We start from the raw sequence: 70,224 nt of genomic DNA, 5'->3' as shown, positions 1-70,224 counted from the left end.
CCACATCTTGAATCGTCTATGCAGCCTGCTTGGTCCACTTGGTTTGTCCTTTTGGAGCCAGAGGGCATTGCAGAGCTGTGAAGGACAGAGAATAACATTGTATGGGAGGGCAGCTGTGTAAAGAGAGATGGGCTGGTTTAAACTGCTCCACCTGGAAAAGGCACTAACGGGGGCAGATTTTGTCACAGCTGGGACTGGCACAGAGATGAATAAGAGGAACAATTCTGTGGTATAGAGGGCAGGGTGCACCCCCTGAACTGGCAGAGGTGAGGGGAAGTGCTTGTTCACACAGTGTGACAGGGAATTGTGGAGCTAACTGGCACAGGATGCTCGAAGTGCCGAAACAAAAATGTGTTCTGCAAGTGATTAGGCAGATGGAGAGTGAGGACTGGTCACACAGGGCCAACCACTGCCCCCACAAGTTTCTCACCAGGCTGACAAGAGACTAAAGCAGCAGCAGAATTGCTCTGTAGCTGCCTCAGACACTGTCCCTTGTGATTTTGGGATAGGTGAACTCTGGGTTAGTAGGGCTGCTTTCATGTTCTCCCAATTCCTGCAGTGTTGTGCCAACACACATGCTACTGTGAGTAAAATACAGCATTTGAACTGCCAAAGCAATCAGGTTGTGAAAACTGTGGCATTTTTTGTGTTGTACAAAAAGGGTTTCCTGTGCTAGGGAGGACCTGCCCATTTGCCTTTGTGTCTTCTATTCTGCTCAGGAGTGCAGCCTTCCTCTCTCACTGCTTTCCCATGTACAAACAAGTGATTAAGCAGAGGACCTGACCTCTCCTGGTCCATCAGTTGCAATGTTACTTCATGAGTTCAAAATTGCAATATCAACTTAAAAATTAAACCAAGTGCCTTTATTACTTCTTTATTACTTGTACTACAGAGAAAATGTCTTTAAGCCACCAGAACCCAAAGCCCTAGGCTGTATTTTTAAAGAGGGAAATCTTTATTCACTTTTTAAAGTGGAAGTTGTATTAAGATATGGTCATGCTATTGCTTTGTTTTGCAGGATCTCTCTCTCTCTCTCTCTCTCTCTCTCTATATATATATATATATATTTATATGTATTTTAAAAGTTCCTTCTCTTTCCCTGTCTTGCTGTCATTCCTAAACCTGCAGTCAGGAGCTCTCCAGCTCACAGAGGTGCCTGTTGTGCAGGGTTGGCACAGCTGGGAGGGAGGCCCTGCTCCCTGCAGCCTCATCCCAGTGTAGCTGGATGAGCTGGCCCCAGGAAAATCCAGCCTCCAGAGGCAAATTCTGTGGGGAGGATGAGCAGGAGGAGAAAGTTCCAGTGCTCTGAGTGGGAGGCAGAGCTGTTCAGGAGGCGATGAGCCTCCACACAGCTGTTACAACACATCTGTTCTGGAGCAGCCTGTCAAAGCCTGTGTCCAGGGTGCTGCATTGCTTATGTTTGGGCAATGACCAGCACCTCTGCAAGCTTCCAGCACAGGACCTTCCCCCCATTTCCCAAGGGGAGCAGCATTCCCAGTGCTGGGGGCTCCCCCATTCTTCATGCACTGCCCAGATGGCTCTCCTGAAGGATGCTGAAATGGGGGGAAGCTCTGTGGAGCTCTAACTTGTAAGGTCTCAGCCAACAAACACGCCCTTTTGGGTCCCTTCAGTGCCACAGCCGTGGCTGCTGAGCATCCCTGAGGAGGGAGGGAGGATGCCAGCTGGTGTGAGTGGCTGGCTGCCGAGTGCCTGCAGCACTGCTGCTCCAGAGGGCTGTCCTTAGGCTGCAGGGTGTGCTGAGGGCTGCCCCTGCTCCAGGGCTACACCAGCTGCATTCCAGATCCCGTTTTTAAGGAGGTAACAGCCTCCACTGCTGTGCTACAGGGAGCAGCAGCAGCACTGCTAAATCCTGAAGCAGCCAAGTGTGACAGTCTCCATTTGTCATCCTCCCCAGATTAACAGCTCTTTGCCAGTGGATTTTGTAGAACCTCTCATCATCATCAAAGCTGTTTCCTTGCAAACAGATGGCTGCAGTGTGTGACACCCGAGTGCCTGTGGGACCCAGCCAGAGGGGCTTGCTGAGCCCCCGGGGCTGTGTCTGCCTCCAGCCCGGTGCTGGTGCAGGAGCAAACGCAGCTGCAGCTCTCACCCTGCTGCTGGGACGGATGTGCTGACACCAGGCTGAGCTCCGGGGGAAGGCATCTGCCCTGCAGGGTTAATGCACAGCATCACTCTGCTCCCCTGGGCTCTGCAGACAGCTGTGGACAGGAGTGTGCCAGGGAGAGCAGCTGGATCCTGCCAAGGCAGCAGCAGCCTGTCCCCAGGGAGCAGACAGCCCTGCAGGAGTGTGCAGGGGGAGGATGCTGTGAGCCCAGCCCCAGAGAGCAGGGCTGGCTCTCAGGGTGTGCAAAGCCTCCGATGAAAGATGCTGGGCTATGAGCACCACCTGGCTCGCAGAGGCTGCTCAAACAGGTGGGCTCAAGGACATTTTGGGGAGGATCTAGAGACTCTTATTAGTTTGCTGCTGAGCACTTATCAAGTCAGAGGCTCTGGGGGAAGTCAGGAAGCTGTGACCTGGGTGCTGGTGGCTCTGGTTTGTGGGCTGGTTTTGGCTCCCACCCTGCTATTGGAGCTGTCTGAGCCATCTGAGGAGGGGCACTCCTGAAGGCACTCTGGAAATTTTTTTATATGAAGCTACTAAGGCTCTAGTTTTTACCTTATGTATAACTCTCCCTGTAAAATACATGTGAATTTTTTTTTGTGTTGCTTTTGAGGTAAAGAGACTGTCTGGCCTTGAGCTTTTTCCTTCTCAAGTCCATTTTTCCATCAGTTGTCACCAAAACACATTGTATTTATGATGTTAGAAAAGGAGAGCTTGGCCAAAGCTCAGCAATGCCCTGCTGCAAGGGGCAGTCTGGGCAGCAGGATCACAGCTTCACACCCTGATGTGCAGCCTGTGCTGCTCTCTGGCTGCCCTGGACACCATCTCCAGCACACAGCTCTTGGGCAGGGGTTTCTTGCAGCTGTTCTGTGTCCACCATGGATGGGACAGCAGTGTAACATCTCCTTCCTGCCAGCACCATTCTTAAAGGTCCATGGCCTGGAGCACAAAGAGAGAAACAGGAGCCTGTACTTTTCATTGGGGACATCACTGTACAGCTCAGGAGCAGCTGGGACCCTGTGCACTCCTCAGCTTCTCCTCCTAATCAAAAATCCATCTGAGTGAGGAACATGAAACTGCCCTGCAGCAGTGGTGAGTTGGAAGAGGCTGTGACCTGTGGCAGAGCCAGAAATCCAGCTTGGATGGAATCTGAGTGTTTGAGTGACTGGGAGCAAGACTCAGTTGGAGCAGCTGGCTCACTTCTCCCTCCTGAGGGCTTGTGAGTGCTGAGTCAGCACCTGCTGGGAGCTGGTGTGTGCCTGAGCTGTGCCTTGGCACATCACACAGCTTTCCCTGAGCCTTTTGGATCCTCTCAGTTCATTTGCAGAGCAAATCTCCCCACTGCCTTCTCTTAAGCTTCCATGACTGGCTGCTGCACCAGTGCCATCCTCCTCCTCCCCTTCTCACCACCTTTGGTGTGCAGTGGGGACACCTCCAAAGCTGTGCCCTTTGTGACACCTTCAGGCAGGGGTTCAGCAAGGAGCCTCTTCTGGCAAATGATCCCCAGACCATGTCTGGGAGCCCTGCAGGAGGAGGCTGTGACCCCACACACCCTCCAGCCTGCAGCTGTTTCCCAAGGTGAGCACTGGAGCTGCTGCTCTTCCAGCCACTGGGGCTGCAAACTGGAATGAATCTCTGGCAAGGCCTTTATCCAGCTAAAACAGAAAGAGCACAAACCATCAGGAAATGCCCTATTAATGCACTGGAGATAGAATCAGGCTGGAAAACTCCAGGCTGGACTGTAACAGCACACAGCCTGTGATTTAAAACCCATGTGTTCAGCAGGACAGAAGCCAGGAGCCCCAGGCTCTAATCCCAGTGCTGAGCTCCACAACACAACCTCAGGAAGTGGGGAGAGGCTTTGTTTGAATTTCCCCATGTTTTCCTGGGCAGGATCCTTTTGCACAAGCACTCAAAGTTTAAGAACTTCTTGGTTTCTTGGGGCTTGCAGTTGGTGGAAGGTGTGATGGCCCCAAAAGCCATCAGCAGCATGCACCCAAAAAAGGGGCTGGGTTGTTTCTGGTGGTTGCTTTGGTTTTTTCTGATTTTTTTTCCCCTGCTGTGATTAAGAAAAGCTCTTGCTCACCAAGAAGGCATTCTTTAGAGGCGTGCCTGTCCCTCATTACAGCATAAAAGCAGTTCATAGGTCTTTTGGGGCTGGCACTAGTAAGACCTTTGAGCACATGAAGTAAGCTGATCTCTACAGCACTAAGGATTAGGTTTGAAACTGCCATACATTTCTGATTGGATGCAGATTCAGCAACTGGGCTATTTTTGGCTTGTGAGCCACTCTAATGGCTGTTTATTTTTAAGGTCATTTTCTGTTTGCATAGCATGTACACCCTTCTGGTGGATGGGAGGCATTGTAAAAACAATCACTGCTGTGCAGAGTTAGGAACTAAGCCTGGAAAGGGATGGAAAAAACAGAACTCGGTGTACTTATTGCTTTAAAGCCCCAAAACATCTGCTTAGGTCATAAGGTTTGCTGGCCCACTCTGAGCTGTGTCCCCACCGGAAAAACACCGTTCCAATTAATACAGACTACTGCAGGGGACTGGGGAAGAAGATTTGGGAAAAGTCTCTCAGATGGTATAAATAGAAAGGAAGCTTCAGATTTGATGCCTTTACCTTTGAGCAGTATATAGAAACCAGAGCAGTCTCCCCACAGCTGAGGAGCCACAACTTGTGCTGGGCTGGCTCTTGTTTAGGCTCTTGTTCAATAATAACATGCTTTATTGTCCTGCTTTCCTGGCTCCTTCCTGTTGGCCATATCTTTATTCACACACAGTCAAGTGATACAAATTGACTGGAACAGTAGCAGTTTATAAAAGACAGTAAGAATAATTATCTTGAACTGAAATTTAAAAAAACACATGGCCATCTGTCAAGCAAGGCACTGCTTGTAACAGGTCATGGTAAGGAAACATTTTAGAAGATTGGCAGTGTATTTCCAGCCATGTTGCTTTTCCAGACCACAAAATACACAGTATAAAAATATACTAAAAGTAATAATGGAGTTTGTAGAAATGTCAGCTGCAAAACAATTGCTGTTGTCTGATTTCCTCTATATTTACTCCCACGCTACATGATGATAGAATACTTGAATAAACACAGTTTATTTCTAACTGAATTTGAAATTTAGAGTTGATCTCAAGTGAAGTCTTTGGCTCCCATCCTTGAAGTACATAAATTACCTTAACTTTGGACTTGTGGGACTGATAAGGCAGGAGGTGAGCCCACAAGTGAGAATCTGATGCCTAGGCAGCAGCCTAGGAGGGAAGGGGAAGTGCTGTACTTCACAGGATCTTAATTTGGGGTTTTTTTTCCTGGATTTTTAAAGCATTTTAATAAGTCTTCCCTGGGCTGTCCTTTTACCTGATAGGCTTGAGTTTTTCAAGTTTCTAGTAATCTGGTATAACTGCTGTGTTTGAGATCTGGGCTCTGAACTTAACTGAGTGAACTGCAGTACCTCCCTCCCTCCCTCCCTCTGTAATCACTGCTCAGTCATTTTCCCTGTCCCTTCCCCCTCCTGGCCCCGTACCACTGGCATGGCCTCTTTCCATGTGAGAGAGCTGGATGCTCCAGTGCTTTGCTAGGGCTGCTCACACTGAGCCTCCCACAAGCTCCCTGCACTCCAAGCACCATTCCCTCAGTGTCTGCAGCCTTGAGAGGTGCAGGTGCAGACACAGCCAGTGCTGGCCCCCCTGTGCAGGGATGAGCAGCTGCTCCCTCAGGCTGGCACGCTCGCAGTGAGAATCTCAGAATGCTCGTGGGAAGTGGCAGCCAGAGCGGTCCTTGCCCTGACAGAGGAGCAGGCAAGTGTGTTCAGCTCTGGGATTTCTTGCTCCTTTTTCTCCCAAGAGCCAATCTCAAAACACTTCAAACAAGAAGTTCAGATTGCTGTGTTTCAGCAGAGAGGAAGAATAAGGCACCAAAGGTGAGCTCATTTGGCCAAGGCTGATCTACAGGGCGCTGTCCCAGTCCTCAGTGCTCTCTCTTCACTGAGCTGTTCTCTCTGTGCTCATGTTTGAGACATTCTCAGAGGGGTAACCTCACCCCTGCTCTGACACCACGGGCAGGGGCCAAGATCCACCTCCCCAGGCACGGCCTCCAGAGAAAGCATGGACAAGGCCAGGGGTGGGCTCCCAGTGCCTGAACACCCCAGCTCCCAGGGAGGTCAGCTGTGGAAGGACGACCAGGATACTTCTGAGGAATAGAACTCTGCGTCCGCTGGCCACTGCTCAGCTTTGTCCTCGTCAGACCTGTCGCTGTCGTCGCTGGAGGGCTCGTAGCCCTGGGCGGCGCCGAGGGGCTCCTGCCCGCCTCCATCCCCGGCCCCCTTCTTCTCCTGGGCCAGCAGCTGCCGGTAGCACAGGCTGCAGACGCGGAGGGGCTTGGGGGACAGGCGGGGCATGAGGAAGCGGTGGCGGGAGCAGTCGGCGCACACCACGAAGCCGCACTTGCGGCAGTGGTGCCGGCGGGTCAGCGCCGAGAACTTGGTGTGCGTGCAGCGCATGCAGATGTCCGTGGCCCTGTCGGGGATCCAGGGCGCCGCGGGCTCCCGGCACGGCTGCCGGCCCGTCTTGCTCAGCAGGTGCCTGATGCACTCCTCCAGGTGGCTGATCCACTCCTTCCTCTCCGTCAGCGAGGCCGCCGAAACCACAAAGGACTTCTTGGAGGTTTTAATCATCCAGCGGTTCTTCATCTGCAAGGTGTCCGGCAGCGTCTCCAGGGTGACGTCTTCCAGGGGGATGATGTGCTGGGAGTTGTACTTCCTTTTGTTGATGATTATGCTGCCGTAGACGAGGATGTCGTTGAAAAGGAAGAATATGCGAGGCTTTGGTTTCTTGCGGCATTCTTTGGTTAAAATCCCTTCTCCCAGCAGGACCCTGCCCGGCAAGGCCAGGGGCTGGCCAGAAGCCCCGAAGCAGCTTTCCACAGCAGCGATGCGCTGGCTGTTGATCTCGGTGTTGGCAAGGTGGTCCACCATCTCCAGCCACTCTGAGGAAAACAGAGAGGGGAGTGGTGAAGCTGCAGGGGGAAGGTGAGTGGCCAGTGTACACCAGGTGAGATGCTCCTAACGCAATCTGAGGGTACAGGCAATCTCAGGAGCACTCCTGGCTTTAGTTTGTTACCTTTCTAAATAAAATCTTTCTGACCTCTTTTTGCAACAGCCCAGGCTATACTGGGATGGCACAATTTGCAGCAATAGAAGCCCCTGAAGGCAGAGCCAGGTCTTCCTGGTTGTGCTTTTTACCAGTCTCCCAGCGTGCCCTTAGAAAAAAAAGCTGCTTGGTCTGAACCTCATTTTATGCAGATCCATGGACCTTGAGAGCAAGCCTCCCGTTTCTGACTGCACACCTGCTTTCTCAAGGATTGGCTCCATTTTCTGTGATTCTGTGATTTTTGGGCCAGAGCTGAGACAGGAACAAAAGAAAATTCTGTGGTTTCACTTGTTCCTGTTGGTCTTCCATGCACAACAAAAAAGGTAAAAAAAAAGAAATTAAATTATGTGAATAAACCCACACAAGCTAAGCCTTTCCTCCATTATCCCAGGACTGATGGTGCTTCCAAATGCAAGACACATCATTCTGAAAACAGTGTGAGCTGTGCTGAAGGGGAAGTGGAATGCAGCACACTCATCTGTCCCACACCTCTGCACCCTCCTTCTCACACAGTCTGGGGTTTGAGAGCGTGCTGTATTTTTGTTCCAACAGGAAACCCAGGTAAGGGTAACTCTGCAGCAAAAGCAGCTGCTTGCTCTTGGCAGCCTGCAGTAAGGAGGGCACTCCCTGTGAGTGGATTTTTTGTTGCCCCTTGCAGGCTGGAGGGTGCTGCCCCAAGGCCAGCTGGCCATGGGAATGTGAGTCATTTCCTCCTGCAGCGAGGTAGCTCAGCCATCACGAGGCACTCCGAGATCACAGGGCATGTGTCCTTACCCTGCTGCTGCTAAAGGTTCACCAAACCACTCCTGCAGAGCTGCTCTCCACTGCCAGCCTGTGCTCCCTGCCCACAGTCCCTGCTGCCAAGGGGCTGCAGGGAAGGGGCAGAGGGGGATGACAATATGCCTGTCCTGTGTGAGTGGGACATTCTACCCCTGCCCCTCACCCCAATCCCCCCTTGGCTGTGCTGGAAGGGAAACCACAGACCTGCTACTGAAGGCTGTGAACAGCATGTACCTCTCCTGACCCATCTGGCAGACATACCAGGCAATTCATCTGCTTTCCCAGGATTTCCTTCTCTGGGGGTAAAAGGCACAAGACCAAGACACAGGTTTAGCCACAGGGGACCTAAATGGAGTGACCTACCCTGCAGAAACAGCTTTCACTGAGAGGCACTGAGTGCTCCTGAAGAGCTTTCCTCAGGGTCCCCCTGGAGCTGGAGGGAAGGATGTGTATCCCAGGGCCCCAGAGCACTGGGATGCACTGCATGGAGCTGGGTGTGCTGGGCACACCCACTGATGTGCGTGGGCAGCTTACATTTACTGACTGCTCTGCCCAGGCTGCAGCCACAGGGGGAATCCAGGGGCTGACTGCAGCAGCAGGGGCTGAAATCACACCCCAACCAACCTGCCATGGCACAGACATGCAGCAGCTGGGCAAAGATCTGCTGCTTGCCATCAGAGAGTCTCCATTCCCCACGTGGATCTGTGCATGGAGAGGAGATGCCCTGCTGCAATAAGCACCATGTGCTCTCACCCTCTCCCTCTTACACACACACATTAGGCTGAAGAACAAACAGGGCAAACTGCTGTCCACAACTGCACCAAACTCCCAGAGCAGGGTTTCCCAGACTCTCACCTATCCTGGGATGTGGTCTCTCCATAAATCCCTGGATGAGCAGTTTCTGTGTGAAAGAGCAAGATGAACACACAAATAATAAGGGAAAAACTCAAATTATAGCTTGGGATCCTTGGTGTACAAAGACTGTGAATGCAATAATACATTGTCAAGAACTTTTGGCACCAGCAACACCAAATGGGATAAACCAAAGCAGTCCCACCAGTTTCCTTTCCTCATACTTCTGGTTATGGAGCTCTTAGCCTACCTCTTTTACTTTATTTTATATAGTTTGGAAGCATGGCCCAACTTCTCAAAAACTTATGGTACTTGACCTGACTCTATTTCTAGGGATCTCTGCACACCATATTCCAGTGGAAACTAAAATATTTTGTCAGATATAAAGACCTTGCCTGCACAGAGCCAAGAAACCCAAGGTAATTTTCAGAGGAGTGTAAGCTCTGCTGCTGTGAAAGCTTTAGCTGCTGCATTGCCCTGGTCCCTGCACAGGCCAGGCACTGCATGGAGTCAAAGGAGAAGGGGCTGGACACAATCTTGTGTGAAAAAACTGAAGGTGAGCTCTCATTGCACATCAGACTTCTACCTGCAGGTATGTCCTTACTCCTCCACCCTCTGGTTTGCTACCTACTTAAAATTCCATGAGTTAACCTAAGAAAAGCCAGCTCTGTTGTGGGAAAATTTAGCAAAGACTGCTAAATTACTGCTCTAGCCCAAGGTACTTCTTGAAGGAGTTTCCCTGTGATGCAAAAGCAGAATGTTTCCCTTCCATCTCTCTCCCTCTCAGGCATAAGTGACTGGAGAACAGCACCTACACATAATAAAAAGATAAAGAAGAAAAAAAAAAAAGTAGGAGTGGGACTTACAGTGCCTACTTTTAGGCTTGGACAACTCACTATCCCTCTGTGTGCCCCCTGTTCAGGTAAGGGGGAGAAACAGGCATCTGAGGGGCTGACTCATCACATCCCACCACCGGCCAGATCCATCCTGCCCCGAGTTCCACCGGCCACATAAAACCCAGTTTCATGTTAATACTGTGACTCACTGCAAATAATCCACAGTTTGGCTTTGGAACTCAAGCACTCTGTGAATCTGGTAAATAAAGACAGCTGCTGAGTGCCACTACAGCCTCCTTTCCTGGGAGATGAGAGCCTCTCCCTTTAGAACAAAGTGAAGATTTGAAGTCTAATCTATTTAATGCATTTTGGTAAATGATTTTTTCCTGTTTGCCCAAGTTTGCAGTGTCAGGTCAGCAGGGTCACAGTGCATATTACCAAGTGTTTCATATGCCCATGTGCCACATGCAGCAGCAGCAGCTTACCCAGCTGAAATTAGGGTGGCAGGCTGTGCATGTCTGGTGTGCTGCTTTTCACAGAAGTTTCTGGCATGCTGAATTCTGGGGTTGTTTTTTTCATCAAGATCTGCTGGTTCTGCATGTGATCAAATACTGTGCAGTGAATATGACTGATGTTCAAAGGGAAAAAAAATACAGCTTGGCACTCCCCTCCAGAAGTAAGCATGCCACAACACTTAACAATGAGTGCTTGTTCTCTTGTGATTATAAACAGCCATGCTGATGCCTGCCAGGCACAGCCTTTCAACTTAAGCTCACGGGTCAGCAAGCCTGGGGTATGTTTTTCCAGTCTGTATGTATCTAAGGCTTAGGTGTACTGATGTAGCAAGCTGTTCTACCTGATCCTTCCATTCCTGCCATCAGGCAGAACTGACAGCCTTGGTATCCAGTGCATACCTCATGCATACCATGCATGGGATGGTCCATGACAGCCATGCCTGCCAGGGCTGCCAGCAGAAAATGCCCCAAGCCTCATCTCTCCGCAGCTCTTTCACTCCCTCCTGCTCTGCTCGGAGAAATCTCTCCTGGGGTTAGGGCTGGCATAAGCTCTTGCTCACCAAGGACAGCAAGTAGCGTGCAGCTGCCTGAGCAGGCATTTCGAGCAAGACGAACAAAGTTCCTCTCCTTCTGCTGCCTGAGGGCATTTCAGCTCCTTCTGGCTTTCCCGGCACGCTGGAACTGCTGGGTGAGGAGGGCAGGCTCTGGTCACCCCCTTCCTGCCATACTTACGGGGAACCCAGTTCAGCACGTGCACATTTTGGGACTGGCTGTCACATCAGGCTTTAAGAATGTCACCAGTCCCAGCGGGACACGGACTAACCGAGCTACCGAGCTCCTCGCCACCGCTGCTCGGCGTCGGGCAGAGCAAGGGGCGGCTCTGGAGGAGCTCAGAGCGATGCTACCGAGCCCAGCCCTGCAGCCCGAGCTCAGCTGCGGCTCCGGCCACGAGTGCCAGCCAGGCTCAGAGGCGCCCGAGCAGCAGAGGAAGGGAAGGAAGGGAGGGAGGAAGGGGGGAAAACATGAAACTCGGCAGAGCTGAGCCCTCGGTCCCCCGCTCCCTGTCCCTGCACATCCCGACGCTCTCCGGACCCGGGCTGGCTGCCGAGGGGGAACCACCGAGGGAAGCGGCAATTCCCTGTCCCCCCAGCGCCCGGGAGCTCAGTGCCCTCGGGAACAGGAGCGCGAACCGGCGGGGTCCCGCGGGGTTCGCTACACCGGCACAGCTGGTAACTTAAAGAGTCCTCAAACCCCGGCACAGCCGGCCCTCTAAAACCCCCAGCACACCCCCCGCTCTAAAAACCCCAGCACAGCCCCCGCTCTAAAAACCCCAGCACAGCCCCCACTCTAAAAACCCCAGCACACCCCCCCCCTCTAAAACCCCCGGCACAGCCGCCCCTCTGGAGCGGCGCTCGGGGCGCGCACAAACCCCGCGGGGCCGCAGGGTCCCGTGGGACGGGACGGGACCCCGGATCAGCAGCACATCTCCCGGGCCCCCGGCCGAGCCCCGTTACCCGCCCGGCGGTGTAAACCCCCGGCTGTCCGCTCCCCTCGCCCCGCTCCCCCGTACCTGCCGGCCCCGCAGCGCTCCGCGGGCCGCGCCGAGCGGCTCCGCTCCCTCCGCTCCCTCCGCTCCCTCCCTGCGCTGCTGGGCCGGGCCCGCTCCGCTCCCGCCCATCGCCGCCGCGGCCAATGCTGCCCGGGCCCGGGCGGGGCTGCGAGCGCCCGGCGGTGCGTGGGAGCGGGGCTCAGCGTGCCCCTTGTGCTGTGTCCCTTGTCTGCTGTGTGCCCCTTGTCTTGTGTGTCCCTTGTCTGCCTGTGTCCCATGGCTTCTTGTTCCCTTGTCTGCCTGTGTCCTATGGCTGCTTGTGTCCCTTGTCCCGTGTCCTTTGTCAGCCTGTGCCCCCTGTTTGCTGTGTCCCTTGTCCCTGTGTCCCCCGTCCCCGTGCCCCGTGTGTCCCACAGCTGCTTTGTGCCCGTGGCTGCGTGTGCCCTGCTGACACCCACCACCCTCCTGCACTCCACTCAGCCCCACAAGCATAACTCAGAGTGTTTTGTTTGCTCGCTGGTTTAAGTTTCATCATCCCCTAATGACAGTATATTCCACCAAGAATGGTACACATGGACGACATTGTATGAAGATTGTTTCAGTGATAAAATAGCCCCAGTGTTTTACAGTTAAGAAGAGGGATATAAATAGAGCTACACACTACGCTGGTCCAAACCAGAAACCAGACCTCTTCCCAAGTATTGGATCACATCTTCTAACCACCTTTGTGATTACAGTTACAGATGTTTGTGCAGAGAACAAGATATTAACACCAAACTTGGTGTTGCAGGGAAATACTTTTTGGGATCTGCCACCCCCTCATCCCTCCCACATGACATGCCAGGAGGGTGGTGGGACTGGGAGAGGCTGAGTGTCCCCAGCCCTGCTGAAGGTGCTGAGCTCTGGGCCTTGCCAGGGGCAGCCACACAACCCCAGGCCTGTGCTGATCTATAATTCAGGTGCTTGCTCACTTTCTGTAATAGCTTTTCTATTTTTAATGGGAAGTGATAGACCTGTCAAGGTATTAGAAACATTTTTTTTTCCAGCTTTTCATTTTCTTTGGTAATAATAATGTAGGCTGGGAAGATCATGGTGCACTTTAGAACTAAAGTGCTTGGCAATCATGGGAGTTTCCACAAGACTTTATTTCTTTACACTGTGTGTTTGTGTCAGACGAGCAGATGAATGAGGACATGGACTAAGCTCAGTGCAGTAGCTGGCTGCCTAGCAGGGTAGGAGGGAGGGTTACAGAGGGGGACATCTGACAAATCCCTGAAAACCTGGGAGAAATCTCAGCCCAGAGGGGAGGATGAACCTGAACAGACTCAGGTTACCACTAGGGTTTGCTGTGGGGTCTGTCCAGTCCTCCTGCCTTTTCTGTGGGGCTGACTGGTGTGCTGGTCTGCCTTTGCAGCCTGGATCTCACACCTGGGAACTGGTTTGTGCTGAGCTGGAGCACCAGCTCTCTCTGTCCTGGCTGCCCTGGGAGCAGCCTGCTAACTCTGGGGAGACCTGCCCTGCTTAGAAATCCCTACAGAGTGCTGGGGGATTTTTAACAAGATCCAACTGTAAATATCTGTAAACTAAAAATAGACAAAGCACTGAACTGGATATGCCAGAGTTTGTCTTAGCTTACTCTGAAACTGTTTTTTTTTTTTTTTTTTCCCTCCTGTATGCTAAAATTATTCTGAATTTGTTTTCATCTTAATCATAGTCTTTATTACTGAGATGTATTACTTTAGTTTATTTTTCTTCTTGTTTCTCAGTATGCTCACCTGGACAGCACATGAGCCAAACACAGCATTGGGTTGGCCAAACCACCTGGGATTTGAAGGTTTTTTCCTGTGTCCCTCTTCAGTCAGAAGTGGAGGTGTGTTCAGGCAATTGTTGCACAAGGCAAGGGAAGCCCCAGGATACACTTTGGGCTTGCAGTCAGTGTTAAGCAGTCACAATTGAGAGCTGACTTTCTGTTGGTATTTTGTTTGTTTGTTTTGGAAGCTCTCACACACTTGTGTGAATTCCTTACTGAGACAAACTGGGAGTTTCACCAGTAATCTTAAGAGTTATTTGATAGGCAGGCTCAGGAGCTCTGTTTTTCCTGGCTGTAAAACCAAACATTTGTGGGACCACTTGAAAAAGCTGCAATTCAAATTACCAGCTTTTAATGCAACTAGAGCAAGGTGAAGAGACTTTATCTGATTGCCTCTGGCATTTTCTCCAAAGCCACTTGTTTCTCAGTAGCAGAAATATCTTGCCCAATTGGGATGCAATAATTTCCAAGCAAGTAAAGGAAACTGCAGCTGCTCAGCTGAGTCAGCCAAAGGTAAGCTCTGCAGGGGAGAAAATGTTTTTTTATTATCTTCTAGTGGCAAAATTACTACAACAGCCTGCAGGAAAAGATTAGATTATAATAGTAACAAAAACATCTGTTAAATTCTCAGCTCAGTGTATGTTTAGTGCATGTTTGAAAAAGAAGAAAAAACAACTCAGGCATTTGATAAAATTCCTTTGAATAAAACTTAATATTTACATTCAGTTTGGGATGTTAGGAACCCACTGTGATCATAGGATAGACAGTGGTTTTAACTAATTGACTACATGGGGCATTTAATCAGTGGACAAGACAGCTTTTGGCAGTGGAGATTTTATTGAATTGAGCTTGGCATACTGTGACCTAATGAAGGAATAAGACAACTTGTGTTCATCATACAGGTTTTGTGTGGGGAGGAGTGACCTCTGTCCTGATGAGAGTGTGGTGAGGGGGAGGAATGTCTCTGGCTCCCAGGGGATTCAGCTAATCAGCCTCTTCTAGAAGTGTGTGACTTGCCATGATTGATTTGTGTCTCTGAAGCCCCACAGCTTCATCTGCCTGCTTTAGAAATGAGTTGTTCCAAGTCTGACAGTGCAGAAATCACATCTGTACTCAGCTCTGTCAGTACAGGCTGGAACTTCAGAGTGCCAGTTTCCAAATTCTCACTGGTCTACATGCCTTGAAAGTGCTGCCCTGTTTCATAGGATTCCTGTGCCTTTAGGGCATGTCTCAACCCTCCTGCAGGAAATTACCCACTTCTTGAGTGCCTCTGGGAGCCTGGCTGCAAAATGATTGTCCAAGTGATGAAAGTATTCCTGAAAGCAACTTTTGCTTGCTCCTCTGCCTTTTGCAGAAAGCAGTACTCAATCAACGTGCTTTTGTATTTACAGAGGCATTGCTGTGTGTGTGTGCAACACTTTATTCTCAGGATCTGAGAATACTGTGAGGGTTTGTACCCTCCCTCCTGGAGAGTTTCCTTTGGTCACACGGTGCTTGGTCACACAGAGCAGTGGGTTCTTGCTCTTGTCCCCAGTAGACACGGGCTGTGGCTCAGAGTGAATCACTTGGGAGCTGAGAACACGCCCCAGAGCTCCTGACTCACAGCCCCATGTGCCTCACCACAGGACCATGGCCCAGCTCACAAATCTCAGCCATCCTTACAAGAGCTGTTGTGTGCAAGGGTGAAAAACCTCTCACATTTGCAGATTCTAAAGTTACAAGTTTGTCTTGGTGTTTGCTGCATCCTTCCCTGCTCAGACCTCAGCCCTGCTCCCAGATCAGAGTGCTGGAAAATTGGAACTTCAGTCTTGAATAACCAGTAATGATCAATAATTTCTGAGTGGGTCTGGGTTGGTTGTGATGAGTCTCCAGGCTGCACCCAAGAGCTGCCCAGAGCAGGGACTCACTGCAGGGGAAGCTCAGAAGTCTGGGCTCTCCTGAGGAGCAGGATGGGTGAGCACACACTGACAAACAAGCAGGAGCTCTGACATGCTGCCAGCCCCTGTTTCTGGGTACTGTTCCCCAGGAGTGGGAACAGGCTTGAGTTGAAATACAAACAGTGAAGCTGAGGAAAAGCTGAGGTAAGAGAGTTTAAAATGCCAGAGCTGTGAGAAGGGCAGGTGTTCAGTGCAGAGAGGGATGTAATATTAAAACAAAATGTATAAAATTATTGTTGGAAAAAAGGAGTGTGTCTAGAAAAGCTACTGAATGCATTTTTCAGCCTGCTGTGAGAGTGCTGCACCTTCTGAGCTCAGCCTTCCTTCCAGAAGGCACCATTCTGTGCATTCTCTTCTTCTGAACCCTTCTCCTCCTGCTGCTGCTCTGTCTGAACAGTGATCTCGTATTCAGTGTGCTTTTATTGCACAAGACAAATCATGGTGAACAAATAACTGGTGAGCAAGTGTTTCAAAGACTAAACTGAGGTAGATTAGTCATTTCAAATATTGAAATAGGGAAAAAGCACGGGAACAAGAGTGTGATAATCACTGGTTAATGCAAAAAGATGGAAATGACTGATTGACTGATTAGTCAAAGACAAATAAAAGAGTGTCATTCCTGAACCTTGCCTTGCCTATGGATATAGCTCCTATTTATGTGAAGAACATGCTTTGGTCTCTTTCCTTTGTAACTGCTGCCAGGCTGGATGTGTGTGCTGCTCAGAAAGGAAAAACCTTCTCTTTGTAAGGGATCTTGCCCCACGTCAGTGTCTTTTGTGCAGGCAGGCATCTGCTGCTGTTGCCTGGGGAAGTTTCATGCATTGAGTGCATGTGTGGAGAGCTCTGTGAAAGGGGAACAAAAAAGGAAATCATTGTTTCCTTTTGTTATCTTCAAATATAAGGGAACACAGTCAGGTGGTGTGGTTTTTTCCCAAGGTGTTCTGCTGACAGTCTGGAAACCAAGAGAGCAAACCTCAGCTTGGCTGAGATCCCCATCCATTGACATGCTGGATCTTTAAGAGGAAGGTGCTGATCTGAACAAGGAATTGGGGATTTCTTCTGAGGCAGAAGGGGTTTATTGGCTTCTAGAGACTGTGTTGCTGCCTGGGCTGGGCAGGATGTACGAGATGTGACACAGAGGATGTATGAGGGATCACACTTGATTTGTGAAGTGTAAAAATTGTTGTCTGGTTGAGAAAACAGAGGGATGTTGTGTAATAGGAGGTGTGTGGTTGCTATTGGGGGACATCTGAAGGAGGAGGTGAGGATTCTGCTCTGTGCTTCAGCTCAAGCTCTGCAAGAATTGTCCATATCCAGGTAGTATTCTGCCTTTTGGGGAGAGTTTTGCAAGAGTTAACATTTTCCTGAGACTTCTCTCTTACTGGTGTACTGAAATGCAGGATGTCTTGGTTCTGTTTTCTTTTTAATTATTTTTGTTTTGTTTTTTTGTTTTGTTTTGGTTTTCTTTTATTTTATCTGTTCTCAGGATGAAATATTTCTTCTCTAACTGAAGAGCAGCTGGGGGGAGGCAGGGGAAGGCACTCTGTACCATTTGGGTTGTTTGATTTCATTAGCTTGGGAGCCCTCACAAGCACCTCAGGCCATGCACCTCCTCATGGACCCAACTTGGGAGAATCTCTTGCTGCTACTGCATGCATTAGCCTTCATTAATACAATTAGCATAATAGCGATTAGGATTCATTATTCCCAGCAAAGAGATAAAGCCAGTAATACATATCTCTGAATGGAATTCCTCAGTGCCTTGTCTTGGGATTGCTTTATTTTGGAGTTGTTTGCTCCTGTTGTTTATATCCTTCCATCTTCTAGGAAAAGAAAGAAAGCCACTTAATTGTAAAACTGTTTGGGTCAAAGAAATGCCCGAGATGATCTTTCTGCATGCTAAATAGGTGAAGTGATCCATGAGACCCTCGCAGCTCACACAGCCACTCAACAGCCAAAACTGCAAACTTCATCTTCTTCAAGCACAAAGCTACTTAGTTTCCCCATGTTGAGGACTTTTTATAATAGCAATAAGACAACTCTAGAGAGAGTCATCTAATATTAACTCCAGGGAGCAATCATCTAATCACAATCTGGGGGTGATTTGAAGCACTCATCTGGACCAAATGCCTCACAACACCCCAGGAGTGGTTTTATTGCATGATAGCAGTACCCCATTGAGCCTTATTGCTTAATTAAAAACAAATTCCCAAGTAATTTTTTTGCCTTTCCATAAAAACACAGTAGTACATAGCCTGTATAAAACATCCATTAAATGGTGGTAGATGCAAATTTACGTTGTGAGACACAATCCGTTTCTTTACCACTCGGGGTTGAAGTTAAATGTAAAACCATTTCCTATAATCTGTGCACTGCTGCGTTTAGAGAGGAATAAATATGGGAAAGAGAGGTTCATTGTAGGATGCCTTGTTTTTATTAAGTGATATGTTTGGTCCCTTACAAAGGAATTCAAATTCTCATCCATCTTGCAGACACAGGAGTCAGTCATCACTGGGGCCTTTCCTGCCTCTTCCTGCAGGTTTCCTCTGCTTGCACCATTTCAGGGCAGTGTTTCACAGGAGTCTGTCCCTGTGTCTGGGCCATGGCTCTGAGCAGAGCTGCTGCTGTTTCCATGCAGCACACTGAGCAGCTGATCCCAGCAGGGATCAAGCCTGGCATGGTTTACCCACTTTGGTGCTGCTGCACTGGCTGTGGCTGAGATGTCCCCAGGTCCTGCAGTTTCACTGGAAGGGACCCTGCTCTGCCAGGACCCAGACTGCCCATGGGAACTGTGTGAAAGCCCTTCCAGTTTCTGCAGAGGGGTGCCTGGGCTGCCTTGCACCTCTGCAGAGTGCTGCCATGGCCCCAAGGACTCTGGGTGTTGTTTACACGAGAAAAGAATAAGATGAATGTGTCCTTACAAACTGAGCATGAGAATCTGGTTGTAGATAGGGCCAGGGACTTTCAGATAGGGAAGAAACCATCAGTTCTAGAAAATGTTACTAATTGACACAGACTGCTGCTCAGCCAAGGACATGTTAAATTCCTGAACTTACAGAAAAAGAACAAAGGCTTAATACAGTTATGAATAGTGCTTTGTTATAAAAGAAAAAATGAAGGGGGGTGTGTATTACAGGGGGGCAGTTCTGGGAGTCTGTACCTTCAGAGTACCTCAGCCAGTGGGGAAAGGGAAAGGGTGATGTGGCCAGGAACTTCAGATAAAGGAGGGGAAGGGGGGCTGCATCCCCCAACAATTTGAGAGACCCTGTGGAAAATGCCTCCCCCTTTATTCAAATGAAGTTACAGGACTCCTCTGTCTCCTTTTTGGACACAAACCTCTGGTGGTGTGGGTTTTTCCACACACATGTTAAAGGCAGAGGAGGCAAATCCATGTTGTTAAATGTTTATCTGAAAATCATACAGGGATTGATGGAGCCACTGCTCAGAAGTCCTGGCAGCCAAAGCTGTAACTGGGCTTTTGGTCACAGCACTGAAATAAATGAGGATGAAAAGGCTTCATATGACATTTTCCTCAGATTTGTTGCTCAGGTTGCCTTTAACTCATGGAGATAACCTTGCAAGAACTATTTTTATAATAAAAGCTCAGAATTAGTAGTAACTATTACTCTGGTTGTTCCAGATGCTGGAGCTTTCTCATGGTACCTGCAAGCTCAGGACAGAGGATGACTTGTGTCAGTCTGTCCCACTGTGGCCCCACTCAGTGTTGTGCACATCCTTCTGGTTTTCCCTATCAAAAGGTTCCTCAAGGAAGCAATGTGTGAGTATCTACTGCAGCATTTGGGGTTATAGAGGCAGCCTGCTTTCTCCTGTACTTAAATTTTGTAAAAAATAAATGTTGAGGGTTCTTTTTTTGTGAGCACTTTCATAGAATGCTTTGCTGACTTCATTTTTAATGGGCCATTAGAGAGATGTTAAATGTTGTCATGGGGGATTTGTTGTAAAGAGGTTACAGCATTGTAGTGAGAAAATGGATGAGAGTTATCTGTTACCCACTTCTGCTGTCTGAGAATAGTCTGCAAGAGCAGCTAAAAGAATGATTAAACCTGAGTATTTAAAAGAGTTCTGTACTCACCTGGGACATTGCCAGGTCAGAAGAGGACGAGAAAGGATCTGGCAGTGTTCTTGAACAATAAACACTTTTACCTGAAAGATCTCTGCTGGTTATTAGGAGTGCCATTATCTTGCTTTGATCTGACTCTCTAGGACTGGCTGCTCACACAGCTGACACAGAGCAAGCAGCCAACAAAGGAAAGCCCTAATGGACTTTAATACCTTGAGTGAAGGGTTTCTCTTCCCATCAGATGTGTGTCATTGTACAAAGGCCCCTTTCATCTCAGAGTGCCCCTGGAGATGGCTGGGACGGGAGCACACAGCCTGGGTAAGGCAGGCTCTGGCTGAGTGGCTCTCACTTGCCAGCCCAGCTGGAGCTGCCAGGGCTCCCTGCCTGCCCTGCCTGTGGAGCAGCAGCCCCTGGCTCTGCTACAGCCTGGCTGCTGGGCAGGGAATGGCTCTGCTTCAAAACCTACTGCAAAAAACCCCAAACACACAGTGGGAAGTGCTCTTCCATGGCTGGGTTTTAGGTGGTTTTGTGGGTTGTTTTTGTTTTTGGTTTTTTATCTGGTTTAGTTTGGTTTGGTTTGAGTTTTTTTGCAGGTAGGTTTTGAAGCAGAACCAGGGGTTTATTGGCCTGCTGGGGTGGGCAAAGGCACACCTTGGTCATGTGGAATACCTGCCTTACTCTGACTGCAGCAGAGCTGGAGTTAGCAGAGCACAGACCTTGCCTGTTCTGTCATCTGAGCACCATAGCTAAGCTTTAGAACACAGAATTAAAATTATATCTGCCTTTATTTGGCCTTTTAAGATGAGGAGTCAGGAGTTTTATGTTGATGGTTCTGGGATATTTATGACTCCCTTTAAGAGTGTATTCTTCCACTGAGGAAATGAAGAGTGTGATATTTTAGCCATTGGAAATGCCTGGCTTAGTTTGCTTCTGTTTCCTGATTTCATTTTGACATGGTAGGCAATTCAGAAAATACATTTGCAGCAAGGAAAATGGAGTTGTTATGGAAACATCTGAGCCAGGCAGCTGACACGGGGTGAGGCAGGCACCAGATTCTCTGTACACACAGACACACTAAAACAGCAAGTTCATGTAAGGTAAGGCAGCAGTTTCCAGGCACTGTCTGCTTCATGGGTGGGTTTTCTGGCACGAGAAGAGAAAAAACCCACTTTAAAACAGTGAGCATGTGGCTCCATCTTCTGGTACCAAAACAAAGTGTGTTGCTCTGGATATTGACAGAGGTGAGATTTCTGTATCATTTTTATGTTAGCTTCTACTAAAGCAACAACAGACCCAGCAGCAACAATAATAATAATAATAATAAATGAAAATACCTGTGCCCTAGAGCCAAGCTGTGAGTTACTAATGTAGATTTCCTGAAGCTACAAACCATTCTGCTGGAAGAAAAGTGCCTTTTGAAATATTCTCTTTGATGTTTGGCTTGTTCTCTGAAGCAGGACACTGCTCTCCTGTGTGAAGATGGTGTTTGCTCAGGGTGGGCTCTCCAGAGAAGCCTTGTCCCTGTGTAGGGGCTGCTCTCCTGCCCATGGCTGTAGGGTGGATTTCTTTGTTTCCCTCTGCAACAACATCTTTGGCAAAGTAGCTAAAATTCCTGATGCATCCTCATGGAAATGGTACCTGGGTAGGAGCAGGGATGAATGGCTCTTGGAGGTAGACTGCCAGAAGTCAAAAGAAAATAAAGCTGCTTTATGACCTCACCAATCAGAGAATGTTGTTACAGTGCATATTGTGCATACTTAATTGAGCTTGATTACTCAATCTGTTCACTTTAGTAACTCATTTTGGCTTTATCAGAAGTAAGTCATTGTTCAAAAGCAGGAGGTGTTATCATTTGCTGGGTAAACCTTGGGATTTCTAAATAATCCTAAAGAATTGCCCCAGCTTTGCTGCTTTAGAACAACACCCAGCACAAGGAATCAGAACCAAAGGTGATGGTCTTGTTGAGGTGCTGTCCCAAAGCTATTGCTTGCAAGTTATTGCAAACAGGAGGCACTGCTCTGTAAATTAGAAATTAAAACTATGGACCCTGTGTTTTATTTGGTTTAATTCTGTGTACATATGTGTTTTCTTTTTTTCCCCCTGGATAGTGAGCCTAGGATAAAAGGACCCCAAATTCCTTGTATAAAGCACAAGTTTTCAGTCCAAATTACTTCATGACTCACCTGTGACAGTGAAGGTGAGGGAATATAAATTTAATGGCCTCAGTGCTTGTGCCACTCTAAGATCACTAACATGAGTGAGAAGTTTCTTTATCCATGGGGAGGGTTGTGTGGAGCTTGGAAGGACTGTATTTCTCTATGGCAGGGAATCACATCACAGAAATCATTCCTAAAGTAAGCACCAGCCAAGGCTTGCCATCACAGGCTCAGCAGCCAGGCTGAGGATCAAAGCCAGAGGTGAAACCAGCTTTGCCCTTCACTGTGGTGCTTTTAAGGCCCCACACAGAGGGAAGCACTTTAAATGGCCACAGGCTGTGCTGATAAAATACCATTGCAACCTCCATAGCTGTATTTAGTGCTTCTAACCTGTCCCTGAGGCTGGGGCTACCCTTGGCACTACCTGGGGTTTTCTCTTGAGGCTGCCTCCAGTTCCTACAAGCTTTTTTCCCCTCTCCCTATATTTAACCTTCAGTTTCATCCTGTTTCATTGGTGAAACCAGCTGTAATTTCTAGGGTCTGTGTCTCTCTCCATATCCTGTGGATTATTGAAAAGGGATCTACTTACCTTTCTGGAAGATGTCACAAGGGTAGCACCTTTCACTGACAATAAATACTACAGACTTCTTTTTTTAGGAAGTACAAATCCTACCCAGAGTGTGCTTGATAAATCAGATCTTTTGCAGACATCTGGAGATTGTATTTGCAAATCCCCAGCCAGCTTGTTTTGTAGTCATTGTTACCATAATTCAGGTTAATGTTGTTGCCACTTTTTACTTGCTAAAACACATGTGGTGCTTTACTGCTTAAGAAAAAAACAAAAAGTGTCTGCCTTGGAACAGAAGTTCTTTTAAAACCCTCCCTGAAAGTTTGCTGTTTGGAGAAACAAATGTCAAATCAATTGTCCTGTCTTTGAATTGCCATTCTGAAAATGCAAGCTGTGAAAAGACATTACTTGGGCTCTGCAGTAGGGAGAGTGTAGGGGGCTAGATTGAGAATTATTTACCAATGGAGACCTAAAATAAGAAGTGGAACAAGTAAACTTTTAGCTTTTCCTGTAAAGATTTGCTTAAAAAATATTAGGTCCCAAGTGAGACTGCTCCTGCCAAGTTTTAAATCTCATTTGAATTTTTATAGCTGTTATAATCTCTGATATATAACCTTGGAAATAGGGTCTCATAACAGAAATGCCAAGTCCCTTGACTATTGCCTTGCAAAGAAGAGTTGCTGCAATAGGCTGAATTCTGATACAAGTTTGTAAGGCTGGCTTATGTCTGCATGTCATCATTCAAAGGGGTCTATCTGAGTTTTTTGTGTGTGTTATCAGCTGTTCCAGGAGCATCAGCCCTCCGGGTGGAACAGCACAGTCCAGCACATCCTATCCATGAAATGTTGCCACAGGGAGAGGCCTGGAGCTTGGACATGCTGTTAGCAAAAGTAAAGAACAGCTTATTTTCTGTTTTGCTCTCCTTATTCTTCTGCATTTCTGCACAGAAGAAATGGAAGTTCCCAAGGAGCCAAAAGGATTCCACATGCCAGTGCTCCTTTCCCTCTCATTATCATACGCTTGCAATCAAACTCTAATTTTTGAAATAAAAAACCTGCAGGATTCTTTATTGGGACTATTAAACCTTCAATCTTCATTATTTAGGATGGCTACTTACCTTTTACTCAATGAAGCCATAATGCAACTGCTCCTATAAAAACTATTGAAATGGCTACTGTGGCAGTGAGTAGATTTTCCTCCGTGTAAAATAATCTTCTGTGAGTAAGACATAACTATCATTCACATTAATTAGGCAGCCATATAATGGGGTGTTCAATAGCTATTACATCATTTAAATTCTTCAGTGAGCACCTCAGCCACCCAAGAACTATCCAGCTGAACATTTCTGAGTCCATAATTTTTAAATAATCCTGTAGAGGAAGAATATGCATGGCAGAGTGTTGCAGACAATTTCACCAAGAAAAAAATTAATTTTATTCAGATTTATGGAATTATTTTAACATTTACAAGAAGTGCATAATCCTATTCTTCCCTCCCTTCCAGAATAATGGTGCTATGAAGTGGAATCTATTTTGGGGCTGTACTGTGTGTACACCAGAGAATGTCCAAGGAGCTGGAAGTCAGAGGCCAGTGATGGCAGCTGGACACTCAGACACACATTCCATTATAAACCTGAGGCCATGGAGCCATGAGGCTCAGCTGAAAAGCCCTGACATACAGAAAATGAGTGCAGTCATGCTGAGGTTTTGATTTTGAATTGTTTTGCCCTTAAGCATTTATATTCAGTTTTGGTTATTGATTTAAAATTTTGAGGTGAAGCCAAAATCTTTTGATTTGAATATTATCATTAGTGTTCTATGTTATTATATATTTTTGTACCTTTCAAGATTAGTTCCTCAGTCAAAAGTATGTACATATGCCATGAGAGTAGGAGCTTATCCTTGAGACTTGAAAGAAATAAGGCTGAACTTATTAACTAATACAGCAGGAAGAGGTTTCCATTAACAAGCCTGTATGCAGATATTTAACATGCTGTTCATGACTATAGAAGAGAGTGGTTATTAGAAGGTTGGTCAGTGGTTGAAAGTATATGAAAATAATATATTTTCATTCAGTGTGGTTTGGCAATATAGGAATAGCTCTTAGCAGAATGGAAAAAAAGAATAGTCTAAAAATAGGCTGGGGAGCAGGGCAGGATAGAATGTAAAGCTTATTTTAGACTGTGCCTTTTCCTATCAGTTACATTATTTTAACTAATTGTATACTCTTTTTTTTTCTCTTCTCAATGGTTATAATGTACTGTACCTTACTGTACCTTATCTGACAAATAGTAGAAAGCAGCAGAGAGCTCTCTTCAGAGGCAGGGCTCTTAACTCAGTATTAAATGCTGCTGGGTTCTCTGTAGTTTTCCATAATCCCTGTCCAGCAGGCAGAGGCTGCAGAGGTAGGTGTCAAAACCATCTGCAGGTACTGTTTGTCCTGCAGCCCAGGAGGTTTGTGTTTGCCAGATGGAGCTGCTCCTCTCAGCAGCAGATCCTCTGTTTTATAGATCCTCTATTTTTCATGTTTGCTCATTGATTTAATTAAACCAGTACACTGAGGGAAAATAATAAATTTTCATCCCACACTGTAGGGACTTAGAACTGGAGTTACCACAGGAATGACAGAATTATGGATGGGGAGCATGAGACAAAGGCAGGTCAAACCTCTGGGAAATTCCATGGAATCAGCTGTTGCTGTATAATTGGAGCTGGGATGTGGGACCATGGGCTGGTGGATGCTGTAGCATGACAGGCTTGATCAGGTTTTGGGCTGTCTAACAGCAGGAACAAGGTGAGCATTTGTTCTGGGGAATGGGCACATGGGACTGCTCTGGTAAGGGGCTGAGGGATTGCCCTGTTCAGACAAAATCAGGGCCACTCTGGTTATGACAGAATACTGCTGCTGCTTCCTGAAAGCATGTTCTGGATCAGAATTTTGTGCTGTCTCTTACACTTCTCCAAAACACTGGATGAATTGAATATACAGAATTATCACCAGCTACTTGCTGTTGTTATTTCAGTGATTTAATACAAGTTTGTCAGAGTCACAGATGGTTTTTGGGGCTTTCCACTCTATTGCTGTCTAACCCATTTTTTAGAGGAACTCCCCCTCAAAGAGAGTTTTCAGTGTGTTTTCTTGGATGTGATTTGCTTCAATTTCAAACATTTCCTACAATGAGTTATGTTGAGGTTTCTAAAAGAAATTATGAGATTTTTGTTTTTCTATTCTTGCTTAGTAAGTGTTCAAAATCCAGTAACTGAATTGCTTACAATTGTTTTAGTTCACATTAGTTATAAATACACATACACAGTTATAGGGAAGGAGAAATGAGTGTAAGATAGTGAGACATTGCTCACTAATGAACTGCTGTTCATTATTCCCTGGTTAGTGAGAATTTAGGTGTAAAAATCATTACAAAAAAGCCTCTGCTGCAATCCAGAGTTGAACATATGAAGGATGAAGAGACAGCTGTTATCAGTTCTCTGATTTTCCAGTATTAAATCCATTAAGTATTTAGTTACTGTTTCAGCTAGTGAGGAGGTGGGGAATGGCCATGAATGGGCAGGGGAAGGCTGGTGAGCTGTCATTTCCACATTTCCCAGTTCCTCAGGAAGTTCCTCGACAAGCACTGGGGAGTTTATTGTGCTGCAGGGAGGGTTTGGTTGGTGTGCCAGGGGTGGGCAGTGATCCCAGCTCTGCTGGCTGCTTCAGCTGCAGTGAGTGCTGGGCTGTTTGGAGCACCTGGGGCACTGCAGAAAGGCCTCTCAGCTGATTTACCAGCTGCACTGAGGGATCCTGAATCCCTGGGCTGCTCAGCTCTTGTTATTCTTCATATGTCACCTGTCTCTCTGTGCCATCAGCCTGGGATTATTCTGGGGAGCCTTTGACATCTCTGGCACTCTTCACTGCAAATATCAAAAGCCTTGCTCTTACCAGGGCACTGCCAGGCTGTGTTTGCTTTTGTGGTTGCTGAAGCAGTTTAAAAAATGCAAGTGCCAGTAGCTAAGGGAAGTTATATTGTGTTCATCTATGTGTCCATATGGTAGAACATGTTCTGTCCTTCACAGCACAATGAGACATGATTGTGCCTAATTCCAATTTGTATGGCATCCCCATTAATGTCTCTTTCAGCCCTCCATTAAAGCCCTCCTTAATGTTAATTAAAAGCACTATGCCAATAAAGTTCTATTAGCTTCCCCCTATTAATTTAATATTACAGGCATTTAACAGATGTCTTAATTAGATGTTACACTGAAGGCTATGAGCAAAATTAAAACTAGGTCATTGTCCTGAAAGGAAAGTTTCTGCTATGATTTATGGCTTCTGCAGCTCTGTTTGTTTTTCCTTCTGATGTCTTACAGGAAACTGAGAGTTTAATTTTAGAGAACATTGAAAGGAGTAACGAGTGCAAGGTAGAATAATAAGAATTATGTCTAACAACTTGAACACATATTGTTCTCACTTCACAGATAAAAATTCTTGTTGGTGTGAAATGACTATTATCTGTTCCTGGAAAGAACACTGTTTTCCCCATCTCAAGGGCAATACTTCATAGAATTGCAACAAAGATTTTTATTTCTGCTTCTATTTGCTTATTCCAAAGGATCTGTTCTTGAGCACCAGTACTGTCCCCTCTGTGAGTCCATCCATTTAGCAATGGTTTTACCCTGGTTGGTTAGAAGTGCTTGAATGGTGACAGGGAAAAAATTTTCTTAGGTACAAGTCTTTCATTTGATGGTGAAATTGATGAAAAGCTCCTGAAAATTACACTTAAAGCCACTATAACACAAAGAGCCACAACACTTAAAGCCACTTTCATAACAAAAAAATCTTAAGCAATCTAAATTCAGGGGTCACTTCCACCTCCCTAATGTGTCAAACCTGCCCAGACAACGAGAGCAATCAAAAATGAAGTGTACAGGAAAAAATAAAAAAGGAGCTGAGGACAGACAAAGCACAATAGCTCTGTGGACAGAGGTTAAATATTCATAAAGCAATTCTGTGGGTAATTGAAATACAAGATTGAATGGGGGTCACTTCCATCTGTGAATTTCTAGCTTCAAGTGCTTCCCTCTTATGGGCTGTGCTGTTCCCTGCACTGTGCCATGCCAATGTGTATTTATTGATACAGGTATCTGAAAGTAGCAGGGTGTTAGTGAGCACTGGGCAGCAGGGCTGCATGGCATCGGTGTGGTTACATTATACATGAATGCACATTTATATCAACAGTGGGTTACATTGTACACACCTGGTACCTGTAACAATATCAACCCCAGCCAGGGAGATACTCAAAGTAAAACCTGCCTGCTGAAACAATTTATTTGCACCTGGCTGCAGCAGGCCAAGATGCTGATATTGACTCAGGCACAATGATAATAAAGAGCAGTTGTCAGCACCTGCAGTCTCACTGCAAGCATGTAAAAGGCAGCTAAAGCCCAATTTATACAGAAGGCAACAAAAACATTTATTACAAAGTTCAGAGTTACAAAATATAATTTTCACTGTACAAATTTACAATTTATAAACTGAAACAGAAGTAGTTAATATTAATCATATAACTTTAAAAAAGCCAGAATATTATATACAAATAAAAAAACCAGACACAACCAATTTCAGCAGTCAGTGAGACTGCTTAAGGACAGCAGATACTGCTCATTCCTCAGTAAGAAGAAATGCTTTGTAAGTATTTCACATGGCTGCTGCTTTTTCCATCTGCCAGAAAACCTGCTCCTTGAACTGCAGGTAAACAGCAGACATTTCTGTGAGTGCTTCTGACTTCCCATGACATCACAAGTCAATAGTTCCTTTCAACTTGAATTTTTTGGCAGATCGCTCACTTGCTCTGAGCAGGAACTTGCTTCCATAGATGTAGGAAATGAATCCATCAAGCTCCAAGCTAAACACATTGTTAAGTTTGGGAACAACTGAAATGCAAAAGGACACAAAATGAACAAAGTGTGCTAATGTAAGTCCCTGTTACAGAAATACACTGACATACCATGGGATGTTATTCACCTGCAGATTTGAGCCTTGACACATTTCAAGGTTTTTATTCTTTATCAAGAGAAGAAAAATAACCCAAGCCTCCACATTTAACTGGAATTACCAAAGTCAGTCCTCATGCAGGAGCACAGTTAAGTGCTGCACTTTTTAAAAACCACTCATCTCTAATGAGATGTGTTTTTGGTTAAGATATTGAGTGTTGGGTGGTGACTTCTGTTACTCTATGCAAAGAGCCAAAAGCACTCATATAACCCAATGTACTCAGAGGCACTAAATGAAGAGTGTGCTCAGGAATTTTTTTATGATTCAAGTTGTGAAAAGAACAGAAAAAGAATGCCTTGTATACCTTTTAATTTGTCCTCTTTAGTGATAATTTTGAAGACGTGTTTAAATTCCTGTAGAATGATTCCTGTTATCCCAACATAAGAGGGGCACTTTGATTTTGTAACTGGAAGAACAGAAGTATGTATTAGAAAATTTCAGATGCACTTTATGTGCTCTTCTCCTGTTGCTTCATGATTTAAAACACTTTCAAACATAAACATTTAAATATTCTGAAATAAACTAGTCACAGTAATCACTGGTAAAATGTGCAGCTAACCTTTGCAACCAACATGATTTGCAAGAGTAGTTGTAAAGTAATTAGCATTTTCTAGGAGAGAAATATGATCTCAACTATGTGATTCTGGAATTAACAATACTGAAAGGAATTTAAAAATAAATAATGAAATTTATAATAAAATAACTTCTAAAAATAAGTTCCTGAACTACAGAAGCACCTACTGAGTTTCAGATGATGTTCTACAAACAAACAGAATACCTGTAACAATGGCTCCATGGAGATCAGCTTTGAGCAGCTTGCTCTGAATCATATAGGGTTGCCTTGAAGAAGAGAATAGGATGAAGGGGAAGGAAAAAAGATCACATAAACTGTCAGATTTGCAAAATGTGACCACAACTATTATAATCACAATAATTCTGTGACTTAGTACTAATATGCTTATCAGTTAACCACAGTGTTTTAAGCAGTAACTCAATAATCTACTGAATAAAACCCAAACTAAAATTAAAATATGTCTACACACGCATCAGGTTTGAGTCCATGGCACAGGTCTCTGATGTACTGTTTCCAGAGTTCGTGGAGTGGGAGGAAGATGGAATATCTGTGGTTAAAAAAAAAAAAAAAAAAAGTATTAGACAAAATTTAGTTACAAAAAAGTCCACTTGTTGATAACTGAAGTAGTCTGTATTTCCACAGAGTTAAGACTGACATTTCTAACTTACACAATCTTAAGTTACCCTGCATAGTGACCCACTCCAAACAGCTGGTTTACTTCATAAAACAAGCACAAAGCATGCTCCTCTATACCAGCCCAAAAGAGTGATGTGATTTAGAGCATTAGGCTAAGACTGAAAAGTTTTCTCATTTTTTTACCACTCCTTTATCTCCCTGCTTACTCTGTTAGCAAAGCAGGGGTCTCATTCAGCTTGAAAAATTCAAAGATAAATTCAAATTATGCAGAATTTTGACACTCTGGTCACAGAAAGTCCAACTTTACAAACTGAAATCAGAGGGGATTGTGTCTGGGTTTGATTTCTTGTCATATTTAGGTACACAAAATGAACTCAACAGAAATTAATCTTTCACCTCTGCAGACAAGAGAACTCTATTCTCATGCTGAAAAGCCACAAATAGTGTTTCATACTGACTTTACACACTGGTGTTCCTATCCACAGGCATGTGCTGCTGCTTTTACACACTTTTCATGTAGTTCCACTTTACTACACAAAATTTAAAGTCTACCTTTGCTGCTCAGGTTCAATATCAAACAGACGCAGCTCTCGCCTCTGCTTGGCAGTAAAACCTTTTGTCTTCTTTCCCTTTTGCTTGGTCTTTTTTTTGGGATAATGCTCCAGAACAACAGCTTTCCGAGTTAACATATCCTGGATATCTTCATCCTTCATTTTAGGCATGCTACGCTTCAGGAAGGCATGTACAAATGTCTTGGCTTTTTCTGAGTCCTGGGGCTAAAGAAATGTGAAAATAAACTTTAAAATAGCAGGTGTTAATTAAATTAGAACTTGCTGCTGACCAGTGGTTTCATCAGGTCGGCCAGATCTCAGTGGGAATGGGAGATCTTCCCATCAGTGCCAGTGGAGGGAGATGTTCCCTTGGACTCACGTTTTGGAGGAAAAGCCCTTTTTGTGCATTTTGTTTGAAACAGCGAGTTCTGAGCGGGATATACAGAGCAAACCGGGGACCCAGCCCACCCCGGGCCCGGCGGTGCCTAACGGGGTTTAAAGGCCGTGCAGGAGTGGGAGTCGCCAGGCAGCCCCGGCACGGTGTCCTGTACCTGCAGGCGCAGCTCCCCGCTCTCCTCGGGCGGCAGCCGGCGGTACAGCTGCTCTGCAAGGCACAGAGAGGCGGGGGTCACCGGGCGGGTGCTCACCGCCATCCCTCACCTGCATCGCCCTCCTGCATCCCTCATCCTCCATCCCTCACCTTCCACCGCCCCGCATCCCTCACCTTCCACCGCCCGCCCCGCATCCCTCACCTTCCACCGCCCGCCCCGCATCCCTCACCTTCCACCGCCCCGCATCCCTCACCTTCCACCGCCCTCCATCCCTCACCTTCCACCGCCCCGCATCCCTCACCTTCCACCGCCCGCCCTCCATCCCTCACCATTCCACCGCCCCGCATCCCTCACCTTCCGCCGCCCTCCATCCCTCACCTTCCGCCGCCCGCCCCGCATCTCTCACCTTCCACCGCCCGCCCTCCATCCCTCACCTTCCACCGCCCCGCATCCCTCACCTTCCACCGCCCGCCCCGCATCTCTCACCTTCCACCGCCCTCCATCCCTCACCTTCCACCGCCCGCCCTCCATCCCTCACCTTCCACCATCCCTCACCTTCCACCGCCCGCCCCGCATCCCTCACCTTCCGCCGCCCGCCCCGCATCCCTCACCTTCCACCGCCCGCCCTCCATCCCTCACCTTCCACCGCCCGCCATCCCTCACCTTCCACCGCCCGCCCCGCATCCCTCACCTTCCACCGCCCTCCATCCCTCACCTTCCGCCGCCCGCCCCGCATCCCTCATCTTCCACCGCCCTGCATCCCTCACCTTCCACCGCCCCCCCCGCATCCCTCACCTTCCACCGCCCGCCCCGCATCCCTCACCTTCCACCGCCCGCCCTCCATCCCTCACCCTTCACCCATCCCTCATCCTCCATCGCTCCGCCCTGATCCCTCGCCCTACATCTCTCACCTTCCATCCCTCTCCCCCACCCCTCTCTCTCCCCTGCCCCCTCACCCTCCATGGCGTGCGGCGCAGCCGGCGCGGAGCGATGACGTTACCGATGACGTTACCGATGACGTGTTAGCGCGCATGCGCACAGCGGCGCTGCCCGGCCTGGCCACAAGGGGGCGCAGTCCCCGGGCTCCGTGAGGGACGCTGCTGTAGTGATTGGCTGTGGCTACTGCTCTGGCACTAATAAATTCTCTAAGCTGGGAGACGCTGAGCAACAGACACCTCATTTACTATCGTGGGGAAGTTTGTTTTTAAAAAGCCCTGTCAATCATGCCTTGTGTAACACAGGCCAGCTCCTCCTTGTTCGTCGCCCCTTGGCCCTGGTCGGGACACGCGGGGCACCCTCGGCTGGTGTTGGAGCGCTGAGTGTCAATGTCCTTCCCGCAGGTCCGGACGCCGCCCAGGGCGGCCTGGCGCTGCCTCTCCTCACTTCTTTCACCCTGCAGTCACTCCACCGCGGTGCTGGGGTGCACATTTCCAGCTCTCCACCCTGCACTTTCCTCACCCCCGCTTTGTTCTGGAGATCTCCCCGCCGGGATTTACCGGTGTGGTGCTGGAGCCAGCCGCTGCCCAGGCTCGGGGGGCCATGGCAGGCACAGCTCCTCTCTGCCCCTACTGAGGTTGCTCCCATCCCGGTAGGAGAGAGTTCTTTCCCAGCCCCATCCTGCCCTACAGGCCCTGAGCAGGCAGCGCCTGGCTCTGTTCTCAGTGGTTAACAGATCTGTTCTCGTAACTGCACACCCAGCAACATCAGATATTTGGTTAAAATCAGTCCTCGTGTTTCAGTCAAGGTCAAGACACAGGCAGATGCCACTCTCTGTGACATTCATGTGCTCTGACACATCAGGCTCTCTTTGCTCCTGGGACAGGACAAAGTCCTGCTCACAACACAGAATTGTCTTGAAACCACAGTGGCCAATTCCTTTTCCTATAAGCCCAATCCCGACTCCTGCAGTCCTCTGCTCAGGCATGATTTTTCTCCAAATACAGGAAATATTTATATTCTTGTCACATGGTGATACTGTTTTAACAGATATTAAGCACTGCTTGGTAAAGGATATTTAGGGAGGGAGTTAGGGAGGCAGGGTATAGGAAACATGATGATTTTGTGGAGTGCTGCTGTGGGACACAAAAGCACTAAAGTGATCCCTAGCAGGGAATGAAATAGTAGATCTCTCTGGATGTGTGTAAAGGAGAAAGGGCCAGTCCCTGCAGAGTATTAAGCATGAACAGCAGCTGGTTTGTATCACAGACCTCCGGGCAGTTAAGTATGTTACCACAGCAAGTGGATCTCGTGGTTTTACAAAGCATGGACTCCTTGAGTTGTCATTGCTACCCTGAGAAGATCAATTTTCATGAATGGAGTAGCAGGATAAGCGCTATGGGTCTTTAGGGCTGTATGAGTGCTCCTTCACTGGATTTATGCTGCAATTCTTAGGGCACTTCAGGGATTAATAGTCAAATCAGTGTTGGCGGTGCTGGTGCTGTAAATCCAATGATCCAGGCTAAACTGGTGCCTGGGGAAACCAGTCTCTTCCAACAGCTCTACATCTTCATTTCCCAATTTATCTTCAGATATAATGTCTGAGGAAGCGAGATCAGTGCATTAGTGTGTGTCCCAGCAAGAAGGCTCTGCCTTAGGAGTCGAGACTGACATCAAATAAACATGAAAAAGAATAGGTGAAGAATCTGAGAAACCACAGAATAGGCAAAGGCAGTTTGTAGATAAGAAAAAGAAGGCTCAGATAAATGAGGAAAGACGGGTAAGATGTGAACGTATGGTGATGTGGAAATATGCCAGCAAATAACTGTAATGCATGTTTTGGGATGTGCAGCACCCTGTCTTAGTGTCTTAGAGTTTTGAAGCTTTTAACTTCAAGTAAATCACCTTGGAATAGGTTTGTAGTGATAAAATTCCCTGATATATATTATTAATACCATGTTCTAGCTGCCAACATTGGTCTTTCTTATCCAATTAAATCTGTATGGCTTTATTTATTGCTCTCCAAAAATAATAACACCCTGCTCACACCTATGCAAACCCCTTTCATGCACACAATCTAGCTGTGTGCCCTAAGGGAGGATGTTGCTGTACCTCTTGGGCTGCTGAACTGCAGGGATGAGCAAGAACTCGTGTGCAGGCCAGGCTGGGGAACAGCAGTGTCCTGGGAGAGCTGGGTGGCTGTGGAGCAATTACAGAATGAGCTTTATTGTGACAGTCATAGAAAGCTAAACTTGAGGTGTGGAGTGACCAAAGACAGTATAATTAAAGATGTTTGTGTGGCACAAACTGATCAGGAATTTTTAAAAAAAGAGTAATTATGAACTGAAGCGAGAGATGAGAGTAAAGTTAACTGGTGTGTGCAAAAAGTCATGGGGCTGTAATCACTGTTATACTTTTGCTGACAGTGATGCAGGAAATAAATACTGTAATTCTCTAGAAGGACTGTCTCAGCAAGCATTTGAGCTCTCAAGATCAATATAGTTTATTCCTCTTGGCCAAATTGTATTAGCAGCTGAATTTGGTCCCTAGGGACATCTGTACTGGTGAAAATAATTTCCATTTAAAGCCCTCTGATCTGATTTCCTTTATCTAGATAATAGGATTCCCACCCCTTTCCCATGGCTGTGCTGAAGCAGCATCCATCCAGTCCATGTCAGCCCTGCCACCATCCCAGCAGCTCCTGCCTGCACCCAGCCTTGGCTTCCTGCTCCTGACATCTCCTTTGGAACAGGGGGAGCCCCATGCCAGCAGTTTTAGGGCCAGTGGCTGACCATACCCAGCACAGCTCTTCCCTCCCAGCACTGGCTATGCAGCCAGGACCTTTCCAGAGAGTCAGTACTCGGGATTCCCTGGAAAAGCCCATCTAGAGTCTTGTCTGGGGGTGGTGGGTGGGGGGACAGGGTGAAATCTGTTGTCCAGCCTGGTGAGTAATGGAGTGATTGGCATGAGTACCCTGAATCTTCATCTTGTGTCAGTGTGGGTATGCCAGAGGAAGGTTTGCAGTATTTGTGTATGTAAGCCCAAACTCTTGCATTAGGGGCTTGGTTGACTGGTTTTAGATTGCTGTGGCTGATTGATGAACAGCATCTTTTGAAGTACATGTATCCCTCAAACACTTCTTTTCCATATGTTTTTCCATTAATTTTTCTGCTTTATCAGCTTGCCTTAACCCATGGCTTGTCATCGTGTTCTGCACCCCCCCAAGCTGATAAACTGTCCTTCTCAGCTGAAGGGTCATTATTTCCTTGCAGTCCTGGCTCCTCATCCCAAATCACAGCTGCAGCTCCAGGGCACAGACAAAAGACTGGCTTGTCTGTGCCTGACAGAAACAAGAAAGAGCTGGGAAGCATAGTCCAAATAGATCTCAGTGGCACAGAAATCAGAAGGAAATAATCATCAAAATTTGTTTTCAGAAAATCCCAATGATTTAATAGCTGACTTTTAAAAAACAAACTGATACAAGGTGGGTTTTGGCAGTCTGTGCCCTGTCCCCACAGCTGCTCACACTAGAGGGCAGACCGAGACTGTCTGTACAGTGCTGTTGGAATTCAGCTCACTGTCTCAGAGTAAAAAATAAATTTTAAAAGTTTAAGAATTGTGCCCTCTTATGAAAGAAATGTGCCCATTTGCAGCTTGGTTTAGCATGCAGAACTCCAGTTCCTCAATATACCAACTTTTCTGCATCACAATGTCAGTGAAAAGAGGATTGTGAAGGAATTCAATTTCACCACCAAGTTGAGGGAGGCCAATTCTTAAACACCAACAAATTCTTATATAAAAATAAAAAGCCATATCTGTCTTAAAATATTTAAAATATGGACAACCCTGGAATACCTGGAGATTTATGACTGCAAACTACAAGTACCCAGCCTTGGTGCACAGAGCAGTGCTGAAATAGCAGCACTTGCTCCCCAGAGCAGTAACAAGCAGTCAGAAAAGCTGAGGCTTTGGCAGCTGATGTTTGGTTCCCTGCATGCTGGGATCACGTATGATCCAAGCACACATCAGTATGACAGGCACCACTTCTGCTCCTGAACAGCTTGTATTTACTAATTAATACCAGCATTCAGCATTCATGTATTATTCCATGACAGTCTGTCTCACAGTCATTACTTTTGTTATGCTTTGAGTCTCATTTAGAACTTGTTGAATATTCTATTTTAAAACTTAATTAACATTGGCTCATGTGTGATAGGGAGGTATGATGCAAAAATGAGTATTAAGAATAGTAAATTAGAAAGTAATAATAGTCATTAGAGTTATAGCAGGTTGACTAGTTTAATGTATTCCATTTGGTTTTGGTTAAACTATATAAAATTAACATAATTCATTAAAATTTGAAAATAATACTGGTGTATTGAAAAGAAAAGGTGCATATTAAAAGGATTTGTGTTTCCCTGAAGCATCTTTTGCTGTGTTTCCCAGCAGGTGCTCAGGCCAGAGGCAGGGGGAGGGCACCCTGCAGCTCAGGGGGCTCTGGCTGGGGCGGGGGGCACTGCCCCTGACACCCTGACCAGGAGGGAGCAGGAGGGCACAGCCACCTCCTGCACAGCTCCCAGCCACAGCTGCTTCCTGCCAAGCTGCCACCCTGCCTGCTGTGAAATCCCAGGGAAGCTGAGAAGGTCCATTAATTGAACACATACCAGTTTCTCATTTTTCCTCTATAATGAGGCATCCTTCTCAAAAGCACCACTCTCAGCAAAGCCCCGTTCCTGCCAGACCCTTTGGAAGCAGCGTGCTGAGGCTGTCAGGAGTGAGCCATTCCTTTAACACAGCAAGCCTGCTTGTGCACCTCCAAAGGATGCAGTTGCTGAATACACACTGGAAGGGCTCTGCAGCACTCAGCTCCAGGTCCTGCTGGTTTGAATGTGAGCAGCACACCAGCTCGAGAGAGTCCTGCCCAGGGGACCTGTGTGTCACAGGTAGAGTGACCCAGAGAACAGCAAGTGGGAGCTCTTTGTTGGAACTGTGCTGAATGAGCACAGCTGGCACAGTCAGCACCTGAACTTGCAGTGTCCTGAGCTGCTGCCTGAGGCAATCTGAGGGGACAGCTGCCATTCCAGCTGATACTCACACGGTGCTACTAACCCATAACGCTGCCTGGGACCATGTTGGTAATGCATGGAGGCAGCTTTACTTTTATAATGTACCTGGTTATCCACATTGCTGTTTTGCCAACCAATTATAGAGCTGTCAGTGACTGTATTAGGTGTGACCCAAACCATCAAGGGATATTCAGCTAAATCCCCCTCACTGCACTGCAGTGCAGGGCACTGAGCTATGCTCAGGACTCTTGAAGTTTTCATCCATGGGAGTGTGAAAAGCAGTCACAGCATCTGAGGGCTTGGGCTCCTGCTGCAGGCAGGGCTTTTTGTGAGCAGAGGTCAGCTTCTTGCATGGAGCTGGTGATGGGGCTTTCAGCTCCCTGTCCGTAATCCCATTTCTTCAGGACTGCTGGAGTGTGGTGGGGCAGTGAGGGGGTTAACGCTGCGGCAGCCCTTTGGTAATTGAAAAAGAAAAAAGCCCATCCAAAGCTAACCAAAACAACCCCCTGTTTGAGGTCAGTGCTCTAGTAAGTGCCTTTTAAAGAAACAATAAGCTGGTGCAATAGAAAATATTCTGTCCCTCTCTTCAGTAGAAATCTGATAAACCATGGAGAGAGGCAGGTGTCCAAGGAGATAAAAGTAATAAATGTGGTTGCAGTTTGGGAGTGAGTTAGGCTGTCAGGCTGGTAATTAAATGAAAGCCCTCTCAGGAAATGCTGGAAGCTAATAGATACACATGGAGATGCCAATTCATTTGCCTCAGCAATATATGTTAATTTTAGCATGGGATTAATTTATACATTTTGCAGTGGGACAAAATGGCAAGGATGGGAGGGGGAGAGCTTTCATCCTGCTAGTGGTAGAGATTATTAAGCACCTTATACTTGTTAAAACCAGAACAGTGTGTAAAAATGAGAGAGAGAAAATGTTTAATTTCAGTACATTCTCTAAACAGAATTAACTAATCACAGGCTTATACCTGACCCGAAGCACTCTTGCAGACAGCTGCCAGGGGCTCCTTGGCTTTGCCACAGCTCAGTAAGTCCAGAGCCCTAGTTAGCAGGTAGCTCAAGTCGCTCTGTGTTGCTGTGGTTTAAAGGATTTCTGAGTTAGGAGAGTGTGAAATGAGGAGTGCTGCAGGGGTGGATCCCACTACAGGAAGAACAGCAGTTGTTTGGGACTACAGCAAGATCAAGGATGGATGCTCTGGCAAGTGTACAGAGCAGCTGCAGGAAGGACACATTTGTATGTAAAAGCACACTGGAAATCACAGAGAGAGCCAAGGTGAGCTGGTAGTCACCAAGGGCTGGTATGTTCAGCAGAGCTGGTAGTCACCACAGAGCTCGAGTGCCATGCAGCTTGGGGCAGTGAGACTGCAGTCTCTGGGGCAGTCACTGCTCAGGACCCGTCAGCTTTGGCTGTGTCACACTCACTGACCACAGAGCTGCACAGCTCCTTCTGCTTTGTGCTTGTCCTGCTCTGGAAGAAAGCTACCTCTGAGGCCAGGCAGACATTGAAGGAGGGGAGCTGTGTCCTCAGCAGGTGGGTGTTTGTGTGTTCCTGTCCCTCTCTGAGGTCATTTTTGAACCTTGCATCACTTCAGTGCTATTTGTCACTGAGCTCTCGTGCACCATCCCTGCAGCTCTCAGGTGCAGGGCTGAGCACACACATGCAGCTCTCAGGTGCAGGGCTGAGCACAGACATGCAGCTCTCAGGTGCACAGGTGAGCACAGACATGCAGCTCTCAGGTGCAGGGCTGGCACACACATGCAGCTCTCAGGTGCACAGGTGAGCACACACATGCAGCTCTCAGGTGCAGGGCTGAGCACAGACATGCAGCTCTCAGGTGCACAGGTGAGCACACACATGCAGCTCTCAGGTGCAGGGCTGAGCACAGACATGCAGCTCTCAGGTGCACAGGTGAGCACACACATGCAGCTCTCAGGTGCACAGGTGAGCACATGCTGCTCCCAGTGCAGGCTCAGGCCCATGCTGAGCCTGGAGCTCTGTGCCTGTGTGCTGTCTGTCTGCCAGGGCTCTCCACTGCTGGCAGCACCAGGTGCTGCTGGGGACACCAAATGAGGCCCTGATTTACACATCCAAGTGTGGCATTAAGGGCTTGACTATGGTGTCTCAGCACTGAAACACACTGCAGCACAGCAGGCTTCTTTCTAAAAAAAGCCCTCTGATCTGTAAAATTATCAGCATTGAGGCAGCAGAAGCAAAGCAGATTTTCCTTTATTTTCTTCTGCCTTAGAGGAGGAATACTCACTTGCCCTTCAGTATGATTACAGCCCACTTACCAACACTTCTTTTTTTTGAATTTCAGACCTACGTTTTGGAACAGTCAAAAGGAAGAAGTGTTTCTTTTCAGAGCCTGGAGCAGTCAGCACAAGGATAAAGTTTATTTAACAAAAAGAATACTTCCAGCTGAATACATATTGTGAAATTACAGTATCATTTAAAGCAAAATAGAAATGGTTGTGGGTCAGGGTCAGGGAAGGAATCCAACAACTGTCTTCAAATTTTGAAGTTTTTTATATAGGATGTTTTTTCTTTTCTTTCTGTAATTGTGCAAAATAATAGAACAAAAAAAAAAATGTACTAGTTGCTGAAAGCAAGGTCGAGGCTTGCTCAGGGATTGCAAGTGGAGGCATTGTAAGTGGTGTCTGAGATGCTGATTTCAGAGTCATGTTCCAGGATGGAGGTCTGTGTCCTTCTGCCCACACACGTGTCCCTAGGGCATGTCCTCCCTGCACGGCTGGCCAGGACAGGACCCTGAGGGACCCCAGGAGGGCTGGCCCTGGCTGCACACTCCTTGCTTAACAGCTGTTGCCCTGATGGCACAGAAGTCACTTTGATCTTTTTTGTTCCAGAGTGCAGCTCTTCATGAGGAGCAGAGTGGTTATCACTTTTGATAATGGTACTTTTAGTTGGCTCTTGCCACTCCTGCTGCACAGTCTGGCTGCTGTGTCTCGTCCCAGTACTGCTGTAGTGTCCTTCTGCCCCTGCTCCAAGGGCTCTCAGTGTTTCCAAAACCCTGGGAGGTGAGCTGGGAACAGACCAAGGGATATCCTGGAGATCCTTCCAGCATCAGCCCCTGTGTTTGCCTGTGTGAGCTGTGGGTGACATGGAGGAGTCAGGGGAGCTCATGTCATTACAGGAGGGGCTCCTGTGCCAAGGAGATCATCTTGGAGAAACCCTGCCTACCCCCTGAGGACTGACTTACAGGGATTTTAAGGGACTGTGGGGCATGCTTTAATGTGTCTTTGTCTTGACACTGCTGAATTGTATTGAGCCCTTCCATAACCCTAGCATTTAAAAATAGATGTTGTGTGTTGTCCTCTTCTTATGAATTGAAACAAAAAAAAAAAAAAAAAAAAAAAAAAAGGAAGGTAGAAATAATAATTTCCCTCATTGTCATGCATATAAAAATACCAAACTCCACAGCTGAGATGTTTTTGGTGCTCACATAGATATACAGAGTCAGTTCCAGTTGCCAGTGTAGATACATTCCCTGCAGCTCAGAGTCTGCTCTCACTGGGAAGCACCAGGACATTGCCCATCTTTGGCCAGAGGTGATGACTGAGCAAAGCAGCTGGAGCCTCATTCTCCCTGAGAGAGCCCAGCTCCCTCCAGGTGCAGCACAGCAGCTCCACTCCCAGGTCCTTCTGCTGCCACGAGCTGTGCTTTAGAACCAGCTGAGCCTCCCACATGGCAGTGTGATTTACTAAACCACTAAGATATTGGGTCAGCCTTGTAAATCATTTTAATTATTTCACTAAACAGGTTGTGGAAATAGATCAATTGAAAAGATGGCATTTAGGCTTACAGTGCTGTGCATTCATTATGGGAAAGGAATTATATTAACTGATTTAGGAGCTAATAATAACTGAAAATAACAATTTAATGGAAGCCTTCCAATCCTGCACTTTCAAAGCAGGAAACAGCTATACGCAGTCGACTCATTTTAATCTCAGTCAAGTATACAGAGCAATCTTTTGACTCTCAGAGAAATGTCAGTCAAGTACAAGTACTTGCAGACTTTCAGCATCCCATAAATTACATTATAATAAAACCAAAACAAAGAAACTGTCAACAACCATTTTTACATACTGGCAGGGTCACACGAATCTGACACATGAAAAATAAGAAAATATATTGCAATCTAACAAAGTGAAAGAGTTGCACAGTAGGGGCTATTTTCCTCCTGCAGTTTGTATTTCTGTGAGACCGTAGTTTGTGCTGCAGAGCTTGAAGGATACTTCTCCCTCTAAGATATTGGGGTTTTATCTCAAACATCTGAATAGTAAATATATGCTATATTTCTGTGAATATACACTAGATATGTGATTTATATATGCGAGGAGACAGGGAGGAAAACAAATCAGAAAAACCTAATCTCACCTGTGCAGCAAAAGCCAGGTCTCACCATTTAGTAGTTGGGGTCAGCATTGCTCTGTTACAATTATTTTACTGTAGCTGAATTTAATTTGATATGCTGTGTCCTGGTTTTCTTAATGCATGCATGACAGTCACCTGTGCTGTTAAAATATTTCCCCTGAAATAAGCTGTACATTGTGACTCTTTAATGCCTTATTGGCCACGGAGTAAGTGCTGAACCTAGCAGCAGGGCTGTGGGCAGGATTGGAGCTGCAATCAGATAGAGCCTGTGTCAGGCTGGTTCGGGAGCCTGCAGCCTCCTGATAGGCACTTGTCACACCAGCTATCTCCACTCCGCTTTGCAGGCGCAGTTAAGCTTTTCTTTAAGCCCTCAGGCTAGATAGCTTTGGAATTATGCACTTCATCACACCCCAATTAGCTAGGGATGCATGACAAAACCCCTTATCAGTTCGTTTAGGTGGGAAAACACCTTATTTTGCTTCTTGGTTCAGCACGTGAAGAAAAAAACACACTTTTTTTTTTTTTTTTTTTTTTTTCCTTTTCCACGGAGCAAAGCTCGTTTTAGAGCAGAGCGAAACTTCGAGCTGTGTCAAATCATGCTGTTCCTGCTTATTTACCTGTCCTAGCTCCATCCACCTGGTTTGGGAACGCTAAGTGTTGCTAAAATAGAAATGAGCAGGTAAATAGGTAATGAGCCTAAACTGGGTTGACTTTTCCATACACATTTACTAGCAGGTTGACAAATACTTTTTGAAAAAAGCTCCTCACATTTGCTTTTGAGATGGTTTTCTTTAATGAAATGCTTTAGTCTAGCATAAGTAATGTAAGACCTCTGGTCATTAAATAATTAACTCAGGTTCATAAAGGGAGTTTATGTTCTTAAAAAATATTGTAAAAAGTTCAACTACTTGCATTTGACACTGTGGCAAGCTGGATTTAGTTCCTTTTATTCAGCCTTGTTATTAAGTCAGTTACAGCTCCCATTCTGGCAGGAGCCTGGCGTGGTTGCTGACTGCTCTGTGCTGGGACTGGAGCCCCCACCCTGAGCCCAGAGCCCACCTTCCGTCTCTCCCGAGTGCTGGGGAGCTGCAAGGTGGCCACACCCACAGATTCCTGCAGGATTGAAGCACTAACAGGTACTCAGTGTTGGTCTTCTTGTCTTGTCAAGCCGTGTTTGCTTCTCTGGAAATGCCAGGGCTATTAATTATTAAAGGATGTCCTAAGGAGTCTGGCTGCTGGTTCTTGGCTAACTTGGGTACAAAGTCATTAGTAGTGATTTAATCATGAACGGAGGTTCATTCTAACCAGGATGGCAATTAGCACCTTGCTGTGCATTTAACTAACTTGAGACTTTCATACCACTATACTATAAAAGTTGAAATTATATCCAGGCACTCTGTAAATGGATTACACTATTATCATTATTTGTAGCACTGAATGATTGTACTTATACTGTCTTGCACTGAATTAGCATAAATGAATAACAAACACGAGTGTATTTGGTAAAGACCATAAAGTAACTGATGTTTCCATAATCAAACTGTAAATTTTTTCTGTCTCGTTTGATTTTGTTGCCTTTAGCTTCTCTTGTGCACCTTCTCAATGCTGCATTCCCCTCAGGGTACCAGGTATCAGTGACAGACATGGTTCAGCCTTGGTCATCACTCAGTACAGTTATTCCTTGGCCTGACTTGGATTTAGATGTGCACACTGTGTCTTTGTCCAAGGTTTATCAACATTCCCAGGCAAGTGCAGCTCTGGAACTCACACAGAGTGAGACACTCTGGGTAAGCACTGCTGGCTTCCCAGGGCACTGGAAATTCAGTATAGCACTGGGGGGTGTTTCAGCAGCATCCTAATTCCTGCCACACACACACGATGACTTTCTCTAGGGAAAACAGGCTTTTAAATCTTGAGGCACTTGAGGGTCCCTTCAGGAAGTGATGGGTGGCTTTTCCTTGTGCTCCCACTGTCCCTGCCTGCTCAGAGCAGTGGGAGCACAGTGGCTGTCCTGGCATTGCAGAGAGGGTGAGGCTGAGCTGTGCCTGGCACACTGGGCAGGAGCTGTCCTGGCATTGCAGAGAGGGTGAGGCTGAGCTGTGCCTGGCACACTGGGCAGGAGCTGTCCTGGCATTGCAGAGAGGGTGAGGCTGAGCTGTGCCTGGCACACTGGGCAGGAGCTGTCCTGGCATTGCAGAGAGGGTGAGGCTGAGCTGTGCCTGGCACACTGGGCAGGAGCTGTCCTGGCATTGCAGAGAGGGTGAGGCTGAGCTGTGCCTGGCACACTGGGCAGGAGCTTTGCTGAGCTGCACTGGCCGTGGCTCTGGCAGCCTGGTAATACAGTCCCTGCCATCCTGCTTTCAGTGTTTGCAGGGGATCCCAGAAAATAAGAACAAATTTAGAGCCATCACACCATGCTGGTGATGCTCCACAGGCTCCAGAGAACTGTCTCAGATTCTCAGAGCACAGACTAACCCGCAGCCCAGGGCTGCCTGATGCCATGAGAGGGCACATTAATTCCCAAGGGGGATTAAGTTCTCAGATCCTTGGCTAAGATCTGGCCAAGCTGCTCCTCTCTGGGTCACAGCCACCCTCACAGTGCTCTCCTGAGGGAAGGATGAGGCAAAGCCAAGAGGGTGTCAGAGTCCTGGCACTGACCTTCCTCACACCCAGCCTGAGAGCACAGGCACTGTCCCTGTGGGCTGGTGACACATTTGTAAAACTGCAAAGACAGCTGGGAAATGACGTGCTGACAGGTATCCATCACTTGGATCAACTCTGACAACTCTGGAAGCACTGAAATATAACAGTCCAGAACAGTAAGTAAATAAATTACAGCATAGGCATTAAAAAAAGACTCTGCCATGGGGATTTAGAGCTAAATCTCATGTTTAACGTAGCCTGTTAATACAGGTGGACCCTGCCAAAAAAAAAAACAAACAAAAAAACAAAAAAAAAAAAACCAAAACCAAAAAAAACCCCCAAAGCCTATTATAGAAACACAGCACTTGGAAATCAAAAATATGCTACTAATTTTTGCCAAGCAGTTGACTTTAACTGCCAGCCTAAATATTAACACCCACCTAGGTATTATGTCAATTACCCTAAACCCAAAATGAGTCACAATACTCACTGGATTGTCAGAGCAACCTCAAAGCCTGGAAAACATTTTAGTAATGAAGAATTCCTATTTTAGTTTTTTAAAAGAAATCAATTACTTCAGATTTCCAAGCAAAAATTACAAGAAAATATCTGTTTTTTCATCCTGTAGAATATTCCCAAAGACTTAACCTGTTGCTTCCTATTTCAAGGATAATACTAACACAGAAATGAATGAAAGTTTTTGAAAGATGTGGTCATGGAATAGAAAAAAAAAGTAACACTCCGTTTCCCATCTTCCCTAGAGTAAATCCCAAAAATTTTCTGTTAGAAAAGTATAATCTTCAATTGAACTGTGAACATTTTTGAATTATTTATGAAGATCTTGGTAATTTAGTTTGTATTACACTACAGATGATTTTCCATATGAGATTTAAGAAGCAGTTCAATAATAACAGGAAAGGAAATCTATACACAACAAATAGGGAAATCCATTAACTGACTGCACATCACAGTCCTCTTCGATTCAACTCCTAATGTAACTGTGTTTTACTGGGAATGTCCATAATTGCTATAACTGGGAGGCAGGCAGGCAGCAGAGGAGAAACAGGAGATTTCAATCCACTCCTTGGCATTAGCATGGATACTTAAAAAACTCCACCTTGTTGGGTGCTAAATTTTGGATTGTCATTTTCACAGATCTGAAGCACGTATTTTCCCTGACTGGCTTCCTTTATAATATTATCCATCTCTACTCACAGAGCTTGCTGGGCTTTATAAACATGGTCTAAACTCAGAAACAACCTCCCCTCCGCCCTTCTTCCCTCCTCCCCATCCCTGTCACACTCAGCTGCTGTGCTGGGGCAGGACAGGCTGATGCAGGGGTTCCTTATGGTCTGCCTTGCTGGGATTCTTCAAACCGTCCTCTTGTTCCCGTTGTTTCAAGACCGGTTAATTTTTCTGTCCAATAATTGCAGCTGCTCCTGCATGAACAAAACCCAAACCTGGTCCCCCTGTGCCCACAGCAAAGCCCCCATTGCAGCACAGGATCTGCAGCACGGCACAGAAATGCCACAAAAGCCCAGAAACAGCAGAAAAGAAAGAACCTCCCATCTTTACTCTGCTGTAAGTGGGTTTTTCACCATTCACACCCATTGGCAGCAGCAATTGGCACATGTTGGTGTTTCAGTGCTCTCCCAAGGCTTGCAGCACTGGGTTTCCCTGCCCTGGGGTGATGCAGGTGGTGCCCCAGCGGCACAGAGCTCAGGGGCTGCAGGGGCAGAGCTGCCTGGGCAGGGCTGGCAGAGCCCTCCCCCTGCCCGGTGACACCAGCCAGACACGCTTGCTGCGCATTAATATTCTCACAACAACCCCCCTCCAATCAGTCTTTGCTAAAAGCATTAATTAAGACTTTAACATTTCTGATCCCATCAATTTTCTGTTCTCTTCTTATTAAATAGATGTACTAGGGGAGTTTGAATAATAACTGCCCAAAGTTTGGGGATAATGAATAAATGAACTTTGCCAGCCTCTGGCTAAGCATGAAATTTGCTGTGGAGTAACAAATGCAACAAAGGCAGCTCGTACATTAAGCAACCTAGTTTTGACACACAAGTTTGGGAGCACATTATTTACTTACTTACTAATTCTAAGCGAGACTAAGCTCCAAAATATTTTATTCAGGAAATGACAAATGACATGTTCAGGCAGTCTTTTGCACTCTCCATCTCAGTGTGAAGCTGCTCACTCACCCATCTCCTTCCGTGGGTCTGGCCACGCACAGCGAGCTCTCAGCACTGCAGGCTCCATTCTCCTCGGGAGCTTTGCCAGGAAGGAGCACACCACAAACTGGGTAATTGTGTTTTTTTACTCGCTAGGTCTCGCCACTTTGAAGGTCACCTGTGTGCTATCAAACTGCTTTTTGTTCCATGTGTTTTTACATGTGCATGGCTCTAGCACCAGCTCTGTTGCACTGCTGTAAATCCATTGGTTTTTGTGGAAATCCATTAACTCGCAGTGGATTTATGGCAGTATAACTGTGAGCGAGCTGCAGCTGATGGCACAGGCTGGAAATATTACAAGGAAAAGTGCAAAGTTCTATTGATTTTCTCTCAGGAAAAATGTGTGTTTCCTTATGATTATATTACAGATGACTCAGCTCTGGCCCCCAGCAGCCATCCCTCATGTTTCCCTGCTGCTGGCTGTGCGAGGAGCCTGTGCTGTCCCAGTGGCTCCCCACGCACCATCCTGGGTGCTGGGGCTCTGTGCCCGGCTCCCTGTGGCACTGCAGGACCCACACCACCCTCCCTCGCCTCTGCAGCACAGGCACTCACTCCTCATCGATTCTGACAGCAGACACCACGAGGAATGCTGAAATTTATGAAAGAGCAAGATTTGCCACTAGCCTCTGTCCATTAAGGGTACAGCAAAACCTCGCTTTGCCCTTTGTAAATACAATCAGCAGAAGTGAGGCAGTTGCCCTTTTCAGAAGAAAGAGCTCTCTCAAAGGACAGATGTTTTAGCAAAAGTTCTCAACACACTCACAAGCAATAAGGCTCCAAATTCTTTACAATTTTTCTTCAAAATGTTTCTCATTCTTTTAAGTGTTTTTTTAAAGACTAAATACTTACTGACAGCTGCAGTCTCCTCTTTAGCCACTTCTTTTCTCTGCACTACAGGAATATGGGGCCAATTATAGGCTGTGTATTTTGTGGAAAAAAAAATCCAAAAAAACCCCCAAAGCTGGCCTGAATGTGGAAACCATGGCCCCAAAACCTGAAGGACACATTTTGCACATTTTTAAAGGCAGACATCTAGTTAAGGTAAAGCAAGGCAATCTCACAAATTGAAGTTATCCTGTGTGCTGGGAGTGAGCTCTCTCTGTCTGTGAACAGGTCTCACTGGAAGGAAAATATGCCTGTTGCTCTTGCATAGAAGACATTTACCAAGTCATCTTATTGGCTCACTTGAAAAACAAGCCTTTTGCTACAGAAAAATAATTATTTACTGTAAAAAAGCCTCTTTAGAGAAAGCTCACCTGGATAAGAAAAGTGAGACAATTATGCATTTTTAAAAATCTAAATATTTTTAAGCAAATCTTGGAACTAGGGAACACAACATTCCAGGATAATTTATTTTGATTTTCCACTGCTTGATTCACCTTTTTTCAGAGAGGCCTCAGGCAAACCAAAGCAACTTACACTGAATGCCACACACTGTCCCCACTGTCCATCTACCAGATCTTGCTCTGACTGCCCAGAGATAACTGGTGGCACCAAGGAAAAGGCAGCTGCAGGCTGGGCCTGGCTGCCTGCACGTTCTGCTCTGGGCTTTGGCATCAAGTGAGGGTGTCTGAAAAAGAACTGATTTCAATTTTATTTTGTTTGTGCTGCATCTTTCCTCAAGTCTCTGTGCTGTGACAAGGTAGGGAAGGCACACAGCCATCAAGCCTTCTCAGGGACATTCAGGACACAGGGAAAGGCACACACATCTGTAAAAACTTTATTTCAAAATCTTTTTATTCAACTGTTATTCAGCAATATACAATACAGTTTATAAACAAATGTCTTACCTTGTTTCCAATCTTCATTTAAAAATAAATATTATTGACAGTGAATATTAATTATGGTAAGATGTACCTTTTTAATGTCTCCAAAAGAAATAATTTAATTAAAAAAGAAAAAAGGAAATCCAAAAAAATCTAAACACAATAATCTACTAAAAATATTTCCTTTCTTAGGAAGGGTTTGACCCAACATCTTTACATATTGTCATAAAGATAACTGCTCAACAGTTCGTGCAAAATGAAGAGTCAGAGGGAAGGTTTAGAAAAGAAAAAATATTACATTAAAATAGAGAAATCATAAGTGCCATGCACAGAGCAGGGCTTTACACTGTAGTCTGGAAACTAGATGCATTATTCTATGTGGTTTAATTTTCTGTGGCATCCCCAAAAATATGTTTTTCCCCCCATGTAGAATTTATCATGCTTCTTTCAGTCTCTTTCTGTCCATCTTTAAAACAGTAGGGATTTCTTTGTCAGGGTTTTGTTATTAAATAGGTTCCTTTCTGTTTGGCTGAGGAGGAGTGGAGGGAGCAGTCCATCAGTGGTTTACTAATAAATGTACAAGCTTATGCAGTATTAACAGGGACATGTATAGAAGTGGGTCTGTAGCATAAATAGGTCCTGTACCTAGAAAAGAAAGAGACAAGGGAGAGAAGGAGATTTGATTTTTTATCTTTTCCAATATAGAAGATTAAATGCAGAAGAGAAATACAGGAAGATTCATTTTTATCACTTCAGTGCCAGGGGTCAGAAGCTTAATTTTAATAGTAAAACAGCATCCTCAAGCTATCCAACTCAAATAGCTTTTTCCTCCCCCTCCCAAATCTGACTCCACTTAGGTCATTTCATTATGTGTTACTAATGGTATGCCTAAACTTGGCTTCTGCCAAGTTACCAGCAATTGAGATTTCTATAAATACACCATAATCTGGTATATAGTTTCTTGAGAAATGACAGGTATCAACCAGCCATTACTTTAAAGGGAAATGACAAATGCTGCGTCTGTACTTCTTGATTAACAGGACATGAACCCATTTCATTTGGAATGGGAACAGCAAGCCCTTGACATCTTCTTTACCTTTTATAGGAAAGAGCAGAATTTTAAATGAAAAATGTGCTCAGGAGCTATAGAAAAACAGAGGTGGGGGGTGGAACACATCTGTTCCCGTCAGCGTGTCCCAAGGAGAGCGATGAGCTAACTCACGGGGCAGGAACTGAGGAACTGCTCACAGCAGGAGTGGCAGCCACGTCCATGCTGAGCTGCCCAGGTGTCCCTGTCCACATCACTCACACCCAGCTACTCCCTCAGCTTTTTTATTTTCCAGCAACGTGTGCTGAAAAGATACAGAAAGGTATTTGCTGTGTGACTGTGGTGTGGCCCCTCTCCCTGGCATGGGAGGGCCACGCTCAGCCAAGCAGGACACAGGCACGAGGCTCTGGCTGTGCCACCCCTGCAGTGTCACTGCTGTGCTGCCAGCAAAGGCAGAGGCAGAGGCAAGGCAGAGGTGAGGCAAAGGCAAACCAGCCCCATTCCCTGGAGCAGCCCTGCAGCCCTGTACAGCCACTGCTGCAGGGCAGGACACGGGTGCCTGGCGCTCCCTGAGCCCAGCTCAGCCCGTGCAAGGCCAGGCTGGGCCACTGCAGCTGCCCAAATGCCCCCAGGGACACCTTCCTGAGCCATGAGAGGACCAGTATGTGCAGCTGCCACCAGCACAGGACAGATGGATGTGGGACATTGCCATGCAAAAGCAGGAGCCCAGGGGGAATTTGCCCTGCAGCTGAAGGGCAGAGGGGCACCTGGGGAGAGACCTCCTCTCTGCAGAATACCCAACCTACAGAAGTAATCAATGCCCAAAACCCTGACTGCTACCTAGACCATGAGAGACACTTTGAAAAGCATGAGAAGTTTAAAAGTAAGTTTTCTGTGTTTAGTATCTCTGGAAAAGTAATCAGGGCACTTCTGTTTAGAAAACTCATTTCAGGCACTGTAATGTGAATACTTCAGTCTTGGTCTCTAGGACGTGAGTGTCTCCCATGATCAAAGGAAATGCCTCAAACAGTGCCTGAGCAAAGCACTGCTCTTGGGCTCGCTGCTCCAGCTGCCTTGTAATCTCTAAACACCTCCCTAGCAATGCTGGAGTACGATTACCCAGCATCAAAAATAGTACATAGCAATGTGGTGTGCAATTGAGGAACTCAAGAAATGTCCCCACAGTGCTATCTCACAGACACCCAGACAGTGTGGTGATTACTTAGTTATTAAGGTTTTAATTAAATCCCTGCATGCACAGACATGTGCTAAGGACTGCTAAGCAACAGCAAGGTATTAAGATGAATATAGGATTTTTGTTTTGAAAGTTGAAAAATCATTAACAAACACAATTTACTCCAGCAGCTAAAAGAGTTAGTTGCAACTCATTGCAAAAAGACACTAAAAGTGTGAGCAGGAAGTCCTCTCTTTGGGGACATGGCACAGCTGCAGGAAGGCCAGCCCAGGACAGTCCCCAGGTGCTGTCACTGTCCCCTGAGCCTGGGGAGGGCAGGGGCAGCCTGGCAGCAGCCAACACTCCTGGCAGCTGCACACAGCTCAGTGGTGCCAAATCTGTGCCAATTCCACACCTGCCCAGCACTACAGGGAAGAGCTGGCCTGGGATATTTATACTCAATCCTGAGGGTGCTGAGAACCCACTCTTTCCCTGCTAGGGCTGAACTCGTTCTTTCAATGAGCAGGACTGGAGTCTGAGATGCTGCCAGTTACTCAGACAGCAAGATGTGCTTCTGTGAGGGGGAATTCCCCTGGAAACCCTGAGAAACTCAACCTGGAGAAATGGGCTCTTGAAGCTCAAGTGCTCTTACAGCCATGGTGCTGAAGGGCTGCCAGAACACCAGCTTAGCATCACTTCTGCTTTGAAGGGAAAGCAGTATTAGTCACAACTCCTTGCAGCACCTGCATGCTGCTTACCAAAATCATTCCTGTGTTGGTTTTACCTTTATGTACTAGTTTTAGTTTAAATTTCAATGCAAAAGTGTGAATTCAACAGTGCACTTTTTGTCTTTTCCTTCTGTAGAAACTACTGTTGTCTTTAACCTATATTCTCTGTCTTCTCTGATGGCAGAATGTGAATTCAGACTGTTAACAGAATCTCAGCAGTTAAATGAAGCATATTTAAAAAATATTATTTGAAAGCAATTATTCTTAATGAGCACCACATACAAACTTATTTTTTCATACTGACTCAGTGTTGTCCTGCTCTAAGACTTCAGGCAGTATTGGACACACAGAATTCTCCTCCCTCTAAATATAAGCAGACCAGAAAAATAATTTCCAGTATTTTCTCCCTGATAAGTTAAACTGAATCATCGATTATAAACCAACTGAACTTAGTGTCCTCAGTTCTGCTGTTACTGCAGTAGTGGAAGTCTTGACTTTTAATTAATAAATTGCTACATCTATAGATGTAAACAAACAAAATGTGAGCTTGAGCAAGAGGATCTGGACACATGACTGACCCAGGTGTGAGAACAGAGGGTTCTTATCCAGACACCCTAAATCAGGAGTGCACAGTTACTTGCAAACTATAGATGCTTGTGAGAAAACATTTCACTGATATTTTGAATATTCATTTGATGTTCTGTTATTGCAAGCTTATTTATCATTACACAGACTTACAACTTTGCTTTTAAAATATTTATATGCTCGTGGCCAAAAGGGAAAGTCTACCACCATGCAGAACAAGAAAAAATTGTTCTCTCTGTGTATGGTGAATTGCTCTCTGGCATCATTCATCCTTCTTTGCAATTTATGACATAATAGTGTTTTACTGCAATTTTCTGTTTAATAATTTTTTTTAATGCCAGAATTAATCACAGTTTGACTTAAAACAGTTCAATTGAAAACAAACATTAATTAACAAAGTGACTTGTGACACCCAGAAAAAATGGGATAATTCTTTTACATCCTATATTTAACCAGTGGTCAAAACCCACAGTTTCCAGCAGTCACCTATTTTTCTTACTAGAAAGAATCTGAAAAGTCCTTTGATGTCTCTTTCTGAGATGGTGGTAAAATGCAGTGGCCCATATAATAAAAAGCTGAAAGACATCAGTAGCCTATTTTCCTTGAAAGATGAGATAACACCTAAAATCTGAGTGCCTATTGATGATGGAGCTGGTTGGCAGTGCCACGAGACATTTCTCTGCTCTGCCTTTTGTGCAGTGACCTGTTAGCCTTGGCCTATTTCCTTACAGAACAATGCCCAATTAAAGCCCTCAAACCTTGCATTTCATTAAGAGGCAAGGGACCAAACTGACCACATAGATTGATTATTCTCTCAGTCCAGAAACTTTAGACTGTGCTTGATACATGCTCTTGTTCTGGTATCCATGGGAAGAAATGGAGTTTTACATGGGTTGTTGGTCAAGGATCATTACAAGCAATAACCTCCTAGATAAAACAGATTCTCACTCACTGACATACATTTCGAGCACTTGCACTGAATTGAAGGGAATTTACCCAACTTCAGACCTAAGAGCTTCTTAGAAGTTTTTAATTGAAATTACAAAAGTCACTATACACTTACTGAACCAAAGAGATAATGAGCTACACCCCATTAGAACTATAACACACTTTGAGACAAGATCTTACAAACTGTCTACACCCTTTACTCTTAAGTACTTCCAGCATAATCCACACACTGCATTTTTGCTTTTTAATTTTTTAATTTTTTTTTTTTTTTTTTTTTTTTATACCCAATGCCTTACACTTCCCACTCCTCCCCAAGAGCTAATTCTCCAGGATGCTGTGCAGGAGTGAATGCAGAGCCTGCTGACTTTAGCAGACCCCCCCAGCTCAACCCTAGAGCACTGTGTGGAACAGGAGGAGGTGCTGCTCAGAGAAGTATTGGTAAAATAAAACACTGGGCTATGGTGTCCCCATTGCTGCTGGCTTTTGGCAGGCTGTGGATCATCCTGCCCAGGCACAACCAGAAACAGCTCCTCAGCTGCCTTTTGCTGTAGCTAATTTCAGCAGTGGTGACTTCCCACATATTTATGAGCAACTGCATGGGATCTGCTCGCCACTGAACCTGCCTAGAAGGCATGATGACAAAATTAGTTTTCTATCCGCTACAGTTTTTATTTATGATGCACTGAGTTTTGGAACAGCTTTCCATAACTCATCTCAACAAAATGCCTCACAGAAGTCAGCATATGTTTTTATTTCTACACAACCATGCAGGTAGAAGCCTGTGATTCTGCTTTGTTTCTTCATTCAGGACATCAAGGTTTTTAAGGTCAGGAGTAAACCTCACACAGCCAGGTGAAACTATTAGCATTGCCCTCCACACCCTTCATGATCATGCCCACATTTCACTTTCCTTATCCACACCAGAGCCTCAAACTCTCCTGAAAGCAATTTTACTAGCCAGCAGACACTGACCACAGTTTGGTAAAACTGTCATCATTTTAGGTCTTCTCAAATACACCTGAGTTTCACTGTTTCTCTACCTTCTCTCTCAAAATATCCACTGCAATATTCAGGCTTATATTTAGAGGTGAAATGCCAAAACCTCACATTACAAGAGTAACTGAAAGCCTCTCCTGACCTCATTTTGGAAACTCAACATGTTTTAATATTTCAAATAAGATTGCATTTGCATTTGGAGTATTTAGCAGTTCTGAAACGAACGTGTTTTACTTGCCCACACCTGTATCTATCTACAAGCTGGGCTAAATTCACCTGAAAACAATGAAGTGAGGCAGAATTTAAGGCTTGATAACTCTACAGAAGCTGCATACATGGCAGCATAGTGCAAAATTCCTGAATAGGTAGAACAATAAAATGTGCATTTGAGAAAAAGCCAATTCCTTGTAGCAGCTTGGTCCTTAATTTTGACTGTTCCTGACGTGACAATTCAAAAAGCTCACCTAAGACAGAAAACTAGTGTTTTAGTGGTTGAAGTTTTAGCATAGTAGCAGGAAGGCTACAGATTAAAAAACTAATAATTTGGATGGTGATGGGAGAGGAGGTAGTCATGCAAGGAAATGATGCAGAAATAAAAGTTTGGTTCTGATGAGAAGCTAAGAGAAGAGAAATGCTCCTTCTGCAGTATTGATTTTCTGAAGCACTGCAGTGCCCTGCTGGAAGTCAATGTGTGAGTGCCTGTGGGACAGGACGGACACAGGAACTGGCAGAGGAGTTTGGGATGAGTTTCTTGACACACCTGCAACTACTGAGGTGGATTTTGATCTCAACAGAGCTCATTTTAACCGAGACTCTTTAAGGCCAAATTTTCCTTAAAACGTTAGTGCTGACAATCCCTGCCAAACATGCTCATGGTACACAGAGCAGCCAAGTGCTCTCTTATCCTCTACAGAGGCTCTTCCCTCTCCTGGATTGTAAGGACATCATCAGACATGAGGTGCAGGATTAAATGGACAATTGATATGAGCCATTCCACAGCTGCTGCAGCTCTGCAAGGCACAACACTTTTGTATTAAAACCACAGCTATCACAAACAGAGGAGCTGTTAGCTAGAAGATCTGATGAATGTAGGGAAATGCATATCTGCTCTGGAGCAAGAAATACTTCTATCTTTATAAAGAAATCTTTCTGTTTGTTAAGTTCCCAGAGAAATATGCAGTTTCATTGCCAAAAGACTGGCAAAAAAACATCTCCCACTAAAGTTACAAGAAATAGGAGTAACACAATATGGGAAGTATTTTCCCTCAATATCCCCATTTCCCTTCTATGGTAGCCAAAAGTGTACAGAACAATCAGCACTTTTACCAAAGCCTCCCTCTGCTTCTTCAGACACTACAGGTGCCTGTGAACACCTCTATGCCCACAGACAGCCTAGAAGGGCAGTAGTTGAGCTGAGGGAGCCAGGCCCTTCAGGGGCTGCTCTTCTGCACTGGAGAGAGCCAAACAAACCCCTCAACCACCCCAGAAATCCAGGATAAATTAAAGAGTAACTTCAAGACAACACCAGGAGTAATTTATAACAAGCTTCAAAAGGCAACACTGCTCTAGATGGTGTCAATGGAGAATAGAAATGCATCCTGAATGCTTGAGTAATTCATTCTATATAGACTGTACAGTCTAAATACTTTCTATTGGTTTGCATTTAAATAAGCCAGTAACTTTCCTCTTTTAAGACCTGCAGCTGGTCTCTTTTGTATCACCCTCACATAAAGAGATTTCTCCTTTGGTATTGGAAAGATGATCTCTCCTCGCCAAACATCTTATTAAGACACTCAAACCATGCAACTATGAATTTGTTTTAATTTCCAAAATTTTCAGCAGTTCCATGATCTAAAATTATCAAAACCAAGAACCATTAACTCATTCCTTAAAAGCTGAATAACAAGAGATACAAAATTCTTTGTACTGAAATTTGGTGGAAAATGAATTCCAAACTAAAATACAGAGAAAAATAAGCAACTGCATTAGTGGTAAATAAGCAGCCAGTCCTACACTTCCTTCTTCTGTCCTACTGTGTGAGCAATTGCAGAGTATATCCATCACAAGTAGCAAAAGCACAACTCAAACTGCCCAGATCACAAGGCAATGAAGAATACTGGGAGCTGCTTTCAGGCATACTCTCAGGTTTTTCATTATAAGTAGGAGGACTAAAAAGTCAAGTTTCAGAAAAGCAGGCAAGCTAGATATGGTCACACAATTCCATAGGCTGGAACTTTATGAAAAAACTGACAACATGAGTCCCACTGGACTGAACCACAGGTTTCACATTCTGTAATTGATACAAATTGTAAATATTTGCAACCCTGAAATAAAGACAATGACACTGGTAAGAGAATTTTTGACTTGATCAGGATTAGTAGCAAGCTGCCCATGTAGTTGCAATTATCACTCCAATCAGAATTACTGAACTTAAGCAGATGCAAGTGCAGATTAAGGATTTTTTGGAAAAATAACCCTATCCTGTCCATACATAAACAATAGAGGTAAGTGCATTAGCAGAATACATGATGCCACACGAAAAATGGCTATATTGAGAGCATGTGCCTGAAAAAAAGCAGAGCCTATGATTTCCATAAAGAAGGGATCACCTTTTTGCTATAATAAACAGTGATGTTTTGGGACTGACCCAAAAATACAGACTCTCCAAACATTTCCAATGATACTTGCTAGATGTTAGTTAACTAAAGACTCTGCTGTGCCCTAGATGTAAGGGAGGCCAAGCTTTGCACAATGAGGTAGCAAGGGTTTATTTGACAAAACTGTGGAGATGGGATATTCCTCAATATCCTCTGTACATGTGAAATCTCATCTCCTCAGCCTGAGAAGGATTCAGATTAACAAGCCAATTTTAAAAATTATAAAGTGGCAAACTATTTCTAATTATGTCACTTTGGTGAATTTTACCTTTAGAATCACAGAGGCTGGAAAGAGCTCTAAGATCAGCAAGCCCAGCCACCAGCTCAGCACCACCACACTGTCTACCTTACCACTAACCCATGTCCTGAGGTGATGCATTCCCACATCTGCTGAACACCTCCAGCAGCATGGTAACAAAACAGATGTAGAAGAAGATGCCCATGAGTGACCTGCCTGTGCTGTGCCTGCTGTGGAAGGCAGCAGCCTCTCCCTGCACAGCCCTGCTCCCAGCCAGGGGCAGGGGAGAGCAGATACTGTGGGGAATGTTGGGGTCCCTGGCTCTGTGAGCACAGCTCCTGCTCCAGCCACACACAGCCTCATGCTGGCTCACACAGACCCCTCTGCTGAGCACACTGCTGCTCTGCCAAACTGCTCTTCTTTCCAGCTAATAAAATTGCCTCCCAGCTGATAACAGCCTAGCAATATAAAGTGCTTGGTTGTTAGCTGCTGTTGTGACAAATAATACCATTCTGCTGACAACCCCATTTTTTCCAATACAAACCTACTTGAACTGTTTATTATTGACATATGGGACTGCTCTACCATTATCTAATTTTAAAGAACACATAGTAAACAGCAATAGTGAGCCTGACAGCATTCTTACTGCTTTAGCAAAGTTAAATCAAAATCCAAAGCAACCTCCTTTTATTGCCAGCACAGTCCTGACAGGCTCTCTTAAGTAAAAAAGAAACACCTACACAGGACTACTGTAAAATTCATTTCCTGGCAGAGGCTATTTAGTGTTTGCTGTCCAACTACAGCCCACACAGGCTGGCTGGACATTTCTTTTTGCCACAACTGCTAAGTTTGAAACTGTTAGGGACCTATATAAATCGACAACACAGTTCAAGCATTAGTTTATACATCAGTAAAGCTGTGCCAGTATAGCAGAGCTGGGGAGTGTGTAACAATTACTGCCTCTCGTAAAGATACAAAGTTAGCTGGTTCTGCAAACTACCACTCCCTTGTGCAAATCATCCATTGAAATAATGTATAAAGAACTAGCACTATATGTGCTATATTCCTGCCCCAAATGCTGTTTGCTCATGCAAAAACACATGTGGGTGCAGTGAGCCTTTCTTCACATGAATTTCTAATTTTCACTCACTAATGAATCAATCTTATATAGAAATCTAGACCAGTGTTAGGTGCAGCTTCCACATTCATTAAAAAGACCTGGAATACACCCTTCATTTGGTTTAATAATATTTTTAGAAGATTTTTTCATCTCCAACTTAAAGATATCAAAGAAATTCAAATAATATTCAGATTTCTTCAAGGGCACTGAACAGGCTGGAGTAGAATAGGTTAGTACAGTTTTGTCTGTCCTCTGGGGAACAAGCTAGAACCGCTGAAAGGAGGTTACTCAAATAAATTGCATTTCCACAGTACAAAAACACCCAGGCACAGCTTGTTTCTGCCCTAGATAATGAGGTGACACAGTACAGCAGTTAGTGCTTTTGTCCAGTTCGAGAATTAATCCATATTACACAGACACAAAAGAAGATATTTGACCTCACTTGTCCCCAAAGCAGTCTAATTTGCCTAGATATTAAAGTGCTAGTGATGTGTATTTAATGAGAATTCTTTTTGCATGTTTATTATCCAGTGACATTTAGGAGGTCAGACTTATAATTCAGTTATGGCCTTTGTCTTGCTACTTTATTTAATGTAAAGGAAAATGTGATGTGACCCAGGTTGCATTTAACTACAAGTAACAACAGAATTGAGCTCACACATGGTCTCATAAAAAGCACAGGGGAGTGAAGCAGACAGACATTACTGAGTGGGGAAGGCAGGGAGCCTGAGCTGAGCAGCCTCACAGACTTTCCTTCCTTGCTATTTCATGTAATGTTCATCTATCAAACACAAACGAGCTCCACAGGCTGTGTCTCAAACTAGCAGAGTCATTCAAGCTCTGACAAAGCCAGGAGAGCCCTCAACTCAAACTCCTACCCTAAGTTAGTCCAAACCCACCCACAGCCCCTCCAAACAGAGTCCCCCAAACCAGCCACAGCTCTGCACGCTCAGTGAAACACTCAGCTCCTTCTGTGCTGTCTCTAAGCTGCAGACAGACCTCTTGCTTCCAGCCACGGCCTCCTGCTGTGCTGAGCACCACGGGCACAGGGCTGCAGCACTGGCACCTGCTGCTTTACCTTGGCCAAGCAGCCCAGCAGCAGAGCTCCTGCCTCAGACATAAAAGGCTTTGAGGAGGGGAGGGACAGGTGTGGAGTGAAGATTTATGTTCTTCCTTGCAATGACCACTCCATCTACTCATAACACACCAGCCTGTGACCCTGCTAGAGCTTCTTGTTTCACACTCCCTTCTTTGTTTATTTTATTTAAAGCTCTCACTTCTGAGCTTTGAGACTAGAGATCAAACAAATAAAAGGGAATTTGGAAGCTGCAGTGTCTGATCTACATTCTGCTCAGAAGTTAAGCTAAAAATTGCCCCCAAGCCAATACACAGACACTCATTTTGGAGACCATTTGGTAGGATATAATACAGTCAATTTCCCTCCCAGGAGGTCAGGATGAAGATCCTTGTTTATTACTTCACCATCAGATGACAAAGTTAGTCTCACTACTAAGGCACTGGACTTAAATTTAGAAGACCTGAAATTAAGTTTTCATATTTAATTTCACAGCTGTCACACAACTCAACAAAGTCAGTTATTGTTCTTGTGCCATTTATCTCTCAAACACTTTGACTTCAAATTTCCTGAGACAGAGATACTGTGTGTTTCACTCAGTGATGCTCCTGCATGCCCCCTACTCTGCCCTGCAAAAACCAGAAGCACTTCCAAATAGAAACAAATCTGAACATTTTCACTTGCTCACCCCAATTTTTTTTCCTACAGTGTAACATTTCATTTGTGTACAAGCATTTAAACTAAGAGCTCAATATAATTTCATTTAGAACCACATGGATGACTGCTTCTCTGATAGTGTTAAAAATGGTCTTGCCAGCAGATCTTTGTCTCATCACAGCCCAAATCCCATTTTCTAGGTTTCCACTTCAGTTCACCTTGCTGGCAGACAAGCAGTAAGTAAACTTTCTGATTCATGAGACCACAGCACCAAGTTTTTATATGGTAGTTCAAACATCACAGATAAAATTCTGTTTAAGTAGATAATATTTGTGGCATATTGGTAAATTTTTCAGTTATATGGATCTATTGCTTTATATACCATAATGCTGACACAAACTTCTGCCAAATACCATTTCTGATGATGTCTAAAACAATGGATTTTTTATTTATACCTAGTTTGTCAGATGAGACTCTCTGCTCTATAGATAATCTCAGTAACAGACACATGTATCCCAATAAATTCATGTTTCAGTTCACTTAGAAGATGTAAAGAATCACACTTTTCCATGGTGCATGACTGGGGCAGCAGTTGAAGTCAACAAGAGCCCTGGAGGCACATCCCAATGTAGCATTTGATCTATAATCATGTTTATTGGAATTCAAGAACATAGAGGCCCTCTCTTACTACACTGAAAACATTGGGAAGATTTCTATTGCAAGGAAAATAGGATTAGAGGCCAATTCATGCAGGACACTAGCTAGTGCCACACTCTTAGGCAGAGCTCTCCAGTGTCTTAAATGAGCATGTTTCTTAATCACTGATAGCAAATCCATTATTCAACCACATTTCTGCTTTTATACAGTGGAAATATCCCTGTGTACAATGAAAAGACTTAGAAATGCTAAATACTTTAAATGTATTAGACTATTCAATTATTCCACACAGATTTGGTGCAAGTACTTATGTGTGTTACAGAGCTCAGAACAGGATAATGAAGCATGTGCATTATGCTGCTATGCAGGTATAACTCACACAGCAACACAAGGTTAGGTCCTGCAGTCTCAAACACCACGTGAACAAAGATTTAGTTGGATTTGCTGGCCCTACTGTGGGGGAAACCAGTTATGACACCACCTCGGGGGGTGCACTGGAAACAGGGTTTCCACTTCCCAGAAGTAAATAAAAGGGAAAAACCAAATTTCCTACAAACCAACTGCATTCTTTATGGAGAACAGTAATTATTGTACCTGGCACACTCTAAAGAACACCACTTCAACATACAAATGGGAAACGCAGAAGGTCTAAGATGTCATTTTCTTTTAGGACTTTCTTATTTTGGAATAAAGTTTAGTGCTCATCCAACCTGACTGGGTGACCCCAGTCTTCCCTTTCTCACTAAAGCAGGTGATACTCCTGCAAGCCCTCATCACACTGACTGCCATGTCAGTGTTTTATCCAGGTCTCTATGCAATGTTCATGTCTAGGGAAGACTCCTTGCCTCTACACCAAGCTGTCCCTCTGCTTCAGACCAAATCTCTGGCCCAGAGAGTCTTTCTAAAATACCCAGGAGATGGGGACTGAGCTGCTTCACAGAAGCAACCAAAGAGACATCTCATGGTAACAAGACTCAGACAGTTCTGGTCCAGAAAGCACAAGAATCAGGAACTTTTGAGGGTGAAGTCCCTCAGCTGCAGATCTCCTAAGCCATGCTGTGATTGATGTTCTACTGATTCATAATTACAGGCAGCTCCAAACTACCATAGGTACAGAAATTACAACAAACCAGGGAGAAGCCTGTTATTCAGTAAGATCTTGATGCAAGCAGAGTAAAAAGGCATTATTTCTGCAAGAGGACCATACCAAAATACACAATGAATTACCTCCCTCTTATGGGACAAAAGCTGGTTTACACCTCACTAAGTCAGTATAGGAACAGTCTGACTTGGCTTTCTCCAGCACTGGAGCTGCCACAGAGTGGCACTGTTCACAGAGACCAACGTGCCCAGCAGGGAGCTCACAGCACCAAATTATGGTTTAGCTAGTTTTGTAGCTCTCAGCATCAGCCTCCACCTGGAGACCCCCACTAGATATTTTTTTGTATTCTGCTACCTTTTTCACTGATTTAAATCATTCTATTACCTCCACTGCTAGCCATAATGCCACCAGTTTATTTTCAGAATTTAATGCAGCCTAGAAATGATGCAGAAGTGCCACATCCCAAAGCACAGACATGTAAAAAATCAGGACAGACAGCAGTTTAGCTGATCTGGGCAGGAGGTCTTGCCCTAACAGGCATATGTGACATGCTGTCTTGGCTGCACATGCTCCCATCCATCTGTCAATGTGGAACTGAGCCCACTGCACTTCCACTGTCCTGGTTTTAGTTCATGTGCACCACATGAGCTCTGGGTTCAGCAGGCAGGGTGCACAGTGCTGCAAGTCCTAAACCCAGCCTCTACTGTCAGCATGGAAAATACTGCAATATTTACACAGTCATGGAGTGGAGAGGAAACATGACAACAACCCCTAGCCTGGGGGTCCCAGGAGGAAAGCAAATCTTTCCAAACAAAAAAAATGATAGATCATGACCATTACAATGTCTGGCTTAATTTCTTGGGGTCAGTGGATTCAGCAAAAGCAAAATGAACTTTAAATGGTCACAAACACCTGTAGTTAGATCTCAAGAACTGTCTCCTTCTCTTCCACTAGACACCAATGAAAAACCAGCTTAGTCTTGGGAATGATAAGGCGTAAAATCTAACTTTCACATGTTAGAGAAGACAGAAACTAAATTATTCATAAAACAGGAAAAGGTAGTAGCCAGATAAAACACAGTACCTGTAAAGCACCAGCAGGTCACAGTGACCCAGATAGAAATGATTTCCATTAGTGTGAGCCAAAACCTGCAACTGTTTGGCCAGAAAGTGTGAAGAGGTACCAGGAAGAAGTGTGAACTTCCCTGCGTGAAGATCATGAATCTGCGTCAGCAGAGACTCAACAGAGAGGGGAGCTCAGGGCCTTCCCTGCACAGTCAGTGGCACAAAATTGTTTCCCTTCTTCCACAGACAACTTGGCAGGGATGTTTGTTCAACATTAGCTAAGTGACAGTGGCTGAAAGAGGTGCTGAAGCCCAGCCAGAGCAGCACCACACCTCTGAAGCTTGAAACACTTTTGCAATGCAGATTTAGTACTATATTCTTCGTCCCAGACATTCCTGTCATTGGATAAATAAAGGTTTATAACTGCCTTCTCTGGCAAACCACAATATGGTAATGTGGCATTAATAACTTAATACAGTATTAACTGATAGGCACTCAGTATTAGCATGATGTTTACATTTGGAAAACATTATAGAGCAGTGTATCTCCAATTCTTATCTTGCCATTAATTCAGATGTGGAGCTCATTACACAGCAATTGACATTTCCCTTCTGAATCTGCATCCTGCTCTGCACAGGCCTCGCGTCTGCCTGGGACCCCCAGCCCTGTAAGCTGATCTAAATTCTCTGCAAATCTAAACTCTCTGCAGAACAGCCAGGGCGTTTCGCTCACCTGAGGCTGCAGCTGCTGTTTCAAACCCTGCACCCAAAAAGCTGCGAGGGGGTTCTGAACGTGGGGCTCTCACCGCACCTCCCAAAGGGATGCAGGTGCCAGCCTGCACTCGGACCTGCACCCAGCCCTGTGCTCACTCCCGTCCAGCAGGCAGGGCACCGCTGGCCTTTGGGACAGCCTGAGCACACTCTGCAGCAGCCTGGGGCGCGATCCCTCAGTTTCGGCGCGGCAGCGACCGTCCCCCCGCGGCAGAGGGGTCCCAGCGCCCGGCCCGAGGAGCGGCTCAGGCCCTCCCGCCCCGTACCTGACCCGTGCTGCTGCCGGAGGATGGCGGCCTGCCCGGGCGGCGGCGAGCCCGAGGCGGCGGCGGCGGCCGTCGAGGCGGCGGTGGCTGTGGCGGTGGCGGTGCCGGCCGGGGCGGGGGCCGGCGGCGGCGGCGGGCGCTTGGCGGGCCCGGGCGGGGCCGTGGGGCGGGCGGCGGGGCCGTGGCGGCGCGGGGCCGCCCCGCTCTGCATGTGCGACACGGCCTCGGCCGCCTGCACGTCGGGCGGGGCCAGGCGCGACAGGACGCGCAGCAGCGCCTGGGCCTTGTGCTCCTGCGTCTCGTCGTCGCTGTAGTCCGACACGCGGCACTGGTAGACGCCCTCGTCCTGCCGCCGCACGCCCGACAGGCGCAGCCGGTGCGAGATGTCATTGCCCTGGACGCGGACCGTCTGCAAGAGAGAGCACGGCCGGCACGGCTCAGCGGCGGCGGGGCCTGCCCTGCGGCCCTGCCCCTGGCTCTGCCGCCGGGAGCACGGACCGGGGCCGATTCCCCCAGACCGGCGGACACCGAGCCCAGCTAAAACCCTACCTCTCGGGCTATCCAGAACCAGCCCTGTCCCCATAGTCCCCACGCCACCTCCCAGCTGTCACCAGCTCTGCCACCAACCCCGCGGGTGTTCTCTCGCCCCCGGCCGGTCCCAGGTCCCAGGCTCGGGCTGCCCCCAGCCCTCACGGACTCCCCGAGTCTCCCGGCTGCAGCGAGCCCAGCCCGGCCGGGCTCAGCCCGCTCCGGCTGCAGGAGCTGCCCTGGGCTCAGACACGGCCGCGCCGAAGGGAAAGGGGCAGACAGACAGGGGTTCGCCTCAGGCGACTGGGGCTGCAGGAGGCTGGGGAGAAAAGCGAGATTCTCTTCTGGTTTGGCCCACAATGCTTTAACAGCGTGGCTCAGGAAGGGCTGTAAGGCAAGCGTCACCTCCTCTGGATTTGCAAGGAATGAGACGTGACTGCAAAACCAGCAACAGATGGTAACAACGTCTTGAGCCACGGCACGGAGAGGAGGGGAAACGTGCCACACTCCCGCCGTGCTGCAGGAGCGGCTGCCAGTGCGACCAGCTGCGTTCGTGTGTCAGGAAGTGAGGGGGGCATGCACTAAATCCCACGAGCGTGGGAGGAGGGGTGTGCACCCAGCTCGAGCGGCACTTACGCTGATTTTGGTTGCATCCTTATTTGCTACCTAAAAGAACAGAAAAAAAGGGCAATTAGACTCAGTGCTGCCAGCACACCAACAGGATGCTCATATTTCCACCCCAGCGGAAGGACAGGACGAGGATAGATGTAACTTTCTCCTCTTGCCATTCGCACAGCCCGTGTGGCCCAGGGCAGTCCCCCGGGGGATGGGGAAGGCAGCAAACCCGTGCTCAGCCGGGGGGACTGTTTTGGTAAAGTTCCCATGCTGCCCCACAGAAGCGCTGCCTTCCCCAAGGGTGTGAATAGCAGCCAAAGAAATGCTTGTTGCATGCTCTGCTGCTCACAGTCACTGACAAACACTGGGGAAGACGCTCTACCAGCAGCACGGCAGTGAAGGGCTAGGGCAAACTGGATGCTGCATGGCTCAGGGCAGAGTTCAGTCCTGAAACACCCTGGGAGCAGGTATCACGCAGCAGGTTTCATATTTGGTTATGTTTTTGTCTCCAGCCAACCACTGTAAACCTAAGTGATGCCTCAGACCTCACTGATACGCCTCTCAGGGAGATGGTCATCATTCTCCAGGCTTGCTCTGTCATCATTTATTGTAAAAGCAGCTCACAGTTTTTATATAAGGTTAAAGAAGACATTTAAATCCAAGCGATTTATTTCCCAGTCTGACAACTGACTTACACTTTCCCCAGCTAGGCGGCATCACATTAGCTCAGTGTCTATATGCTTTGCATCTCTATTTGAGCTCTGCAGGAAAACAAGCGTGCCACAGAGAGGGGAGCTGGCACGGGCACAGAGGCTGCTGCGGGCCACCCTGCTGGCACAGGGGACAGGGGCTGGAGAGGATGGCATGTCCTGCACAGTAGGGCAGCACAGCCTCAAGTCCTGCTTTACCCCACTCCTTGTACAGCCCCGTTCGGCACCTGCAAGTTGTCTTTGCTCTGGTGGGGAGGGTGTAGAACGAACTGGCTCATGCTGGGGAAATGCAGCTGAAAAATTTAGACTAAAGCCTATCCTTACACCAAGCAGCTTCCTAGGGGGAGGGGAAAAGGCACATAAGATTTAACTCTGCCTCATGCATTTTAATTGCCACATCTGACTGAAAACATCTTGCTGAGCTTCAGATATGGACACTAGTGTGGACGTGTACAAGTAACTGTGTGTTTGTAGATGCAGACTGATACCACGTTAATGTACCAACAGAGAGGTGTATCCCTTGAGCCTTTCTCTGCACTATCAGTAAATACAGGCTCTCCCACCTTTTACAGTGATTCCTAGCTCAGTCCACAGAAGCACTGGTTTCTACTTGTCCACACTTCATACTGCAGCTTTTCTTGGGACCTCATTGCTGATTTTGCAGTGGAACATTTATCATTTTCTGTTTACAGTCCTTAAAGCACTGATGTTTTTTCCTGACATGAAGTGCATGCCTGGTACTCCTGCATTCCTCAGAGGGCCTGGGCACACTGATCTTTCCTGCTGGTGGCTGGCACTGGGCAGAGGAAGCACTCTGGGAATGCTGAGTTTATTCTGATCACTGCCTAAGCATGTTACATTTGATGAAGATGTATATCTCCATAGCAATGTATTACCTTGCTCCTGCTGCCGGGGACACTGATGGCTAATTCGTGTGCAAATTCTCTGGCTGGTTCTTTAAGGTACCACCACTGGATTTCCAAGGAGTAAGAGGTGGATCCGCTGGCTCGGAAAGCACAAGGCATCTCAATATCGTCTCCCTCCCTAACAGTCACATCTTTGGGAACTTCAGTAAAGGTAGCTGGCAGGGGAAGATAGAGTTACAAGGGCTGGTTAACGAGAGAGATTAAAAGACAAGATCAGTCCTTCTCAGTCTAACGTGAGCTGCTTCAGCTCAAGAGCTAAGCGCTGACCGCGACACAGGTTTCCTGGAGCCCGGGTACCACAGAGCATCCAGGACTGTGCACCCGGGGCAGGGCTGAACCGGCCCCCGTCACGCTGCAGCCCCGGCTTCAGTGGAAAGTTTGCAGAGGACTTTAAAACCCCCTGGTCCTTCTAAGGAAGCCCCCGGTTTGATCTAGGGCTACCAGTGCCCCCCCGTCCCCTCCCGCCGAGCGGCGCGGGGACTGTCCCGGGCTGCGCGCCCGCCGCGCCCGCTCCGTTCCGCTGCGCCGCCGGCAGCTGCGGCCCAACAGTGCCACCTTGTTCTGCCGGAGCCGGGCAGGGCAGCTCCCTGCCCCCAGCCCCGGAACGCGCCCGGGAGGCCGGGCCTGGCGGCGGCTGCGGCTCGGTGCGCACCGGCGGCCCCGCAGCCCCGACGGCCCCGCAGACTCCCGCACGCAACTTGTGCCCGGAGCGGCGCGTCGCCGCGGGAAGAGGCCGAAGTTTCCTACTCACCGGTGACGATGAACAGCAGAGGAGCGTTGAACATCAGGTAACAAAGGGTGCAGAACAGCCCCCGACTTTCCATCGCATCTATGTGGGCTGCGGGCGGGGACCTGGCTGGGGGCGCAGCCGGGCACGCCTCAATCCATCGCACACAGCGGACCGGGGACGGCTCCTTCCCAAAAAGCCAAAGCCTCCCGGCTAACCTCGGTTTTGCGGAGAAGCAAATATAAAATCCACAGCCGGCTGCTCACACTCGCTCGCAGGTGGAAGCGACGTTTCTGGGAATGCAGCAATAGATCGCGTCCCGCTCCTTGGCTCCGCCGCGGGCGGGATTCAGCTGCCCTGCGCTGCCCGGGGGCTCCCGCAGCCCGACAGCGAGCAGGCGGCGCCGGGCGCCTCGCCGAGCCCCATCCCACGGAGCGCTCCGCGCCCGGAGCTCGCCGCGAGGTCCAGCGAGGCGGCGGCAGCGGGGACGAGGCGGCGGCAGCGGGGACGAGCCTCCCCTTCCCTTCCCTCCCCTCCTCCCCTCCCCTCCTGTGCCCGGGCAGCGCCCGCCGTGCGCCCGTCGCGGGCTCTGCCGCTGCGCGGCGGAGGCGTCGGCACCGAGCCCGCCTCTCCCCGCCCGGCCGGTGCACCCGCTGGACCCGCTGGATCCGCTGGACCCGCTGGTTCCGACGGACCCGGTGGCCCCGCTGGATCCGATGGATCCAATGGACCCGGTGCACCCGATGGACCCGGTGGCCCCGGTGGATGCCGGCCCCGGGCGCAGCTGCCCCGCCCGCGCCCGCACCGCCCCCCGGCAGGCCCCGCCCGGCGCAGCCCCGGGACCCGCGGGGCCGCTCGGGCTCGCTCCTGCCCGTCCCGCTCCGCTGCAGCCCCGGCTGAGCTGCGGGTACCTGTGCAGCCCCTGAGCGCGCAGCAATGAGCCCGCTGCTGTTTGCGGCATCCCCATCCGCGCCCGGGCTCCTCCTGGGCTGCGTGCCCGCGGCGGAGCGCTGGATGCTGTCAGGCTTGGAACTCGCTGTGCTTGCTACTTGTTAAAATACACTAAGGGAAAAAAAAAATAAAACATCCAAAAACCCGCCATTCCTATTGATTTAGAAAACAGTATCATAACAACAAAACGTTTCCATGGATCAACTGTTTCCCAGGAAAATGTCCCGATTAAAAAACAGAAGCGTCAAAAGTCATCAAAGTCATTACAGTGAGTATAAACGACAAACAGAATTTGAATTTTGCAGTAAGTAATGTGAGGGAGCTGTATTTTAATGCATTTGAGGTGCATTTTTAAAACATTTGTCCTTCCCCCACCCCCCCCCCCGGAAATTCCATTAAAAGTCACCATTTTGTTCAGCCACAACTTTATTTAGTCACTGTGATGGCCTGAGACGTGTGTTTTAAGATCTGCAGAAAATTTCCTTTCTATTTTTAATGGTTTCCTTCTATACCATAAAAAAAGCTGCAGGATGTGTTAGCTGGATACATGAAGATTTCTATGGAACAAAGTATTTGGGAACATGCACTTTTGGAAAAACTAAATCAGACCAGCTTTGATTTAGTCTCTACCTCTCTGTCTCATCAGAAAAATCTCTGGTGGAGGCTGGACCCTGCCAGCTGCTGGTTCCCTTTTAGGAAAACCCAACTTTGCAAGGCTTCCTTCAGAAAGTTCCAATAAAATTCACACAGTCCTGAAGAATACCCAAACTGCATCAAATCAATATTTCTTGGTGGAAAATTTTTTCTTCAGAGCATTTTCAGCCATTTCTACTGGTCTTACCATAACTTAAATCCTGTGACAGTCCTTTGGCAGGTCTATGACAATTTGCCTGTAGAGCAACTTGCCTTTCTCCAGACTGGTTACTGGGAGCCAAAATCCTGCCCCAGGCAGGGCCCAGTTCCCCAGGCAGGTGGAGTTAGCTCCCACCATCATAGAAACTTATTGTAGCAACCAGTAAACACTATTTAATTAAATTGTCTAATAATTACTGGCACTTTGCTTTTCCACCCTAAAGCTCAGGGTGCTTCATCCAGCATTATTCCTTTTTTCACGCGTGGCCTCAGGCCACCTGTCCCTGCAGGGGGTTTTATTGTCACTTTGCCAGTCCCCACGCAGTGCTCCACCTACCAGGACATGAGGAAGGCAGGGAAGGGCCATCAGGACAGACACTCCCAAGGAAGTAAATCCAGCAGCCACTCTGCTCAGCAGCACAAGTCAAATCCCAGGAATGGGTTAAGTTGGTCTTCTGAGAGAGGCAATTCCACGACTTGTCCTCCACACAAGGATTCATTAGAAAGCTTCTGCTGGATAAACAGGATCAAACCAAGTAATTTTTATATCAAATGACTAGGGACAAATCATGTTTTGAACACTTTTACTCAAGTTTTTATTAAAATTGATGTTTAAAAATTTCTTCTGAGATTGCAGCATTGTGAAAATTTACGACAGCTGGGAAAATGAAAATACTCAGTTTATGTTAAGTGAGTTTTGTTTCTTGGAGATAAAAAATACGTAATAAAAATGAAAAGGAAAGGCCAATGCATTTAAGCTTAGTTCTATTTTAATAAATTTAAGGTTGTTATTGTAGTAGTAGTGTTGGTTAAGACAATTCTATCTTGAATGGTTCTCTCAATATATAACACTAAACCTTCAGTTCTGCTGTATTTACTACCCTCCAAGTTTGATTTTATGTGTAGCAGCTGACACTGAAGTGCTGATATCTTTGTGTTCAATTAAAGTAAGGAATAAGAAACACAAGAGTGTGTTTTTCACAGTCTTAAGTTAGAGTAATTCAAGACTCTTTTTATGTTCTCCTGTTCTACTAAAACTATAATGAGGGACTGTGGTGCTCTACACTCAGTAGCAAGTACTCTGTGCAAATCATCTTGCTCTTAGGATCATAACATCATTTGAAGTCATTTATTGGTTCAATCTTGCTAGCAAAAGGGACTTCTACAGCACAAGCTCTCACCTGCCTGCAGGTGATGAATGGCAGGAGTGTCACTGGGAGAAGCTCACTTTGCAGTTGCTGATTCTGCAGCATCATCCAGCAATTCTCAGAAATCAAGGAAACTATTCAGGTACTTAAAGGCCATGTTTAGTTGATAACCTTATTTTTTTGCTGTAGCTGTCTGTATGGCAGATAGGTAGCAATACTTTACACTTGGGCAAACTGAAGTTGGTTGTTTTTATGGAGAAATCCTATGGCATTTCCATAGCATTCCACTTTCAAATCAGATTTGACTAGAAAAATCCCTCTAATGCAGGATAAACCAAAACACAGGAGCATTTGTTCAGTAACAGGGCTCTGCATCACTTTGTACAAGTGGCTTCATTCCTAGGCCATCCCTGGGATGGTGGCAGGAAAAGCTCTGAAGTCCCCTTCCTGACTCCTGAGCACCTTTCCAGGTAAGCCAGGAGTCTGAAGGGACCATTGTGAGTCCCATTTTCATACTGCACTATGAACCCTGGTATGAAATCAGGAGCACCACTGACCCCAGGAGGGGATGGATGAGTGCCTGGTGCTTTAAGCACTGTCACTCACAGGGCTGCTAGGGGCAGACCTCTTTTGATGCTGCTGGACTGTGTTTTACAGGAAATCATGAAATCCCCTAAGTGGTTCCAGCACTGTGTAGCTGATTACATTTAAGAATGTCTGTAAATTCTCCCTGTAATATTTTTAAATGACAAGCAGCTCCTCTATTTGAATGACCAAAATACTTTCTAATGGCTGCATGAGGAGCCTTCATTCCTGTTTGGAGTTAATCCATCCAGAAATTAGGGCAGTGCAGATTACCTTTGGAAAGGAGAAAGCTGCAAAAACATCCAAATTTACAC

General features: G+C 46.6%; 3 protein-coding genes across 6 annotated transcripts; all 3 read right to left on the bottom strand.

Annotated features, from left to right (window-relative positions):
- Window positions 1–4,863: 4,863 nt before the first annotated feature.
- PLEKHF1 (pleckstrin homology and FYVE domain containing 1) lies at window positions 4,864–11,922 on the bottom strand. 3 transcript variants are annotated; one of them, XM_056500406.1, is made up of 2 exons: window positions 11,841–11,922; window positions 4,864–7,121 (listed from the first exon to the last, which is right to left on the bottom strand). In XM_056500406.1, exon 2 carries the CDS (start codon window positions 7,110–7,112, stop codon window positions 6,300–6,302), a length of 813 nt encoding a protein of 270 aa, XP_056356381.1. In that variant the 5' UTR covers window positions 7,113–7,121; window positions 11,841–11,922; the 3' UTR covers window positions 4,864–6,299. The 3 variants fall into 3 exon arrangements, with proteins under 3 accessions (XP_056356381.1, XP_056356383.1, XP_056356382.1); XM_056500408.1 differs by lacking the exon at window positions 11,841–11,922 and adding an exon at window positions 10,241–10,950; XM_056500407.1 differs by lacking the exon at window positions 11,841–11,922 and adding an exon at window positions 8,923–9,535.
- Window positions 11,923–27,675: 15,753 nt separating this feature from the next.
- On the bottom strand, window positions 27,676–31,738 carry POP4 (POP4 homolog, ribonuclease P/MRP subunit). Of its 2 annotated transcripts, none has more exons than XM_056500412.1 (7): window positions 31,688–31,738; window positions 30,732–30,784; window positions 30,182–30,405; window positions 29,463–29,540; window positions 29,198–29,259; window positions 28,724–28,825; window positions 27,676–28,298 (listed from the first exon to the last, which is right to left on the bottom strand). In XM_056500412.1, exons 1-7 carry the CDS (start codon window positions 31,692–31,694, stop codon window positions 28,162–28,164), a joined length of 663 nt encoding a protein of 220 aa, XP_056356387.1. In that variant the 5' UTR covers window positions 31,695–31,738; the 3' UTR covers window positions 27,676–28,161. The 2 variants fall into 2 exon arrangements, with proteins under 2 accessions (XP_056356387.1, XP_056356386.1); XM_056500411.1 differs by having other exon boundaries at window positions 31,643–31,693.
- A 16,062-nt stretch (window positions 31,739–47,800) lies between these two features.
- On the bottom strand, window positions 47,801–66,880 carry VSTM2B (V-set and transmembrane domain containing 2B). The gene is made up of 5 exons (XM_056500409.1): window positions 66,399–66,880; window positions 65,618–65,802; window positions 64,033–64,062; window positions 62,869–63,277; window positions 47,801–48,428 (listed from the first exon to the last, which is right to left on the bottom strand). Exons 1-5 carry the CDS (start codon window positions 66,469–66,471, stop codon window positions 48,340–48,342), a joined length of 786 nt encoding a protein of 261 aa, XP_056356384.1. The 5' UTR covers window positions 66,472–66,880; the 3' UTR covers window positions 47,801–48,339.
- Between the last annotated feature and the right edge of the window lie 3,344 nt (window positions 66,881–70,224).

The sequence above is a fragment of the Oenanthe melanoleuca genome, chromosome 11 (genome assembly GCF_029582105.1).
Source record: "Oenanthe melanoleuca isolate GR-GAL-2019-014 chromosome 11, OMel1.0, whole genome shotgun sequence".
NCBI classification, from domain to species: Eukaryota; Metazoa; Chordata; class Aves; order Passeriformes; family Muscicapidae; genus Oenanthe; species Oenanthe melanoleuca.
The sequence above is the reverse complement of the archived record's forward strand: the minus strand, read 5'-3'. Positions and strand labels throughout refer to the sequence as shown.

Coding starts and splice junctions, on each gene's coding strand:
- PLEKHF1 (XM_056500406.1), bottom strand. CDS start 7,112: ATGGTGGACCACCTTGCCAACACCGAGATCAACAGCCAGCGCATCGCT.
- POP4 (XM_056500412.1), bottom strand. Junction 30,406..30,731: donor GCGGGGAGCTGCGCCTGCAG/GTACAGGACACC, acceptor ACATTTCTTTAG/CCCCAGGACTCAGAAAAAGC. Junction 29,541..30,181: donor ATTGAACCTGAGCAGCAAAG/GTAGACTTTAAA, acceptor TTTTAACCACAG/ATATTCCATCTTCCTCCCAC.
- VSTM2B (XM_056500409.1), bottom strand. CDS start 66,471: ATGGAAAGTCGGGGGCTGTTCTGCACCCTTTGTTACCTGATGTTCAAC. Junction 64,063..65,617: donor TCCCCGGCAGCAGGAGCAAG/GTAATACATTGC, acceptor CTGTTCTTTTAG/GTAGCAAATAAGGATGCAAC. Junction 48,429..62,868: donor CCGGCAGCAGCACGGGTCAG/GTACGGGGCGGG, acceptor TTTCTTTTCTAG/GTACAGGACCTATTTATGCT.